This window comes from Pholcus phalangioides, unplaced genomic scaffold (genome assembly GCF_987345545.1).
Source record: "Pholcus phalangioides strain wild (caught in Gottingen) unplaced genomic scaffold, Ppha-v1.0 ptg000008l_1, whole genome shotgun sequence".
Lineage (NCBI taxonomy): Eukaryota > Metazoa > Arthropoda > Arachnida > Araneae > Pholcidae > Pholcus > Pholcus phalangioides.
The window spans coordinates 35,839,188-35,911,276 of record NW_028301601.1 but is presented as its reverse complement, the minus strand read 5'-3'; the positions used below and the strand labels follow the sequence as shown (position 1 = coordinate 35,911,276).

The 72,089-nt window shown below is 35.3% G+C and overlaps 1 protein-coding gene across 1 annotated transcript; it reads left to right on the top strand.

The window, feature by feature from the left end:
* The first annotated feature begins 17,191 nt into the window (after nucleotides 1-17,191).
* LOC149084222 (ras association domain-containing protein 10-like) lies at nucleotides 17,192-65,138 on the top strand. The gene is made up of 2 exons (XM_089234566.1): nucleotides 17,192-17,898; nucleotides 62,797-65,138. Exon 2 carries the CDS (start codon nucleotides 62,825-62,827, stop codon nucleotides 64,040-64,042), a length of 1,218 nt encoding a protein of 405 aa, XP_089090692.1. The 5' UTR covers nucleotides 17,192-17,898; nucleotides 62,797-62,824; the 3' UTR covers nucleotides 64,043-65,138.
* The last annotated feature ends 6,951 nt before the right edge of the window (nucleotides 65,139-72,089 follow it).

Genomic DNA, 72,089 nt, shown 5'->3' with positions numbered 1-72,089 from the left:
AGACACACAGAAAATCAATTTTATATATATAGATATAGAAGATAGATATCGTTGTAGAGGGATTCACATCATTATATCGAGTAATGGTGTAGCGAGGTTTCACTGTTATATTAAAATACATAGTTGTGTGTGGGTGTGCACGCGCAAGTGGTATGTATGAACTTCCTTCTCCTACAAATTTTTTCGATAACTCTGTATACCTATTATCAGCAGTACGAGTTTAAAAAAATGGTTTATACATAAGCAAAGCTACACACTCATGGATTAAATGCATACAATGCTTTTCCTCTAACGCATTTAACTTTGATGTTACGGTAAGACGTAGGAAAAATTTTCCAAATGTTCTGCATTGCCAGTTTGTTTTATACACTTTCAAAGCCCGGGAGGCAAGTGTAACTGCCAAGTATTATTAATGTTGGGGAGCACTCTCGTTGCTAATTTTCACTGCACACAGTACTACCAAAAATATTTAGTATGGTTAGTTGTATAAAAATCTGACGGGGCGACATATTTACGTACCGGTTAAAAGTAATTAGCTTGAGCCTGAAAGCAGAGACACTATTATTTCACCGGCTCGTGAATGATATTCTCCATGAATGTTCTGGGCTGTGAAGTAATCCTTCTCAATATTCTTCAAATAGCTGCCAGAACTCACTCATGTTCTCCATGTGCTTTTTTGATACTGAGGAGGGGGAGGGGGGACTAGGCCACAAATCGGTAAAACGCACAAGATATTCATAAGTGTGGACTGCAGGATGAGTGTTCCAGTACTTTTCAGAAAAATTAGGTGAAAGGCCTGGTTGTTTGCGAGGACACACATGAGTGTGCATACCGCACAAAAAAACATAATTTCCACTCTTAAAATTTCATCCGCCGTCACTTTTTGATTTGGGCACCTTCATAATAAAACAGTCTAATATTACTATTCATCCAAACATCGCTGCATGTGTTATAGTTTCCGGATTCTATTTTTTAATAATAATCAGCCAAATGGCTGTGAACAAATTTTAAAGAAGAAAAACTGATGCGTTTACGAATCTGACGACACATAAGCAATTTTGAAAGACAAAAAAGATTAAAAATTGAAATGTTCAATTAATTACAATTAAAACTCTAATATTTGTATGAAAATATTGATTAAATTTAAAATCTATATGTTGGTTAAATATAGAATAAATAATTAATTTGAATTAAATAATGGAATAATTAATTAATTGTAGTTTGATAAGGGATAATTAATTGATGGGAATTAAATACGGGATAATTAATCAATTGGTATTGATTATAGAATAATTAATTCCATGAGATTATAATCACAAATAGCGATGAGAATTTTAAACTTCTTTTTTAATAAAAATTTCACTCCTTCAATTTTTTTTTTAATTGTCAAATCACGTCGTACATGTGATGGATCGAATATCCGGAAAATGGTGAACATTCATTTGCTCCTCTATATCAAATATTTCCATATTACAGAAAAATCGAGAATTATTGCTGCGCACTTCATTCCACTAGATGATCGATTGAATATGATGAAAATAGTGCCGGAATAAGCATTATGACACTGAAAAATACTATGATTAAATAACATAATTTTGATTCCACACCGTGTAGAGTATAATGAGACTGCCACTGGTATTACAATTTCGTTTCCATCGCAATATTAGAATTGACCAGAGAAAAAGCTCTTTTTCCCAATCCATCAGTTAGAGAAATAATGATGGATTATCAGCTTGTATTTCTCTCCGAAAAAGCGAATTTTATATTGAAAAATCACACCTTCGTCATTATTCTTATTATTATTCAACGGACGTGATCAGACATAGTCTGGACGACTTGAGCCGAAAAAAAAACCAACTAGGAATTAGAACACCCGGAATCTATTTTATTTCTCTTTGTTGTAAGTTAAATGGAAGAGTAGAAGAACGACCTAACCTTTGTTAGTTACTCGAAATATACACTGCACTCCTCAATACGTGCTACTGCCCATCAGACAATGAGTAATAAGGTCTTATATAAGAAACGATCGGGATCGTAAATCTTGATTTTTGTATCACCCTTTTCACCAAAGAGTATGGGATAATCTCTATTTGTCCGTTCTGTTATCCGAAAACAACAACAACAGCAATTTAAAGAGCCCGTACTAGATTGTATTCTGTTGCTTTTAGAAAAGATTATAGGAAAGGTCACGCGCAACTTGTATCGATATCTCTGTCGGAGCATCGACATTATTCGGATATTTTTAGTTCGATGTTCATCACATAGCGTTTCCGACATACTTTAGGAATCGATAACATCAGGGATATTTTCTTTGATATCAAATGGGACTCGTTTGAGTGGATTCATCAAGACCATCGGAAAGGTATATCTGATGATATATGACAAAATTCAGTAAAGAAATCGATTGGGAAGATTGAGTTCAGTCGTATCCGTTAGAAAAGGTGACCATCATAGATCAATAGTTGTCAACTTGTAATATGCGTACTATTGGGGGTACGTTCAGGACCACTCATATCTAAGCGAAATGTAATTATCGATAGCGGAAAAATAGAGTGAAGTAACAAAAAAAGTGCAAACATTTGTCTCAACATAGTACATAGTGTACAAAAGGGTGCATGCACATGTCCCACGCATTTATAGCGCCATGAAAGCCTTCTATTCATGTCTAGGTGCAAGTATGCTTCCCGAGCAGGGCCGCAACTAGAAATTTTGTTGAGCTGGCGAAAGAACGTGCACGGAGTTTTTCCATCCCTTTCACTGCAAAATTTGATGATTTCATAACAGTGTTCTTTGCTCTCCTCAAAAATTTTCCGCCTGAGGCAGATGCTCCCTTGGCCCCCTACAGTTCCGACCCTGGGGGTGAACTATCTCTGCAGTCCTTAGTAACTACTAGTCCTAATGAACTACCGGTCGGAGGACTGAAGCTAAGGACCGCTTCAACTACTAGTAGTTAAGAGGTACTATGTACTACCAGTCCTTAAGGTCACGTGACGTGAAACAGTAGTTAGAGGGGGAGAAAATTTTTGGTTTCGAGAGTAACAGATCTCTAACCAATCGGGATGCTGTTTAAAGCCTACAACTACTACTAATTATTTAACAATCGTTTTTCCGCAGTGGGTTGTGGCAGCGATTTCATGTTTACAAACAAACATGTTGTAAACAAACTTTATCCGAGGGACTCGCCATACATTTTTTTGTCACCCGTGTTTTGCAATTTTTTTTGCTCTAATATCGCTGGCTAGTTTAATTATTTTGTAAACGTATGAGGACGTTTCATTTTTCATCTTGCGACTTCTTTTTAGAATAAGATTCAGCATATAATAATAGTCAAAGTATTTTTCTTGTCCGAGCTCATGGACCCCACTTTTAGATGATTGAAGAAGCGAGTATATGGGACCCCAGCTGCATATATGTGGGTCGCATACTGATGAAATCAAAATTTGAAGAAAAAAAAAAATTCTTACAACAAAACGTAAGATTTTAAATTAAGGTAACCGGCACTAGTTGAGCCTATGGCCGTAATGTGCCTTTTCGGGGCAGACTTTCCCTTTTTTTTTGGGGGGGGGGCCTTCTTCTTGAAAGGGTTATTATGCAAAATAATTATAGAATTTTTGGGCCCCCTATTCACCTCGGGAGCCCTACTTGAGGCCCCAGCTGAATACTATTTTTAATATTGAGTGTCACTTTTTTTAAAGACCAATTTGTTAAATGATTTTTTATTATCCATTTTTATTCCTTTTAAATTCATTGAAACAACAAATTGCAAATTCTTTCTGGAGCAACTAAAATAATAAATTATTGATAATTTTACAAGATAATTATTTTTAATTTTATAATTAAAAGAATTAACTGCCTTGCTGCGTATTGTAGTTCTGTATTTTAAACTATACTGAGGAGGGTTTCTCCTCAGTATTAAAAAATATCAGAACATGATTCTCTATGAATGAGCACTTACCTGTTAATGCAAGTGAATACTTCAATATTTAAAAGATATATATTTCTATATTAAAGATCTTTCATTAATTTATCTGTTTCATATTTAGCTTCCAACAAATAACTTCACCTGATAACTTTCATTTGATCGTATATTTCATTTCAGTTCATTAGAAGATGAATGATTGATTGAAGTTGATTAATAGAAACATGAATTGAATAACAACTTACACACATGATTTGTCATACAAACACATTTTATTTCAAACATATATTCATAGAAAGTTATCATAATCACAATTTATTTGTTGTACTTTTCTTAGAAATCGCACCTTTCAAGAATATAATTTTTTGAGATTCATTAATTTTCATCTGCATCTTCAAATGTTGATTTACCTGAAATTAGAAAGAGGAAGAAAAAAACACTTTTATTATGCTTATCAATCTTTAAATGTACTGTATATTTTATTTCAAATTATAACAATCTTTAGTTGCATAAGAATAGATAATTCGTGCACAATAGCACTTTGTCGACTCGCCACCATTTTATCACAGTAGGATCCAAAATACATCAACTGTGTTTTACAAGGGAGGCCTGACATTGCACACAGATGCACTTGTTCATGTCTAGATGTATTTACCTAGGGCTTCACAAATCTTAGGAGCCAACATTGCAAAAAAGAAAATCATACTGACACCTAAAATTTTCTATGCAGATCACAAAATATTTGGAGTTTATGTCTGCATCTTCCAATATGTGAAGATTATCACCAAGTGCTGAAAAAGTTGAATATAATTTTTTTTTACTTTGGATTATTTCTCCTAAAAATATGCTTGGCTGCGAAGAAATTTGGCCGGCGCTAAAAATGTTTTTAAATTTTTCGAGCCATGTTTCTACCCTAAAATTTTGGTCAGACAGATGAAGTGAAAAAAACCTATTGGCACGCAGCTTACTTAATATTTTCACTCCTTTCAGCTTCGCTCTAGAACACATCCTTAGCAACCTCTTGTAGATCGGAGAACCCCTATTTAAATTAACATACAAATTTTGCAGTGTTGTATGGTCTCGCTAGTTAAAAAGTATAATATTATTTGTCGTCAACTATATTAATTGTTTTAATATTTCCATTCACAAAATTTGCTAATCAGTAAATATGATAATAACATTTTCAAAGAATTAATATTGCTTTTCAGTTAGCAAAGCTTCTAAAGGTTTTTTTTAATGTCCTCCCCTCTCATTTGTACGTATAGCCAAGACAAGTTTTTCAACAGTACATGTTTTTACTTGCACTGGTCAAATTTTGAGTGGTACAGGTAGCCATTAAGAAATCTATCTTAATTTGCTCAATTCAATTATGTCAAAAAGAGTTGTTCTTTCAATAGTATCTGAAAAAATTATGATTATAAAGAAAATTACTCATAGCAAGATATTTCTCGAGAAAAACCAATATGGTATGGACTAAAAACAATGCCACCTTCCCCCCCCCCCCTGCTTATTTTGTTTTTGCACATATAAAATGTGTTGCTGAAATTACAATAATTTCAGAGGGAAGTATGTTTTATATTGAGAAATATTCAAGTGATTTTACAGTTTACAATTTTTATGAATTTTCTCAACTTAAAATTGAATGTGTATAAAATAGGTTATTTTATTCATCATGCAACATAAATGAGACACTGAAATACATTTCTTAATAAACATGTGAATTTATGTAATACAGCCTCTCCGAAACACTATTATGTCTGCGATCTGATATAACGCCAAAATTCTTTGGGTGGGATGGTGGCATTAAATCGGGGGTTTGACTGTATTTGTTCCACTAGGGTTGTTGATACAAATGAAATCAGTGAAAATGATGCGACACAATGTTAAAATTTATGTCATTAAATCATGCAAGGAAATATTTTATTTTACATGAAAATAATAATGGAAACTGTTGCTCAAAGTCAAATACAAAGAATTAAAATTACCTTTGTTTGCTCTGCTATAATTGTTTGGTAACCAGGAAAACCTTCACATAACTTCGTAGCTACCTACAGCCAAGTTCCTGAAAAACAAAATTTTTCAAGAGTTAGAAAAGTCTCACAAATGTATATACAATATATATATATATATATATATCAGCTGTTTACTAACAACATCGTTAAAAAATAAATGCTTGTTAAAAGTTTAAAGTTTAAATGTTAAAAGTTTCAGTTCCATAACATCTCAAAATGTTATATTTTAAAGTTCTTAAGTATTCGACATGGAAATTTTTTTTCCGTCATTACCCATACACACAAAATCAAAAACAATTTTTGGCAAAAAATTCAATTTGAACACACACAGCAAGGCCATAACCCAAATACTGAAGTAGTAATATGTTTCAAACACTAATCTGCTTCCTTTCATTATAATATATATACCTCAACACTAAAAACTGTGCCTGAAATTAAAACTTTGTATTTTAGTCCCAGCATTGTACGAATTTCATTTTTTATATCAACAAAAATATATAATGATTCCTTATTAAATATTCATCTCAGAGCGAGTTACAGAGTGCAATTTTTAAAGTAGTAGCATATGATTTTTTTCTGAAAATTTAACTTTCACTAAGTATTACAATATTGTTCATTTGAACAGTTCAAAATATCAAATCTATATTTTAATCCTTTAGTGCACGAGTTTTACAAAAATTAATATTTAACATTACTGCTAATTTTTACCATGCTTTATTTCAATTTCACCATTACTCATCACAAAAAAATTAATTAAAATTTTTGTCATTTAGGTGCTATAATTTATTATCAATGAATTGTATTTGTAATTATTTATTTACGCATGTGCTCAATTCATTTAGACATAATTTTTCATTAAAAAAAATTAATGTAGCAGAAAACATAGAATGTAAAATTTCAATTTGATATTATCGTAATTGAAGATTCATCTTTCATTCGCCATGTAAATATTTTCAATACAACCCAAAATATACATGGACTATTTGATATTTTTCAGCATTACCAAGTGACATCCATTGCCCTATTGATTGCGTGACATAATGTCCATTTATATTTTTAAATAACGCATTTACCGAGCAAAAAATATTAATAATGTCTCTAACACTTTTCTTATATAGTTCGATAGCAATAAAATAATTCTTACCTCAGTAATGAACATGCTAGCACTTCGTCGTGGCTTCGATCGCCGATGTCAACATACAGGTATGTATACTACAGCAGGTTTTGGAGGATATAACGATGAATCACTTCAACTTTGATGACACCGAAGATATAATCCAAGTTTTATCTGTCATTATTATCGTAAAAAAATTTTTAATTCGAAAAAAAAACAGCATATTTCATCGCTAAATATCACAGCGAGAACTCGCGGCCAGAGACGAAATTTCCTCTTTTCCAAGATGGCCGCCGTGAACTACTTTTCTTGCTGCTTTAGGACTGGTGCTAGGCAGTCCTTAGCAGCGGTCCTAAGTAACTACTAAAAAAAAGTCCTTAGCTTAGAGATAGTATCGAAAAGTCGAACTACTGGCCATCTAAGGACAAATCGGGGCTTAACTACTTTTTTTCGGCTAAGGACCGCAGAGATAGTTCACCCCCTGCTTTCTCGGGAACTATTTCAAGAGATAGCTCCTACACATATCAAGTTGAATGCGTGCCTGTTGAGTACTTTTTTTCATTTATAGAGATATTTTCAGATATTTACAATTTTACAGAAGTACATAAGCCTCCATGCATTCCAAGGGACAATCTAAGCATGAAAGGTTGGGCACTATGCCATAGATCTTTAGGCAGACATCCAACTAGAAGGAGGAGACAAACTTCTAGAGTAGAAGACATAGCGTCTGTGAATAAACACTATTGTTATTCCTCTTCAATGATACACTGGGCAAGCTACATAAAACTTTCATGATTAAATGACCCAGCATGCTTAAGTGGGGATGCGATTCTGTTGCACGACAATACCGCCATTCATGTAGAAAGACGTTACTCTCTCTTGTTAATAGAACAGATACAGAGAACTGGCTGAGTGAAGTGATATCGGTGTTTCAGGTAAGGAAAATTCATCTCTGCTCTCATGGGGACTCGTTCCCCGGTCACTCGTCTGCCGGATGAGTGCTCTATCAACTAAGCTATAAAGAGCACTCCGGCAAACGGGAGACCGGGGTTCGAGTCCCCATGAGGGCAGAGATGAATTTTCCTTCCTTGAAACATCAATACCTCTTCACTCAACCAGTTTTCCGTATCTGTTGTTTTAATACCCCATTCACACATGAGTTCTTTAGAGTTTTTTTTTCTTCAAAAATTTGAATGAATTGTATTTAGTAGAGTCAAATGGTAATATCTGTGCTATATAGGTTGGGGTGATGCAAGCAAACCATCCTGTACAATCTTCCCAACATGATAACAAGTTGGTGAATCCACTTGAACGGGCTTTATTTTGTCGAGGCTGATATCCTGAACGGGTGATATTTATTTCGACTGATAAACAGTGGTCATCAACCAGAGGTCATGGACTTCTTGCTGTCCTGGGATATTCTGGGGGCTGTGGAAATCAAGTGAATGTTGACCTATAGCAGGTGATTGTGGAAGTCTCAGATTCCTGCGAAACAGCAGAGATGTGTGAAGCGTTCAAGTGAAATATAGTGAAGAAAATTAAGAATAATTTGTAATAAACACACTGAAGACCATCAGGATAAAGAATTGGTGTCTTTGGACGGCACAGGGCTTTCTTCTCCCACTGTTACACCCTTAATGTGGGCAATGATACCATATGAAACGACCTTGCCTCGCGATTAACGTCAATGGTGCCATTTTCATCGTTCTCTTATGGTAATATTTCATTAAAGGGCATCAAGAGAAAGATTCGGTCAAACCCATAACTAGGATGGGGCAACCGGAGAAGTTCCCCATGACTCCCACAAAAAACGTACACTTATTTTGTAGAAGAAAAAGTTCGCCCCGTGGCCCCCGAGAAGGCACGGTACGACCCTGGATTCGGTGTCTCCGTATGACGTAGAACCATCTTGACGTATTGGCCGTGAGAGTAATGACACTATGTTGGACGATCTTGCAATGTAATAATATTATATTAGTCATAATTACTATGGCAAGTAGAATTACGAGCTTCGGTGGCATTTCTTCGTTGAAAGTCCTCGACAAAAAAATTCGGTATATGATATAGTTAAGACGTTTCTAAACATATTGGCGTACCTTCCTTGTGAGTACAGCAGCGACACCATATTAGACGATCTTTGCTGTTCAGTTAATGTCAATTATCGCAAGTTGATCTGGCTCCAATGGTATTTTTCTGTAGAAACTCCTGCATATATAGAAAACCATATCGCAGTTTTTCTGATCACATATTCTACTTATACTAGGGGAGAGAAAACCACCCAAGAGAAATTGTGAAGGCACTAAAAAGGGAGCGGGAGGGGTGGGGGTGACAGAGTTTCTTATCAATCTTTGCAAGTAATTACAATGCTTGCAACGTGGATACTGCTCCAAGTCATATTCATTGACTAATAATTTCTTCTACGAAGGGAATTTTCCTAAAACCCACAATTTGCAGACTCGTCATTGGCTGTACGCATCTCTTTCCGACATTACTAGCTTATCTTGTTCATGAGAAGAAGAAGAAAAAAAAACCAAAGCTTCTTACGCCATAAATGTCAAGGGAAATCTCAGAGATCTATCTATGTAAAAGCCAACCTAGATCAGCAGTTTCGTCATGCTGAGTAACTTCAAAAATTCCTTCATCCATATGTTGGATATGAACATGAAAAAGAAAAAGGCTTCAGCTTAAGATAGCATGTTATACACATGCACAGCGAAAAATCATAAGCGCAAGGCAAATGTCAAAGACGGAAAAGAGATAAGCATCTTTTCTCTATCCATGTATACTGTAGCTGCGCACTGAAAAAAGGCTCTACACAAAAAGGGCGAGCAAACCAAGTGAAACCGAAAAGAAAACAATGGAAGTATATCTACAATAGGGTTGTTGAAATAATAGCAATGAGCTTTTATAAGAGCCCTGTGGATGTTGTTGGGCGAGAGGAAGGCAGCTGAGTCTCAGCACCAACAAAAATGGCTGCCGCTGAGACTTATTAGGAGCTCAGTGGGTAGGTATATGTCTGTATGGTACAAAAGCAGATTGTGACTTTGGACCAGCGGAGCGTGAACGGCGCTCAATGGCAACGCAACTCCCTCCCCGAACCTTTTTATACGTACATTGCATTTATTTTTATTATTATCATCATCATCTCAAGGTTCTTTGTCCCAGATGTATGGAAGGCAGGCAACTCATGCAATCGCATGAACTGACCGAACACGTAAACTTGTGTTTATTCTCTGGTCAAAATAAAAGCTACTTATTATGATGACTTAATTTACGATTTACATAAAAAACGCTGCTAAAAGTTTCTTGTCTTTAACAACTGAAATATTAGTTTCTTGCAATGCCGAGAGGTGGAGCCGAGGATGTTCATCATCCGGTTAGTTATATTTATTCATAGCAGATTATTTTTCCCGGCGACACACGGAAAGGCTTATGTAGAATTGTAGTTAGAATTTATAGAAATTCTGAAGAAAAAAAAAGAAACCTCAATGCTAAAATGTGTGTGTGTATTCCAAAATTGCTCTTAGAAAACATTTATGAACTAATGAGTGATAATTTCAGAAATAATGAGAGAAATAATTTCCAAAAATAATGAGAGAAATAATTTCAAAATTATTGGAAGAGATAATTTTAGAATTACCGAAAGGAATAATTTCAGAAAAAGTTAAGAATTCTCAAAAATTCATTTCCAGAACCAACTTTCAGGATTGATGGAAATTCATGAAAAAAATAATATCAATTTCAAGGTTAACCAAAGTTCATATTTAATGAATGAATAACTTCAGAATATTAATAAAAATTTTTTTTTCAAATAGCTTCAAAATTAATAAAAATTCATAATGAATAAAAAACGATTTCTGAATTGATGAAAATTTATAGTTGATGCAAAAAATAGTTTCGGAATTGATGACAATTGATATTTAGTGGAAAAAATAATTTCAAAACTGATGGTAGTTGATATTGTATGAAAAAAAACCATATTTGTAAATTAATGAAATTCATAATCAGTAAAAATTTAATTCTTATGTAATGCAATTTATAATCAATAAAAATATATAATTTCTCATTCAATGAATTTTATAATCAATAATAAAGATAATTTCAGAATTAAAAAAAAATATTTTTAATGCGTAAATAATAGTTATACTGTAGTATCATTTAATGAAAAGAGAAAATTGATGAAAAAATTGTCTGACAGTAAATACAATTCTCAATTGATATTGCCCCCTTCCCCATTTGATTCAGAGCCCTGTAAGGCCCTCCAGCTTAAACGACATATTGGAAATCTAGATACCAGCGTATCGCAGTATGACTTGGTTTCATACTTGGCTTTGTCGAATATCATAGAAGTGTTGTTTGCAATGACAGAAAGATTGAATGCCCCTTATTTAGAGTATTCATGACTTTCATTTCGTGAGAGTGAATCATGGATTTTAAAAAATTACGAACCCGTTAAAATAATGGTATTAAAAAAACAATACAATGTAATGACTAAAATATTGCAATAACTTGTAATCCCAAATGGAGGAGACTCGTTGCGGAATAACCACCGACTTAGCTCTGGTCAAGTTCTACTGTATTTGGAAATATTCTGTTAATTATCATGACATACTCTTTAGGTTATCAATCGCCAGCTATTTAGATTCAATACTGATATTAAGTACCAGTATTTGGCTTAAGCCATTAATTTTATTGTAGTGAATGTTGTCCAATGTGCGATTAGTATATTAGTTACTAGTTAATAAAATATGTCGAATTTTGGCTTTGGGTAATCGAATGGACAGTTATCTCAGCAAATATAGGTAAAACCATAAGAGAATAGCAATCTCATTGTGAACTACGAATGAACAATTATGACTCATTATGTGGCATGTACAGCAAAAATATGATGAATCGTGCTAAATTGCAAGATGCTAAGCTCGACTGATAATCCTCTAGTGGAGGGGCCTTCAACGCATGGCCCGTAGCCGCAGGATAAGGCGAGATGTCTCTGCCACGTGCTGATATTCTGATGTTTCAGCTCTATTGAAATGTCCTCTACATAGTTTGACTAAATAGTCATGTATGGTTTCAATGTTCAAATCCTTCATTATGTCAAGATTTCTGATATACCATTGTGCCCCGGTATATCGCCGAAGTATTTTATTTTGTTGCACTTGTGATTGTTTGATGACAGAGGGTTTCGCTGTGGAAAAGCATGGTGCTGCATAGTACATAATTGGTCTAATGACTGACTTGCACATAATAGTTTTGTTTTGAGGCTAAGTGCAGAGCGTGTGTAACAGACTCTGTTTAAAAGTTGTGGCTCGAACTTTCGCCTCCTGAATGTGAGCTTTAAAACTGAGCTTTTTATCCAAAATAACACCAAGATATTTTGTCTGAGACTTGGGTTGTAATACGGTGTGCCCCTTTGTGATAATGGTGTTCGACGGGAGTTGCCTTCTTGCAAACCATATAAAGTTACATTTGCTCTCGTTTAATACCACTATATATGTAGCTGACACCAGATCTCGACCCTTCGGACCATTTCTTGCAAGTTCCTCAGAGCTTGCTCAGGGTTCCTGGATGCCATAAGGATGTTAGAGTCGTCAGCATAAGAAGCTAAGGTTCCTCTTTGTGGAGCCGGAAAATCGTTTATAAAAATATTGATGAGTATTAGGTCAATTACTGACCCTTGACAAATAGATGCTTTAAGTGGGCGTCGAGTAGAGAGGGCGTTTTTGATACGGACCTGAAATGTCCTATCCTTGAGGTAACTGTGGACCATATGTATAAAGTGGGAGGGAAACCTCCCAAGTATCATAATGGCAATGAGTGTTGAGTGCTTAACCTTATCGAAGGACTTCTGTATGTCTGAATCAAAACATGCTACATAGTCCTTGGGGATAAAATCATCTTGTATGTATTCTACAACACGGACCAGTTGTTTTACACAAGAATGTCCGCTACGAAAGGAATGTTGTTCATCTCGGATAAAGCTTTTATCCTCGAGATACAAAGATAATCTCGCCTTAAAGACTCGTTCAAAATCTTGGACAATCCCGGGAGCAAACTGATCGGGCGAAAATCATTCGCAAATAGAGTTATCTTCCTAGTCTTTGCAATGACTTTAATAATGGCATGCTTCCAGATAGAAGGGAAATGACACATTTTTAACATGCCATTAAAGCTGTTTACCAATGTGATGATAATATTAGATGGAAGTATTTTCAAAGCTGTGTTTGTAATATTATCATGCCTAGGGGCCTTTTTATCTTTAAGTCTTTTAATTATCTGGAGGATCTCCTCCCGGTCAGTGGGAGCAGCCGTCAAGATGTTATGTGGTTGGTTGTTTTGTAGAAAGTTGCTAACCACCTATTCAAAGTGTGCTTCTACTGAAAACTGTGAAAACTGGTCTTCATATGTGTTAGCGAATGACTCCGCTATCTCGAACTCTCCTAGAAAACTACCGAATATGGTATTATCACATGTTCATCTTTCGCCAATCAAATTTCAAATGGAACTAAACAATGCACGATCGATCACTGTGATATCTAGGGGTCAGTTTTTCAGTGGCGATTTACTTCAGACACATCATATATAAGCGACAAACTATGCTTCTCCGGAACAGAGCCGCTTTTATTAGATGCGTGTTCCGGTGCAAAAATAATTTCGAAGCTCTTTAGCTCCGATTTTATATACACTATATAGACATCGATTATTATAATCACGGATAATGTTATCATTCGGGTATTGTTATCACTTTTGCAAATAACGGGCCAATATCATAACATGGGAAAAAATTCACTTTTTGTTATCTGGATTTTGGATAATGTAGTCTTTTTTTTCGAGCAATTTTGAAGCTAAGGTGAAAACCAAACTTAAACAATTTAATTTCTTTTCTGCAAGTTATCGTTATAAAGCTGCAAGACTATGCGGGAGGCTATAAAGTGTTCTTTCCCCCTAACTTGTTGTCAACTTTTTTACATAATGTTGTACGTGCATTTATAGTGAAGGCAAATGTATGACGAAAAAAGAGAAGCCCTTTCCTTCAGTCCTTGACCAGTTTCTTTCAGTTGACCAGATTCAAACTTCTTCTTCCGAAAGACTTTCTCAAGGGATCTACGAAACGTATTGTGCACATTAAAAATATATTGTATATATATATATATAGAATATACAGGAATGTTGGAAAATATCCACAGTGTGAGAAATGGAGACACAGTGAGATGTGATTACAAAAATTAATGGAACTTTCCATTCGATAAACCTTTTAAATTGAATGAAAGACAATGAAAATAGGACCTAATGATCTGAGAACGAACGAAAATTTAAAATTGATCAATTAAAAATGATAAATAGTTGAGAAATATAATTCCAGCATAAATGTAAACGCACAATTAATCAAAGAAAAAAACATCCAGAATTGATAAAGTTCAGAATTAATTGTACAGAAAAAATCTAAGAAGTAATCAAAATTGAGAATTAATGAAAAAAAAAAAATCTCAGAATTAATGGAATAAAATATTCTAGATTATTGAAAAAATTTCAGAATACTTGAGAGAAAAATCACATAATTAAGAGAAAAAATCCCATAATTGAGAGAGATGGAAATTCAGAATTAAAGAGAGATGGAAATTCAGAATTAAAGAGAGAAAAAAATCTCAAAATTAATATGAGAAAAAATCCCAAAATTAGTGAAAGAAAAATTTTCAGATGTGATGAAAATTGAGAAATGATGAGAGAAAAAATGTCAGAATTAATGAAAGAGAGCAAAAATCCATAATTGAAGAAAAATCAGAATTAAAGAAAGAAAAATCCCAGAATGTGTGTGTGTGTGGATGAAAATTAAGAATTAATATGAGAGAAAATTCCAGAATTAATATGAGAGAAAATTCCAGAATTAATATGCGAGAAAATTCCAGATTTAATGGAAGAAAAATCTCAGAATCAAAGAAAGAAAAATCTCAGAATCAAAGAAAGAAAAATCTCAGAATCAAAGAAAGAAAAATCTCAGAATCAAAGAAAGAAAAATCTCAGAATCAAAGAAAGAAAAATCTCAGAATCAAAGAAAGAAAAATCTCAGAATCAATGAAAGAAAAATCTCAGAATTAATGAAAGAAAAATCTCAGAATTAATTAAATAAAAATCTCAGAATTAATGAAAGGAAAATCTCAGAATTAATGAAAGAAAAATCTCAGAATTAATGAAAGAAAAATCTCAGAATTAATGAAAGAAAAATCTCAGAATTAATGAAAGAAAAATCTCAGAATTAATGAAAGAAAAATCTCAGAATTAATGAAAGAAAAATCTCAGAATTAATAAAAATTGAGAATTAATGAAAGAAAAATCCCACAATTAATGAAAGTAAGAAATCCCAGAATTGAAAAAAATTCAGAACTACTGAAAGAAATAAATCTCAGAATTGAAGGAAATTTTGAACTAATGAGAGGAAAAATTCCAGAATTGAAGAAAATTCTAGAATCAAATCGTTTGAAGCTGAGACACCCTGGTCTCTATAAAAAATATGTATTTTTCATTGCGTATATTTTTCACCTGCATTAATGCACGTACGAGGGGGTGGGGGGAAAGCCCAAACCTCGCGGCTAAGTTCGACCGCACCTGTCGCCCCCTAAGTAGGGCTCTGCTCAAAAAACCATTGCAGAACTTCTGACTCACCTAAAATAAAAAAAATCAAATGCGTGGACGTCGAATCAGAATGAAGAACATGAATGAACACCAGAACTCTACCGCTTAGAGTTTCCCCCGTTGACGAGGTCTTTTCCAGCCCAGCTTCGTGGCAGAGTCAGACGTTTGAATAACACAGTAATTTTTTATCCAGTAAATTTCCTAAATAAATATCCTAATTTTATCCAATAAGAAATCAAGATAATTACGTAGTGGAGAACAGAAGTTATCTAGATTTTTATTGGATAAATTAAAATTCCGGAAATCACTCTCATGCAAAAAATATTTTTTTGGACAGATAAAAAATTAGCTCAAATTTCTGTCGATAGAGAGCGCTTCACGAAAGAAAATCACTGAAAATATGCAAATCAGAGTTCTATAGAATTCAGAGGGTACGATCAGCAGCTCATTTCTGAATTTTCCTGTCAATGGCGCAGACATTAGATTTTGATTGTGATGTCACCATTGGTGAAGTTGTTTCACTTCATCTATAAAGTGTCAGCTGAAGCTTTTTTTTTAAAAACGTTCGGACACAGAACAGATCGAAGAATAGTTCGAGTTTAGTCAATGTCTAATCCCTCGTGCAGTAGTACCCTCTATCGACAAAAATTTGAACTATTTTTTCCGTTTAAAAAAACCCTCTTCGTGAGAATATCTTTTTTGCAAATCGCATTCAAATATAAACATTCTTTCAATTTTTAAACTATTTACGAATTTATGGAACACCTTACAGCATTAATTAATTCCAATATCATGTTATGATTAGTTGGTATTAAAAAAGTCAATTAATCGATGAGGAATTTTTGATTAATCATTTAAAAATCTTAATCTTTTTCCAGCCCAAAATAAAATTTACTCTAATTATTAATTTCACATAAGACAATTACCAATATCTCCCGTAGTATTATAATAATAATACATCCCAATCAACATTCGTAATTTCACCTTTCTCATTATGGTGGAGATAATGCTACCGCAGGTATACGACAAAATAATAATAACAATAAATAAAATAATAGAAGAATATAATGAGAACAGTTTTTTCCCTCTCAATTATCTTTAGCACGTAAAAAACCTTAAAAAAAAAAATCAAAGGCCAACAAACCACCAAACGTGATAGCTAGTGCGTGAACCTAACCAGAAATAATAATAGTAATAGTTAAAAAAAATTATATATAAAAAAAACTCGCTCTCCCCGTTAACATGTCTTATAATATTTTTCTTATTTTTATATATCATAGATATAATTTTTTATTACGTTTTTTGAGAAGACGGACCTCTCTATCCGTCCTGCGTAGCTTCGTTCTTCACCATCTTTTCTCGAAGTCACGTGACTATTCCGTTGCCCAATCAAATGACTTACCTCGGTGGTGGTCCATGTCTCTTTCTTATTTTCTTCACCTGTTTTATTTTTCTTACGTGTTTCTTTTTTTTTCATTTTTTTTCTTTTTAGCCCTCGCAGCGTTTTATGATTCAGTGAGCAAGCAGCACGTTGAGCTTCGACTAGCACGTGGTTTGATTTTTCTTTTTTTTTTTTCCTACTCCAGCTCGTTTTCAGCAGTATGTGGCCCGTGAGCTGCAAAGCAAAGCCGCAAAATGCTCATGCTGCTGCTGGTGGTGATTCTCGCAGTGCGGAAACGATAGGCGATTAAACGAGTTTGCGGCATCCATTTGAAGAATCCGCGCGAATCATTATACATGATTGTATTTAATGCTTTAAAGTATGGTGACCAAGTTTTTTTGTTTTTTTTAAGGGGTTTTTTTTTATTAAGGTCTGTGTAGTAGTGAGCTAATGCTGTGGATTCAAAACGTGCATCTGGAATGATACACAGAGAAGAAGTGATTTGTTGTTGTTGCAATTTTTTTGGATCTCGTCGCGACTTGCCCAAAGAAATAATAATCTCTTGATGGAATATTCGCCGGGAAATAACGGTGGCACCACGGCACACACAGACACTATATGGCTGTTGTCTTTATTGTAAATATATGGTATCCTAGTCACGTGGATTTGCGTTAAATATCCGGAGGATGAGGTACTATATCGCATTCGAGTAATATAATGAACGTTGTCCCGTAATATCAGTTGTTTTCTGGAAGACACCGGATATTTGAAAACGAAAAAAACAACAGCAACAAAAGCTAAGGATTACTGAGGGGGATCCGTCGATGAAGGATATCGAAAAACGGTGAGTGAATGATGTTTTTTTTTTCTTCTGAAAATAGCCTCGACATGACTGTTATAGCCGGTCGTAGGCTATTTTCTTTTTTTGTCGGCACCAAATCCGATCGTAAATAACTGCTTTACTGACTGACTTGTGAGTTTTAAGAAAATTGGGAAATGGTCGTTTATTTTAATGGGAAAAAAAGACTTTTATATTATAAGGGCCCAAAAATAGCTTCTCTCTAAAAGAAATAATTTAATCTCATAAAAACAGTCATTGTATATCGTGGTTTTAAATTTCATCGACGTTCTAGGAGCAACAAAATTTCCATTTATATTAACTTCTTTTTGACTCAATATTTCAGAACTGCATGCGCGGGGGAATAAAAAAGAGACTTTCCTCAAAAATAAATTCATCTCTCTCAGTTTCTAGTACAGTATAATACGAATACGTAAAAATTCGTTGAATCACATTCATTACTGTCTATTTGCCTTTGCCGTTGCTATTTTGCCCTTAAATAAGTGGCTTTCCATAGGCCTTAAAAGCATTTTAATCTATTATTTCCAATACCACGTATAAATTTATAAGTTTACACGTATGGTTTTGTAAAGAAAATGGTCGGAAAAACACGCGCTACGTAAGACACACGTATATGAATTTTGTGATATCACAAAAAATTATCACAAGTTTCTAACTATTAAATTGAAAGGATCATAAACATGATATAAAAATTTGAGATATAAATGTAGATCTAATATGATGATATGTGTAATGAATTATTTTCAAATTTACCACAGGGCAGAAGAAATTAAAATTCGCAACATGATTTTATGCAATTCGCATGAAGAGATATGATTTCACTTACGAAATTTTTTATTGATAATAAAAAATCACATATTAATTAAGAACACTGACAAATAGTTATAACTGTGAATTTATCATTTTTATAACAAATACGATAAAATAATTTATTGCTGAGAAATTTTTTATACTCTTAATTATTCCCAAATAAATCGTACTACACCACACGTTGAAACTGATGCCGTCAACGCTGCTTAATGTGATCACATTGGGACTCGGGGTTTCTGATAAGAATAACTGAACGATAACTATATCCGGAAAGATCCCGGTAATGCAAGTACGGTGACCATACATCCCGTTTGGTCAAATAGGACGTATGGTAAACGGGTATAGGTAAAACGTGAGAGTTAGGTTTTTTCTACATAATTTGTTGCAAAAATTTCAATTTTTTTTTTTTTAATTCCAAAACGGAACTTCTTTTTTCCCCCCGTTAAGCTAGAATCCTTCATTTTTATTTAGTTAGAATTGAATCTTTCTAATGCAATACGGGTGTTGTGTACATTAAATCCCATGGTTTCATAGATCCCATGAGAAAGTCTCTCGGAAAAAGAAATTTGAATGTGTTCAATTGAAAGAAACTGAACTCAAGGAAAAGGTTTTGTTTTTCTTTTCATAAACTCGCCTTCACTACAGGCAGGCATTTGCGAAAGCAGTTCCCCTCACCCCGCACATGGATAACAGAGAACACTACGGACCGATTACACAGTATGGAAATGTTTGTCAACAACGGAGGGAGAAGGATTCTAGCCTCCTACATAGTCTTGCTGCCTGCTAACGATATTTTTACAAGGGGGGAAAAAAAAGAAGTTTGGTTAAACCTTCGCTTCAGAATGGGCAAAAATAATAATAATAATAATAAATCAGATGGAAAAAATTTTTTATACATTATCCGAATTCCCGATAACTATAACCGTACTTTCAAATGCTACGACGTTTGTTCGTTCTGTTCTTTGACAACGTGATATCAATACTCGAATGATAACATTATCCGGGATTATAATAAGTGGCGTGTAGAATTCTTTTCACTCAGGTTTTCCTCAATGGAAAAGGATTTTAGAAATTGTATTGGAATGATTATGAAAGAAGAGGGGGGGGGGGCTTTAATTTTAAGAAAACTTGTTTTGAAATAGCTTTCTTTCTAAATGGAATACATATTTTATAAATAACGTAAAAAACTTATAAAAAAGCATCATGTTCTAGATTTGTATTTTACCAAATCTCAAAGTATATCGAAGGTAATTGTGAGTGAAATTTAAATAAAATTGTTGCAGCCACCTCAGAATATCGTCAAAAAATATCGTTATAGAGGGGTTTATTCTAGTAAAGTATATCGTAGTATCGAGATGAGTTTAACATTAAACTAAACGATTCATCCCACCGTCTCCACAGTGGTGATCAGCTGAAGTTGGTTTTTCTGTGGTTCCCAACATCAAGAAGCGAAAGCCGACTTCCCCTTTAAAAAGTCCGGCCATAGAGAGCAACGGGCCTACAAACGGTACAAACATTTAATTATTACACTTCACTTCTGAAACATAGCTGACAGCATTGAAAAATTAGACCCAACACTAGACACGCACTCAGACTGTTAGGTACACACACTTACACTTCCGATACAACGCGCTAGGAAGTAAATTGCCCATGGTGATAGACCTGAGTTGAAAGAATGAAGAAAAAACTAATCTTCCAAATAGGATCTGAAAAAAAAATATCGTTGTAGAGAGATTAGGTTGTAGAGCGATGTTTCACTGTATTTTGTTATTGAAAAACTTCCAAACTTCTTTACCTACTGTCAGACAAATTTAAAATGGTTTCGAATTCTTTTATGATTAATATCGCATTATCGCAGAATGATAAATTCTTGCACATTCAAGAAGTAGGGACAAAGTTCAAGCTGAGTTAATTCATCTGGAGCAATAGTTTCAAAGTCAAAAAATAATTTTCAAACTTGTATGCACAAAAAATGAGATGATTTCGAGAACATTTTATGTGTCAAAATATTCCAGAAATTTTATTGGGATTCCGTTATTTTGTAATGAATGAGGAATAAAATTTCACGTTTTGTAAACACTGCTCTTTTTTTAGATTATGATTATTCCTGAAAACAAAATCCGTATTAAGTAAAAACACTGATAAAAAGTTAAAACTTACCATAAAAGAATTATTAGTATGCAATTTCTTAAGACATTATTCACACATAGCTCTTTTAAATTGAATGAACTGATTCCTTTTGAATCGTATTATATCACGTTAAAACTGTGATGATTTCCTTCTTGGATTGACTTCTTGTCACTCTAAGACTAATATTATTTAAAAGAAATTGAAGTCGGATGTCTTGATGTGAATGTTGATGAATTTCATTGCAGTTGTGGACGTCATCTATTTTTGAAAGAAAAATAATTCTGAAGTACAGTGGGTGTTAATGTAAAGGAACTGTCACAAAGAATGACAGACCAATAAGCTTACTTGAATGAGACTGATTAACGAGAATCAGAATATATGTATGCATATGAAAACACACTTTTATTTCAGTAAACAGTAATAAATCATCCAGATTTTCCTTGATATCAAATGAACGGACATGATTGGAAATGTCACTCAAAATTTCTGTTGCATTCGAATTGAGAAAAAAAAACTTCTCCTACTCGTTTCAAATAGATATTAACATTCATTAAAAAAGCATTCTCCTCATGATACCATGGTTTTAGTTTCATTGACGATACATAAGAGAAACAAAATCATGTTTTGAAATAAAAATTGATTTTATAATTTTTATGGGGTGATTCAAGAATGGGAGTCCGAAAGGTATCAAAATTCGATGGTTGGTTGCAAAAAAGGGAAGATTTCTCTTCTCGAATCAGATCAATTAGAAGCGATTCAACAATGAGAAAAATATTTTATTCTTCATTATTTTCGAAAATGACCTCATTCTGATTCAGCACATGATTTGAAAACTTGATTAGGAACTTTATGAACTGAAGAAAGTTCACACGAGACCAATTTCATTGCCTTTTTTTATGTGCCGGATGAGTTCGTTTTATGAGTTACGCTTCCTCTATAGATATGATGCTGTAGTATATCAATATTTTTTTAATGCTTAGTTGCATTGTCTTAGACTAAAAGGGAAAGTATTTATGTGTCTGGCATTGAAACTGAAAAAAAGTATTACAATAGTAACTAGCAATCATTACTAATGTGTTGTATATGTTAGTAGAAGGTCAGGACGTATAAGATTTTTTTTTGAGGAATGATAAATCATTCCTTTGTAAGAAATTGATGTTATGGTAGATTACACTAAAGGCAAACATAAGAAATTCCAAATCATCTTTAAAACATCTACCATCTACATTGGGTGGCCAAAGACATGTAAAAATGTAATGGTGCACTGCACCTACTGAACAAACCTCATTAAATAATTAGGACATTTGGTAATTTCTTTTGGGATGGACTAGCCAGCAATAGTAGGTGGCAACAAAATTGAGCCTGATTGAATGTCTCAGCATACTTAATAATCATCTTCATCCATAAATTGTCATTTTCTTCTTTGAAGGTGATGGGTATGTTCTAGGCAGAGGTGTCTCGAGGCAACTTTTCTACACCACTCTAAGCAGCACCCGTAAAATAACCCATGGATTTACGTGGAAAACTTGAAGATTTGTTTACGTTATGGGTTATTTTGTATAACACAGCAATTTAAGGAGTGAATATTTACCCTGGGCTTATATTCCTCTACTTCATAAACTGACACATATTTACATGTGGTCGTCTATTTGTGTTCCCCCGCAATGCATCGAAAATTGCAGTTTTCTCAGCAAATCCATCCATTATGCAAGGCATGTTATGTACATAGTTTGTATTTTATAGACAAAATATTTTTTACAAATTTTTCTGAAATTATTATGTCCTTATACCTGTTTTGGCACCGTTTCACCCCTCCTACAGCCGCCCCTCATGAAGCCGCATGGGTCTTAAGGTTTAACGCGTTATGTGGCTCTGGTTCAGGATCACCATACCAAGGCACATTGATATCGAACTATGAAATATCGGTTTCAATTGCACAAGTAATAATTCGGATACTTGGACTGGCCCATCTCCTGACATAAATCTACAGTCGCTTATCAAACTTTTCAGATAGGTTTAGTGAAACATAAATCTGACTAAGAATAAGTGTTGGAAATTGAAATAGATATCTCTCACAACCAATGAGTGTTTAATCATGATAAAAGCATAACCAGAAAAATGTTCGACTTTCTTTCGTTATGCAGTGAAATTGTAAAAAAAAAAATTGATGTTGCAAAGTAAAACCACAATGGTATTATCCAAGAAAAATGGATTTCGTATTTAAGAGCACTGAACATTGAAGGACCGGACACACCCCGCTTCCCATCTCAAGGAGATATCGAAGCGTTCCCGAAAGATGGGTGCATCTGGAATTTTATTGAATATGTATACGTATATATATCTATAAAAATTTGTATAACAGAATAACAAGTCCAATTACAAGAGTAAAGTATTTAAGAGCAAACAAAACTCCTTGATAGTATGTTACTGATTGGGTTTGTGCTCATCTCCCAACACACTATCGATCATATTCATGTATTTCTTTAGTAGTATAGACATTAAAGAATATATAAAAATATTGGTAAAGGGATGGTGGGGGGGGGAAGCAAAAAGAATAGGAGTAACAGCAGGACGTTCTCTGCACACTGCCAAAATCCTTCCTTCAACCATTTGTTCGTTCATGAATAAGATTTCGATCAGAAACTCTATAGTCGACAGGGGGTTGCTTTAACACTGTATGGTCTTTGACGCGTACAACTCATACGTGATAGTTCACAAACAATCGCGTATACGTATCACATCATGTTGAGTAAAAAAAATGTATCGGATGGGGAAATTACCTGCTGAGCGATCACAGACATGATTCCCGGAAAAAGAATGCCTATTTTAGGGGCAGCGAGGACCAGCTAGTAGAGTCAAGTTTTTGAAAACATTAAAAATATTAAGTCTTTTGTGCACATATGATCAGATTTACAGGGCTGAAGCAAAGGGTTCGGCCACATGTTGCAGCCAAAGAGATAAGACTTTTAAAACGGGACTGAAGTACGCATTGATTGCTTATTACACACCAACTCTTACTGCTTTAAATTCAATAGATTTCTAAATTATTTGAAACTCATTAGATTTCTAAATTATTTGAAATTCAATAGATTTCTAAATTATTTGAAACTCATTAGATTTCTAAATTATTTGAAATTCAATAGATTTCTAAATTATTTGAAACTCATTAGATTTCTAAATTATTTGAAATTCAATAGATTTCTAAATTATTTGAAACTCATTAGATTTCTAAATTATTTGAAATTCAATAAATTTCTAGATGTGTTGACATTCAGTGAGATTGTAAATGTCATGGAATCAACACGATGAATCTTTAAATTTCCTCATGGCTTGAAATTCAATAAATTTCTAAATTTCTCATACTTTGAAATTCAATACATTTTTGAATGTCTCATACCTTAAACATGTACCGTTTTTTTGATGCCATCTGAGAAATATGTGCGTTTTTTAGATATAACAATAGACACATGCAGTCCACAAGTCAAAATATTAAGCCTCATCCCAACATTGGTTTTCTTGAATACTCAAGAACAGATGGGTCTTTTGATTGGACTACCATAATGAATAGTTATTATCAGTGTTGCGAAAATGCCGATGAGAAATATATTTTTTAAAAAACGAAACTGAAATTCAAAAGTTCTATTGTATTAATTATATTGCGATGTGATATTACAAATAAGAGCAGGGATTTTAAAAGATAGATTTTTCACTCGATTCCAGTTTTTTTTTAATTTTTAAAGTATCGGTTCATAGTGATGTAGGTATCGATAATATCGTTTCACGCCATTGATTTTCGATTGAGTGAATTAAGTGTTCGAAACAATATCATCTCGATCAATATGTCTGATTTATTTCAATCGAAATAAATTTGTAAGGGAAAAAAACAAAAATGGAGCCAATAGAAACGCCACTGTTTCCTATCACCCGTGTGACACAATAACCTCATTCGATTATTAATCGAACATTATGCTATTTTTTGACAACTCAGTTCTGATCAGGATAATCTATGCTTCATAATTTTTGAATATTCAAATTTAAACCAGAAAATGTATTTGGCTGTTTTTCTTGCCGTGTGTTTAAAATTCCGTAGAGGAATGTGTACGAGGTGCATGTTCGGTTAAGTAGTAGTAGTGTGTGCAAAATGTAGTCCTGCAAAGCTGTGCAAATCTCCAAAACATTTATATGCCCGGTCCGACACGTAACTTAGAATAACAGGTACTTGAATCTCTATTTTACATGCCCGAAAAATATTATTATTGGATTTACTTACTTAATAAAAATTTAGAAACATATTAATTTGATTGAGTAAAGATATGGAAACGATTAAATTCTTTCTCAATCGAAATTTTGAAACAAATACGAAAATTCAATGGAGAGAATATGCTCACCAATTAAAAATCTAAAGCAATTCGCTGAGGATCATCTAATCTTATATATAATTTTCTGCACTTTAGGGGTCATTCAAGTATTACGTCAGCATCGAGGGGGGTTTTCGGATTTGCTGACTTTTGATGACAAGGGGAGAGGGGGGTTTGAAGGTTGCTTACGTCATCAACCACCCCTTTTTGAAGATATGAAATACAACCGGTTAATATGACTTTTTTGGTTTACCAAAACTAACCTAGAGGCAAACACAAAAGCATATCAACCGGTATTTTGGCGCATAACACTCACCCCAATATGCAGTATAAAAACCAGAGTAAAAATTATATTTTCATACCATATCTTGTTCATTTTTATGTTGCACATCGGTTTAAAACCAACAGCCATTTTATTATAAGAATTATAACAGAGAGTTTTGAATTTATTTGACAGATGGCAGCAGATGGCTTCGAGCAATATTTATACGAATTTCTCTTCTACATAAGGTCTCTCTACTACCGGTGCGGGAAATCTGATAGAATTCGAGCTCATTCATCAATGTTTAAGACATCATAATTTATCCTTCTGACACACGCAAATTGTTCAGTTGCGATCTTTAACAAACGTTTTCCGTTCGCAAATTGCTGCTCCGAAATTATCAAGAAACCTAAGTAAGCCAAAAGTTCTAAGATTCCAGTCATCAAGTCCGCCACTGTGAGGGTCGTTTGGGCATCGTGCTGGACTCTCCTATCGTGAGGATCCAGGTTGGAGCCGCATTGGTGGCCGACTGAATCTGGTTTTCTGTGGTTTTCCCATATTTTTTGGCTTGACCATGTGATTATTATCGTTAAAAGTTTACGTATCTGATAGAATTTTGAAATATTGGAGCATTGCTTAATGTTGTTTAGTCATTTTTCTAATATCATACCAGCGAGAGCTTGTATTGTAGATCTAATCGGAACTTGTCATAGTTATGTCTGAGTGTTTTTTGGTGCTATTTCGCAAAAAAGTGGTAGTTCCTCTGAGTAAGAGATTTTGATAGGGGCTGAGAGTGATTTTGCATTTACACATGGAAATCTTCGGTACAAATTTATTCTGGAATTGTTCATTTACCAATACTAATGCCATTAACGTGAACTCCTATGATACCATACAATATAAAAATACCTACAAAGGTGAATCAAATTGCTCTTACCTATGATAAATTTTAGTGCGAGTATTAAAACCATTTTCCTTAATATACCCTTTATTATATATATTCTAAAATATTTAAACTTGTGATCCGGTAACGCTTAAAGCCAAACACCCAACCATACTATTGATATTATACATTTATATGGACGATCTAGTTCATTTAATCAAATAGCAGAAGATCCGTATGAAATCCACGGGAAAAAATTCACGATTAGACCTGCTCTTAATACTTTGATAAATTATGTTACGGGAAAGGATATACAAATGCCTTCAAATTAAAATTCCCATGCTCGATTATTTGAATGCCATTTATAAAATAGGATTCCCGTTCGAGGCTTATGGTTACGATATTCGAGGTATTATGAAGAAAAACAAAGGAGGATGTTTTCGGGCTACATCGTTTTGTATGCTTTATTCTCATCCGATACATACTTTAGAGCTAAAAAACAAGTTGAAGTATTTAAAAAAGAATGGAAAAGCTCTCTGGCGGAACATGAGTTTTCTTGCTGAAGGCGTATCGGGTATTTCTACTTTTTTTTTTTTTGTTATTTTGCAAATGTATGTGTGTGGAAGATACTGTAGCATTCCAAACAGGGCGTTCCGAATATTGCCAGAGAGAGAGAGAAAGTCTCTCTTTTGTCGAAGGAAATCAGTCGATGACTTTGGTGCTGATTCTTGTGCCATGAGAATTTCGCACGCAACTCACTCAACGGATGGTTGCCTCGTCGTCGTTTTTTTGGGAAAGTTTTCTGATGATTTCTTTCAAGAATTTGAAAGTGAGAGAAAGCTCGACTTTCTTTATGATTTTACTGGATTGTAATTCATCGAAATTATGTCCCGAATGAGAAAAAAAATAAGTCGAATAGCTTTGGTTCTAAGTTTAGGAATAAAACTTTCTCTGGTGAATTTAATCTTTTAGAGAGAGTGTGACAAATTGTAAAATACCTACAAAAGTGATACACGAGCATTATTATACTTTTTCCTGAGTTTCGAAATGAAGAACGAACGGTAAAATACGAGAATATATCGTTCCCCTCATGCCAGAAGCATGGGAGGGGCGATATATTGTCATGTTACACACATAGAGTAACATGGGTAGTGCAAGCATTCAAACGTCATTTCCCACGTTTTGGAAATTCGCCCTTTCATGCTTCTGGCATGGAGTGGGGAAGGACGATATAAATTTATTTTATTGGGCATTTCCATGTAGCATAAGTATGAACTAAAAATTAAAAAAAAAATGCGCAAAGATATATCAACATGAGTTTATTGTTAGTAATCCTTCAACGACAAATCACAAAATCCTATTTTCCAACAATGGTAACGCAATATTTGATGGCCATAATGAAAAAAACATAATATCACTTGATGGATGAAAATAACATCTAACCGGGCTGAGAAAACCTGCTTTACACTCGATGAAAAAAACCAGTGAAGCTAATATATATTTTCCAGATTGACGGACAAACATTCTAGAATTGTTGCCAGATTAACGGAAAAAAGTTTTCGCTAAGTAAATAACAAAAAAAAAACAAAAAAAAAACAACAGCTTTCGGAAATTTATAAGGGGGAAAGATTTTTGTCAAACTTATGGGAAGAGATATTTTTATGGGAAAAAAATTTCAAAGGGACGAAAAAACTTTTTTTGCCAGACTGATGCAGCCTCGATGTCCATATTGTTAACTGACTAAGTAAAAAAGAAAAAAAAACACCCACAAGACGGACCCCCAAACTAAAAAGTGAGGCTAAAATTTGCAGCTGGTTGGATGGAAAATCCGGTGTTGTCGGACTGAAGAAAAAGCATTTCGCCGGACTGATATAAAACACATTGTTGCCCGAGTAATGAGGCTAAACATTGTTGCCCGACGGATGAAAATACATTGTTGCTAGACTGATTAAACATAAATTGTTGCTGGAAGTAATTAAAACAATATTTCTTCTGTACCGAGGAAAAAACATTGTTTGTGGACTGATGGAAATCCTATTGTATGAAGAGATGGTATTTTTTCGGCCTTAAATATACTGAGAAATTGAATCTTCTGGATGTTATGCCGAAACTGATATTTGGAAAGAAAAGTGATTTGTCTCCTCCGGGAATCGAACTCGAGTTCTCTTGCATACGGGCACAGAGACACACTTTCCGATTCTTTATTGCTGTAGTTATAAGGGAAGACTATGACTCCACTCAGCGCTTCACGCTACTAATGCCGTGTTATAAGGAATTGAAAAGTGTGTCTCTGGTGTATAGGTTAGCGCACTTGCCCGTTATGGAATGTGACCTGAGTTCGAATCCCGGCGGAGACAAATCAATTTTCTTTCCAAATATCAGTTTCGGCATAATATCCAGAAAATTAAATTTCTCGGAAATCCTGTTGCTCCCAGACTGATAAAAAATGCATTGTAGCCGGGTGGATGAGAAATATATTATTGCCGGACTGATGAAACATCGTTTCTAGACTGATGAAAATCCATTGTTGCCAGACTGATGAAAAGCACATTGTTCCCAGACTGGGGAAGAAATGTTACTGTCTTAGGTTCCAGATATTCGAACTTGCCACACTTACGGGGAAAAAAAGGCATTTTTACCGCCTCATCCATCAATTATTAAATTTTTCTAAATGAACAAAAAAATAAAAAATCCTGCTAGACTGATAAAAACAATCGCCACTGGATTTATAGAAAAATAAGTTACACCCGACTGATGGAAAAAAAAACATTATTGCTGCACTAGTAAAAAAGGCTAAAACTTGTTATCACACTAATAAAAAATATATTGTTGCCAGACTGATGAGAAATTAATTGTTGTTCGGCGGACTGAAGAAAAAATACACTGCTGCTGGACTGATGAAAAATACATCGCTTCTTGACTAATGAAGAAATAAAATGAAGAAATATTGTTGCCAACTGGTGGAGAAACGTTATTGCCTAAGGATTCGGGACACTCAAACATATATGAAGTGAGAATATTTTATTATATCGCGTTTCATCAATCACAAAATTCCTTTCAATTTCATCATTTAAGATTCGCTTAACATAATTCACATTGATTATTTTGAATCAATAAAACTAACATAATATTTACAAATCTTATAAAACACTGCATTAATCTCTTCGTGAATTCACTTTTACCTGGCAGACATTTGACTCATCCGATTCGCATAATGTTATTGACTCATCAGATTATATTCCAACCGAAAATTAAGCAATCGATCCTCAATGCCATCATTCCAATTTAAAAACCTTTCATTCAAGTCCTTTCAAATCACAATCAGAAGAACAAATCAAGTTGCTTGATTTGAATCCAGCTCCATTATTTTCATATTTCAAAGCAAATTATCTAGTCTTAGAAAGAGAGTTTAAGCGCTTTGTCTCTTGAACTTTTGTAAATTTGATGAGGTTGCATGTTTAGTTCCTCACACGATACATGGGAATAATATCGCATTTCTGGGGTCATCGTCATTAAGAATATTGCGTGTCTTTTCGCGAGATGGATGATATCCTCGGGGCACTGGGAAATAAAATCAAAAGCATTGCATCAAAAGTTACAATCAGGAGATTGATGTGCGTATCGAATTCGAACTGATACTCTACTCTACCCAAAGAATCGGTTAATCCGTTTCGACATGGGTGAATTTTATTCAATCACCTCCGAGATATTGTATATTCATGAGCTGAACGAATATTCATTAACGATGGAAAAAAATCTAAGCCCATGCGTGATTGTGACTGCATTTTGTCGATGAAGTTGTGTATTATACGTACTGAAAAATCATTAAATAAATCGTTTCATTGAACTGTATCTCCAAAACGAATTTATTAAGTTTGCTATTTTTCTTTTTGTCGGTAATTTAACAATTAAAAGGTATGATCTGTCACCGCACCGTGGGATAATGAAGATAATCCAGACTATACGGTTCCAATACATTAAAGTCGGGAAATACTTTTTTTTTTAATGATCAAATATTTACTGAATCTTTCCAACCGAGTCGTTGTTTGTCGCAGTCGAATCTTAAGTGTGACGATGTTAACAACTTTACTTTGTCACTTGGCCTTAAGAAAAAAATAAAACTTTCCACAGGATGAAAAAGCCGTCAAACGTAGATTACTGGGAAATTTAGTACTATTTAGGTCCCTTCTTTTTAAAGGTTCTGGTTCAGTGTATACGTTTTTTTTCTTACTCTTGTTTATTCGATGGAGGTAAGAAAATTGTCGTAAGAAAGGTTTTTTCTCTAATTTTCTGGTTTCGAAGGAACTGCGCTTGATGCTTAAAGTACGATTACGAAAGTAATTTGAACGAGAGAGAAATGTTGCCGTTTTTTGTGCCATTTGGGATTTAACCTTCAATCGTCACGTATGATTATATTGATTATATACTGTATACTGAGAAATGTTCCATTTCGGTTTCAGCTCCGTGGGTGCATTATTGGAAAAAGTTGGGACTTGAACATTGTTGCAAAAGTGTTTGAAGCTGTGTGGATTAATTGTGGAAAAACTATTGATAGCTGAATTCATTGTTGGGAAACTTTGTGGATGTATTGTTAGGAAACTGTTGGAAGCTGCGTGGATGTAGTTTTTGAAAAGTATGGACAAACGATTATATTGTCAGAAAACTGTTGGTAACAAAAATTTGCACAATAAGAATTGATAACTGGAATCCAATAATACCTGAATATTGTTGCGAAGTGGTTGGTAACAGAATTTTCTTGAATTGCCATTTATAACTAAATCTGCTTTAAAACTACTTGTAATTGAAAATAAATCGCTAGATAAATACTGATAACTAAAATTGATTGTGAAAATCATTGCAATTGAAATGAAATCGCTACAAATTGTCACCATATTAAATTCGACATTTGTATGCACGAACTACATGAATTTTATAAATCACACAATATTTCCTCATTTGTTTATTTACATATATAGAATAGATGAAGTGAACGTGTGTTCATTCTGGAAAAATTGAAGTGAACGCCGTGATAACGAGTATGACTTATAACAATCACCTCGATGTAACGAGTGATTTGCAGATGATTGTCAAAGAGCTAATGATACAAAAAAAAATGCATTCGCTTGTAACGAGAAATCTGTTATAACGACAGTTTCTCCCGTGATTGGGAGCTATCGTTATCACGAACTTCTTTCTTTCTTTCAAAACGAGCACAACTCAGGTCTATCGCCATCTATTGGCAATTTACGACTTAGTAAATTGAACCGGAAGCGTTGGTATGTGTGTACCTAACGGTCTGAGTGCGTATCTAGTGTCGCAATCAATAAGCTTCTAAAACTATGAGAAGTTTTATCATTTCAAAGAAAAATCCCATTTTAATCCAAAAATAATATAATGGAGAATAGAGTAGAAAATAGGAAGTTGGAACAGAACAATAACTCGTGATTCATTATGATTACTGTTTGGCTGATTCACTCGATACTACGAATCTATGATTGCCGTCCCATCAGGTCAATTTTTACCGGAAGATATAAACAAAACCCTTGAAAACATCAGAATTCAACTCGATCATCTGTGTATATAATCCGAATGTTTCCTGTAACTGATATAAAACAGGTAGAATTCCTAAAGTCATCGTCATCATTGTTCATTGTGAGCGATGACCCAGGGATTTAACTCTCGTGTGCTCAGACAAGCATCACTAATCCTACGACATTTTCGGTGCTTCCCAGGTTACGGCAGGAGGAAAAAAAAATTTCTGCATATGGAGTATATTACAAAAATTCCAAAAATGCGTAGGTGATCAGGAAGTCCAACGAAATCCCCAAAAAGCTCCCCTTAAAAAAAGCAGGTCTCGTTGGGTCGAGCGTATGCTCTTTATGTATCTATTTCTGTCCAATCTGATAATTGTCTATTATTTATTTTTATTCGGTGAACCAGAAAATCCTTAACATCGTACCGTGGCACGTTAAAATTCTGATAACTACAATTTAAGTATAGGAAATTATCTCAACAGATTTGGTCTGTACCACCACACAGAAAGATTTTTGTTTGTTGAGCATTCATCACTCAAGTATAAGACAAAATGAATTGATCCACATGAAAGTTCAATCAATCTAGCTCATCTATAAAAGCTACAGGCAATATGCGATACATTAGATCTAAATATTTTACTGATCTCTTCATGCTTACGAATACTAAGCTGAATTTATTTTCTTGTTTTATCGAATGGTAAACTGATGACTCTAAAGCAGAGTTTCTCATCCTTTTATGATGCGGACCCATTGAGATAATGAGATGAAATTCACGGACCACCTCAGCCAATAAAATGAAGGCTACAGCCTCCTTTATGAAGTGACATTCACTATAGAAATGTAAAAATGAGAGTGAATTGTTTTCTCAGCCAAAAGCTGAAATCTCTCCAAGGATCCCCGCTCTAAAGGCCAGATATATATCCATTTAAGAATTTTTTTTTCAATGAAAATACATTTTTTCTGCTTGGTGTACATTCCAGTAGCAAAATCTAATGAATATGACATTATGAAAACCCGCACCTGTTTGTCGGGTCACGTCTGCGTCCTAAAAATAGGCGCCTGTGGTGCTATGTCAATGTGGAAAATAATCAGTCCTCTTTTTCTGACGAAGCTCTCGAAGAGAACAAAAACTGGTGGAGAGTTTGGAAATACGTTTAGGAGATTTCCAGTGAGATATAGTGAATATCGTTTCAGCAGTTTTAACGTCTCGTACAAAAATACCGTCATAAAGGGATTCATCGTGATAACGGATATCGTTCCATCAAGAGGAGTTTAACATTAGAATATAGGCAAATCGATACAAGATCTGAAATATATTCTCACAGAGACATTTAAAGTCATTCTATCGAGTACCGTTGTAGAGAGGTGTCTTTAAAACTATATTTAAAACACTGACTGTTTAAAATACAGTATAAGCACCGTACTCCATCACACAGGTTGCGAGGAGCACGGTTAAAAGTGTGGGCGAACACATTTATACAGGGTGTATGGTATTTTATTGGTGAACCGTTGATGCTAGAGGCATGCTTCCAATTAGAAAAAATATCGAAATTACGTGTAGCACTTGAATCCCGTTGTTACAATGCATTGAATCCCGTTGACTTAATTTAAAAAAAAGTGTTCTTTAATAAGGGAGGTGTTCGCAAATGACGAATGTCCGTTATGTGAGTCCACTATACAGGCAAATTATTTCTAATTCTTTAAGGAAATTACTTTTAAACATTTATCACACCCTTTTTTTTAGGTATTTTAAAATTACTGTATTTTACCTTACATACAGTCGGCCTTGCTTGAACGGATATCAACGTTTCCAGTACATAATATCCGATTAAGCGGGGTATTCGATTATACGGGAAATAATTGAATTGTTGAGAGAGGTAGACGGTTTCTTTCTCAGCCCAAGATATCAAGGAAACAGATATTTTCTGGATATTATGCTGAGGTGAACTTGGAAAAAAATTCCATCATCATATCTCAGTCATCTCAGTCCCGGCGGAGACAAGATAACTCTCCTAAACATAGATAAGTCTTAAATTCAATTGTCGTATAACACCGTTAGCATTCTTTGAAAACTGAAGAATAATCAAGGTTATTAAATCTTCTGGAATAAATCAGACATCAAAATGAAATGAAAATTACAACGACCACAACGCCTAAGATTTTAAATTTTTTATTGCGAACGTTAGAGCCCTCCATGGGCTCAGTTGCAAATAAAAATAAAATACTGAAATGTACAGACTGGAGACGACTTAAATACTTTGTGGGGAAAATACCTCCCAATCCCCTCCCGTCTCAAGTGTAGGTTTCTCCCAACTATTATTTGGGGGGATGACATTTTCCATTGACTACAAATGTTTCATTTAATAAAAACACTTTTTAACATAGCGGTTGATATGTATTAACAGTTGTTGTGTGATTCATAATATTCGCTTAAAGCGGGAAACTTTTTCATTGTCTCTATGTGAGAAATTTTGGTTCCACAGGGTTATATCAGTTTCAGCGGAGCCGACTGTATTTACGAAACATTATTGTGATTAACTTTAAAATCTCTAATTAGAGATCTGTGTGGTCATGGGACCCGTGAGTGCCGTGGTCATAGGCTGTAAGAATTACTATTCGACACACGCCAGGGTGGTAGTGGAGTTTATGAAAGTCAAAGCCGAAGTGTCAATCGCAAAAAAAGGGTTAAAAAATCTCTCTATTCGGCTGTCGACAGCCAACAACTCTGTAAACGGAAATGATATACCCTACACACAACACTTCTTTCTTTCTTTTTTTTCTACGAAACATGTCGGCAACCCGAAATGTTCATATAAGAGCATCATCATGATGAGAGAAAAAAAAAAGGATAATAATAAGAGACAAGAGCCCCATCATCGCCTCGAGTGGTCACGGAATATTACAAGAGGCCATAGGTCATCTACGACGACCTTGCACCATCTTCTTCTTGTACGCGGTCTACATTTCTCTCTTTTTTATTTATTTACTTATTCAAGAATCAGCAGAAAAACTCATAGAACAGGTTGTATACGCAGGTAGATTTTTTTTTTTCTATAAAAGAAGGTTGGAACCTTTACGTACCCAAGGACCACCCGAACAATTCGAAGAACGGTTCCCCCTTTTTTTGTTGTTATTATATTACATATACTCCATTATTCTTATCGATTTGATAATAAGTTTTTAATAACCGATTTCGTGCTGATTAATCTGTCACGATATCGGAGGATTACTAATTAGGTGGAATCTATCTTTTTGCACGGTAGAAGGTCAATGTTGTGGTGAGATGTTATTTAGACATCTTTTTTTTAATTATTTTATTTTCTAGATCAATGATTCCGAACCTGCAGCACGTGACGAGCAGTTCAGGGGTAAACGAGAAATATTCAGAAATGACAGGGGAAAACATGTTTAAACTATTAAAATCGTGCAAAACATTAGTTATCACACAATATAACATTTACGGGAATTTCCTACGTATTTCTAAGTGAATGTCACCATTACGACTATTTCAAATTGGAACATTTCGTTAAAGGAGCACGCACGCTTTCTATGCATTTTTAGGCGTACACACACACGGTCATATTAAAAGTTTTTAATATGACCGTGAATATGACCGATGACTAGAAATTCATAGGCCTCCTATGAATTTCTAGGATTATGCACGTTTTCCCTCCCCCCTCCCCTACCCCACATTTCTAAGGAATCGCACGTCTTTTATGCATTTCCAGGGAATCGCACGTCTTTTATGCATTTCCAGGGAATCGCACGTCTTTTATGCATTTCCAGGGAATCGCACGTCTTTTATGCATTTCCAGGGAATCGCACGTCTTTTACGCATTTCGACAGTTTACGTGAAACACGAGAAGTAGAGAGAATCACAGGCTATAAATATTTCGCACGTCCTCGCAAGCATTCTGAGATTCTGACAGACAATGATAAGCGTTTCAATCTTGCACAACAACAATGTTGTAGCTTAGAAAAGTTGTATCTCTGTAAGCACGTGATGTTGTGGAGTATCGGGAGGGGGGGATATTTGGTTCCCCCAAAGTTTGACTCTAAGGGGGGTCCTTACGTAAATTCTTTTTTTGAAGAAATGACACTCTACAATGATGGGTTTCAAAATAAGTCCATGGATTCTAGAATGAGGGGTCCGTAAGAAACTGCTAAGGAGTTCACGGTATGAGTTTCAGAACGAAGCAAAAAAAGAAGATTATATAGCGCGTGTGAATATAGAGCTATGACATAGAGGAGATGGTTCTTGGTTGCATGGGTGTCTGACCAAAAGTCCTCTGGTAGTTGTGAAACATTCACTTCAGATGCACGTGTGCTATTAAAAAGCTGCCACGTGAGTTCCCCGTTAGCATTGAAAGAACATGGCGTGACAATATATATATTGTAAGAATATTGTGGGTTTGTCATTCGATGTGGCAGAATCCATCACACAGTGATGCGGTTATTTCAAATACACGAATACTGACAGTGACGTGATGGCCACAGATGAACATTCCATTCCAAATCGGTCGTGTTCACGGATTACTGAGCAAAGTCAGCCTCGGAACACATCGTGTTCACCGCACGCGTCATCATTGCTATTCCTTTTCGTGTGTTTACACCTATTTTCTCCTTCAGCTTGAAAACTCGTATAATATCAGAATGTAACGGGAAGATGACGTTTTCACGAATGCCTATGGAGATTATGTGATTTATGACGATTGTTCCACAACACTAAACGTCAGTGAGAAATATTAAAAAAAGAAAAACCATTCTCTCTCCTGGAATGCTGATAGTGTTTTTCTTTTCCACTTGGAAGATGTGTTCTGTTCTCTGATGCGTTTAAAAAAGAGTTTACACTTGTCAGTTTTGCGGGTTTCTTCCGCAGTTCCGCATTTTAATGTCCCGCGTTCATGATAATCGAAGTTTATTTGTTGGGAACAACTGCGAACTGTAGATAGTGTTCCGAGCCAACCCACTAATTATATCATAAGCGGTTTTTCTTCTCTCTCTCTCTCTCTCAATTTATGCCGCGTGCTGTTTTAAGTCTTTCCAGAAATGTTAAATTTAATAGCAGTGATTCCAGAGATTATCGAATCATTCGGAAAGTTTTCCACTTCAGAAGAGGACGTCATTTTGGAAAACGTTGAGTGACTAAACATGCCTTACGGGGTATCTAAGCTGAACTTTTTTATTTTCGTGAGAAAAGATTGGAACTCATCCCGTTAAAAGATGCACGGATCCAATAAATTGCTTGAATTATCTTCGAGTTTGAAGCAAATACTGTATCTGAGTGACTAAAAATCATTTCTGTATCGAATTAAATAACTATTATACACGAATTCAATAACAAAAAATTTCTTCAATGACTATTTCGTTTTAATAAATAATCCATTAAAATTGCTCTCGCCTATCAATGTACAGGTTCGATTTGTTAATAATTTCTCAAAAACACGTGAACTGTGTTTATTTATTTGGAATTTCTCCACATTTATTTGTGTGTCATCGTAAATCCTGAAATTTTTTTAAACAATGAAGCAAATACAGATTTTCGAGGAATGAAGTTAATACTGAATTTTAAGAAATGAAGTTAATACTGAATTTTAAGAAATGAAGTTAATACTGAATTTTAAGAAATGAAGTTAATACTGAATTTTAAGAAATGAAGTTAATACTGAATTTTAAGAAATGAAGTTAATACTGAATTTTAAGAAATGAAGTTAATACTGAATTTTCAGAAATGAAGTAAATACGGATTCAAAAAAAAAAACAACATATAGGACCTTCAAGTAATGAATTAAGTCATAATTTTGAGGAATGAAGTAAATGCGAAATTTCAAGGCAAGAAGTAAATACAAAATTTCGAAAAATAAATAAATTACGGAATTTCAAAAAATGAAGAAAAAGAACGGAATTTCTAAGAAAGTAAACCCACCTCTTCGAACTGGCGATGAAACTGGCTATTAAAAAATAATTTTTCGATTTATTTGTGTTTATTGCATGACAAAATGTCACTTAAAAGAAAATAATTAATTAATTAAATTACTAATTAATTTTGATCGATATCTTTACAAAGACTATTTGAGTAAGATACCCTTACGCATACCTCGTCTTAACTTGAAAAAGTATCATTAAAATCATTTGAAACCATCAAAACTGAAAGTTTGCATGCGGAACGAAGAGGATATAGAATTTCAAGGAATGAAGTAAATACAGAATCTCAAGGAATGAAGTAGATACAAGATTTTCAAGATAATGAAGAAACTAAAAACTTTTAAAGAACGCTTGAAAAATAAAGAACTTGTAACAGTTATTGTAATGCTTTTACGAAATACTATCACCTAATAATAATAATTACACCTAAATAGACCAAACGAACCTGAATTTCAAAACACAAATATAAATATTCCAGTGATATCCATAACTTTTTGAAGTTTCTATCATGAAATTAGAGTTATCATGCACCACCCTATCTACTGAGCAATACTTTCAACACAAAAAAAAAAAATCACGTTTCCAATTCCAACGCCATAAAAGGAGCTTTTATCCACCTCAAAAATCTCTCACAAATAAAAACAATAACATATAATTGATATAAATAAACAACAACAACAACAAGTTTTCAATTCCTCAAGAAAATAGAAATTACCCTCAAAAGAAAACAAAGAAAATCCCTAAATCTTCATTTTCGGATTCGAGAAGCCATTTATTCCCTTAAGGACACAAACAACGTAGAGGCCAGAAAGCCAAAAAATGGCTCCTACCTATTATCATTGTTATAATCATTGTATATATTTTTTTTCCAGCATCTTTTTTTTTCCTCTTCACAGTAGATGAGAATTAAACAACAAAGCGAGGTTATATTTGTTTTTTTTTTTTTGTTTTTTCACGCAGAATATGAGGAAACGTCAGGACCCGTGAAACGCGTTTTTTATGAGGTAGCCTTTAGAAAAGATGCGTCTTCATTAAAACCAAACAAGGAAGAATAAGCCTTCGCGGCCGTTTAACCAAATGAAAAAAAAAAAAAAAACCCCATATAATGAGGTCAACTGAAATTAAAAACTAGCCATTCCATTATTTTCTTACTTCCATTACTTTATTCCAATGACATCGCACACGCACACCACAATAAGCAAGCACATGCTAATTCAATAGCAAACCTAGTGGCATCATCATCACAGAACTGGGAGGTGAGGATACACCCTTCCTTTATCATGATCTCGTTTCTTTACCAGTGTGAATGACTCAACGATTTCTTTATTTGGTCCGCTCAAATGTGACCACAGATTCACGGGTCGGGACATCCTTTACTGAAGAGATGTTTAATGGGGGGGGGGGGGGGTAGGTTATATACCGTATATGACCGTTCGACGGGTGGGTCAACTAGCCTAGAAATATAATCATAGAGGTAATTTCAATGATTATTCTTTTTTCCGCACATTATAATTATTATAATTATAATATGCGGAAGAAGGCACTTATCTATATATTTAACGAATTGATGAGCTTCTTAATCTTAAATTCGAGTTCATATTCATCAAGGTTCAGTTAATTTAGAACAGAGATCTTCAATATTTCAGACACCGCTGGAAAAATTGAAACTTCCCTCGAAGCCCACGGGCTACAAACTCATGCAATTTAGTGGCATCTTGATAGAAGGGGCCAATGGCGCCCGAGTTAAAAAGGGACACACAAATAATTGAAGACTTTTATTTATTTTGAAATTATATTACTTTTATTTATTATCAATTTAGAGAGAGAGATTAGCTTTCGCATAATTTTTCCCACTAATTCTGAAAAAGTTTCGTTTCAGATTAATTACCGATCAAATTGATTGATTCTGATTAATTTCAATCTGAGATCGCTTTAAATGATTCTGTGATTATTTATTGCGGTCATTCGGAAATTATTTTCCTCCTCTCACCCTCACATTTATCTTAAAATCATTTCTTTCAATGATTATGCAATTATTCTTTTATTGATTGTGAAATAATTCGTATCAGAAATTATGAAATTATTTCTTCCTTCATTGATTTATAAGTTATTTTTTCACTAATTCTGAAATTATTTGTTTGAAAATTTGTGAAATTATTTGTTTTTTCAAAAAAATATTCTCTTTCATTAATTCTGGAATTATTTGTTTCATTCATTTCGAGAAATTGTTTGTTTCCTTATTTCTTTCATTTATTCTACTACTTCACCAAACCAAGCCATATCGCTATATTGCAATTTACTGCCATTAATGAGATGAGCAGGAAGTGAAGGCGCTGTCTATCGGTGGTCGCCTCGAGTTCGTTAGGGAAAATATCCTACTTATATCCTCTCTTGGGTTCGAACCCGGGACCCTGACAACAAACCTTCAACATGGTAGACGAGCATCTTACCACCACGCCACTCGGGTACTTTCATTTATTCTAGAATTAATTGTTTTCGAATGTTTACAACCATTTTCTAGAAAAAATCGTCGTTCCACGACAAAAAGCTTTGAAGGCCAAATATTGAAGTGGGCCATGCGTTGAGGACCCCTGTTCTAGAGTCCACTCCCAGAGCGTCTTATAATACAAGACAGCTATTACCATAGGCGTAGGCAAAATTTTCTCGAGAGGTGGAGTGTGTGTGTGGTGGGGGGGGGGGTGTTTAAATTTTTTTCTTCTGAAGGGGAGGGGTTAAATTGTTTCCCGCAAAATAACACTCTAATCTCGGCTTGAGGGTTATAGGTTTAGAACCTCAATACTCCCCTTTCACATGAATTCAAAGGCGTACGCCAATGGCTCTTATTGTCGCAAAAGTGGTTTCTAACAATCATTTACGCACCAAGCAGTTTTTAAAATTTCACTGGTCGCATTATAACTGTCACCGTGGAAATCACTAAAACCTCAGCGAAGTGCCACACCTTTCCCCAAGAAGAATATTGTTTTCCGATCTTGTGATTATGCTTCTCCCACAACTACGAGGAAAATAGGAAAAAACCTGAGGTGGAGAAATACTCTGGCCATTTCTATTATTTATAGTGTACGCACATCCCTATTTTACCCTGAAAAAAAAACACCGTCTCTCTTCTGCTACTATTAAACTTCGAACATAAGCTGACTCCATTCACTCAATTGATCTGATGATTGGGAGAGCGGAAAAAAACAACAACATAGTGTCGTCATTGCCGAAATAAGAAGGTTTTGAGGAGTCCAGATATTGTGTAATTGCGAAATAAAATGCCCCTAGTTAAGCGAGATATCTCGTCAATGCCACTGTAAGGGATAACTATTATTTTGATACTTTTTGAATAGATTTCAAATATCTTTCACTATTTGGCTTCGAATGGTTAATAAATGTAACCAAGGGAACTTGAAAGATAGAAGACTCTAAAGCATACATACTCAAACCTCGGAGCCATCTGATGTAGCCCGAAAAATAACAAAAACACTCCAGTGTTTTACGAAAGATTCGTGGCACATTTCCAGATTATCCCAGCGGCTCTCGCAACATTTCCAAATCATTTAATTTTTGAACGGTGCATATCGAGATTATTTAAGCGACCCCAATTAAATTTAAACATCACTTGAGTGACACGCGGCTCATTTCTAGTTCACTTCACTTAAGTAGCACATGGTACATAAGCAGATTGATTAAAAGTCTTGCTGGAACATTTCTAGATCACTCGAGCGGCCAGCGACACGCTTCGAGATCACTTGAGTGGATGACAGCACACTCACGGATCACTAATGCGGCAACCGACACATTTGCAGCTCACTTGAAAGCCCGATGAATTTTTAGACATCACTTATCGCCCGCGACATATTTCCAGTTCATTTATTGTCCGCGACAAATTTGCAAATTCCTTAAATTGCTCGCGTTGCATTTCCAGATCATTCAAGCGGCCAGCGGCCCACTTTCAGATCTTATGAGTGACTCTCAGTACATTTTCAAATGACACAACTGGCCCGCTACACGTTTCCAAACAAATGGGGTGGGGTCAACTTTTGGGGACTCCCCCAAAAGTTTTGACCTCCTTGCTCCAAAGCATAGTTTCTCAAACTTTTTGTTCCACCGTCTCCTTCTTCAGAAATTGTTTTTTCTCTCATCGCTCTGCAATTCGATAGGATCCTATGTTGCACCCGTACCTTCTATCGCTCTATGGACCATTCCACCGGGGGCGATGGTGCCCACTTTGCTGTTCTAGTCCCAAACTATATTGTTTGGGAATCGGTCGGTATTCACTGCTGTAACAATACGCGTATAGTTTTGTGCTAATTTTTTCCCGTTATTTTCATGGCTGCCACATGACAGACAAATATTGATTTTATATTTTGCCTTGGGGTTCCATAGAATTTTTTTTACTATCTACACTGGTGTAAGAAGTCAAGAGAATTTGCAGACTTGGTCGATTATCTCTACAACTACTGTACCGATTTTAATGAAATTTGATATGTACATACATTGATACAATACAAAACAAATAACCATTCAATAATTGTAATACACACGCATGATCGTGCGTAACACTCGTTGGAGTCGGAAGGTATGAAACAGCGAATGCAGAATAAACAAAAAAAGGGTTAATAGATGGGTTAATAGGGGTTATGGTCCCCTCTTACAGATATACAGGTCTCGCAGCGTGATTTCATACTTGAAATAAGGCAGTTTATCATTTCCTGTGGCAATTGGTTCCACTCGTTCAACAACGCTGTTTTCATTCCCTGGATGGTTCCCGGAGGGGGGTTGCGAGTTGCAATTGCCCTCCCAGACATGCTCTATAGGGTTAAGGTTTGGAGATCTGGCTGGCCAATCCATCCGGCGAATATCCTCACTCTCTAGAAAATCATCGAGCAGAAGAGCTCTATGTGACCTCGCGTTATCGTCCATTAAAATGAACTCAGAGCCAACTGCACCCCTGAAAAGGCGAACATAGGGCTCCAAGACCTCATCCCTATACCTAACACCAGTCACAGTGCCTCTTTCAAAGACATGGAGAGGTGTGCGGCCATCCAGCCATGATGCCTGCCCAGACCATTAAACATCCTCCACCATAATGGTCGATTTCGCGGACATTGGAGGGTAGGTAGCGGGTCCCTGGTTCTCTCCATATGAACGTACGGCGAGAATCGGTGCTTGAGAATCGGTGCTTAGGCTGAACCGGGACTCATCAGTGAAGAGAATCGGTGCTTAGGCTGAACCGGGACTCATCACCGAAGAGAACGGTCGCCCATTGATCCATACTACAATCTCTATGCTCTCTGCACCATGATAAACGGATTCTCCTGTCCGTAGAAGTGAGCGGGACGCAAACAGCAGGTCTTCTTGCAAACAACCCTCTTTCATGAAGTCTTTTGGAAACAGTCACCCTTGATACACGGGTTCCTGTGGCTGCATACAAGTCACGAGAGAGCTGAGAAGCTGTAGCACTCCTGTTACGCCTCTCTATAACCGACAAATGGCGATCTTCTCTGGCCGTCGTGGCTCTTGGACGACCTTGCCCAGGCTTTCTATCGATGAATCCGGTATTCTGGAACTGTTTCCATAAGTTACACACGACGCTGGGAGTTAAATTGAACTCTCTACAAATCTGGACTTGAGATTGGCCTGCTTCTAGCCTCCTCACAATTCGCCACCTCATTCCATCATCTAAACGTTGGCGGTTACTCATTTTGACTGTTACAATTTGAAATTAACCGATTGCTGCAAAATAACTCCAAGAAATTCGCCGAGGTGTGCTAGCGCACGAAATGCGTCTTAACTTACGCGCGCTCATAAAGCCTGTTTCTCTACTGGCTCCGCCTACACACACGTATACGCTTACGTATTTGACGTACAAGATTTGCATTTTTGTCTAGAAGCAGTGGTTTTACATTCAGTTCAGTTCTTTTCATGAAATTCGATAAAATATGCAAATTCTCCTAATTTATTTCACCCGTGTATGTTTATACTGTGGGAAATTCTGGCTTTGCGTCCTACGATATGTATGTCCTGATAATTTTTTTCTCTTCCCATCGATAATGAATTGAGCTAATAATGTTATTGTACCTTTATATGTGAAAATAAGTACACAGTTTTTTCTCATCTACAAAATATTACTAAGCGAATTTCAATGAAGGACGTTGGTAAGTTGATTGTAATTTTTAATTAAGCAAGTAACTTCAAAACTATGGGGTTTGTAACGTAAGAGAATAGAATGGCGAATATGTTCAATCATTAAGTTTTAATCTCAATCATGTTGTCACGTTCAGTGTGATTCCAAAACTTCGATCTCAGTAAGATCTGAACAAAGCCGCCCTTACAAGACGCGGGCCCGGTGGGAAAATAATAGAGAGGGAAAATGCGTTTCAACGACTTCCGGGGCACCAAAGATGTTCAGGTTTCCCGCCCGGATTTTATACATTTTATGGGGAAGAGGAATCGGCATCAATTATTGCATAACACAAAGGAATGCTGAGAAATATCCATACAAAAAAAAAAAAATTTAAACATACACGCACACACAATTGAATGTAAATTAAAACTGAAATTAATGAAAATTCAGCACTGGTGAGGTAATTTTAAACTAATGAGAAAGAACTAATTTCTGAAACTCTAATGGAAATAAATTTTAGACTTGATGAATTGGAAATAATTGAAGGAAATAATTCCAGCACCAATGAAAATTCAGAATTGAAAATACAGAATTAATGGTAGAAAAAATTTCAAGAATTGTTGAAAATTCAGAATTAATGGTAGAAAAAATTTCAAGAATTGTTGAAAATTCAGAATTAATGGTAGAAAAAATTTCAAGAATTGTTGAAAATTCAGAATTAATGGTAGAAAAAATTTCAAGAATTGCTGAAAATTCAGAATTAATGGTAGAAAAAATTTCAAGAATTGTTGAAAATTCAGAACTAATGGAAATTATAACTACAGAATTGATGATAGTACAAAACTTAACAGTGGGAAAACATTCCAGAATTGATAGAAATTCAGATTTTACGGGAAAAAATTTCCAGAACTGGTGAAAATTTAGAGTTAACGCAAGCGATAATTCCAGAATGGATGGAAATTCAGAATTGGAAGAAATAATTCCGGAATAGATGCGAATTTCCAGAATTAATCCAATATATAATTTCAGAATTTATGATTAGCCTCCAATAATTTACGGTTGTGTGTATGTGGGGGGGGGGGGGCACGACCACTTGCCGCACTGTCCATAAGGCGGTCGTGGATCTAAACGAAGTTGATATCTTACATGAAGCTGTAACTGATAAAATGACTCAATTGCATTTTGAAGACGGTCCCTTCAGAAAATAAAAATTCTGTGCATTCGCGCCGAGGATCTTTTGATAGTGATCCATAATAAGTGATTATAACTACGTAGACGTATTATGCAGTTTTCCTCTCACTTTAATGTTTTTTTACACATCTTTTATTTTTCTAGATAGAAGAAGCAATAACTAAAGAGAAAATTGGGACATCTACGAAGTCCCTCATCCTTTATAACTCGAGACGTGTTTTGGTTCGGCCTCGTGACCCCAAACAGTGCTTTGTATCGCGGATAATGTTGTTGATGACGATGAGATGAAGAAATCCATGCTTCATCCCAGTTATACAATGTCAGTTCTCTCTCTCTCTCTCTCTGATGTATTTCCCCCTTACTATTTCAGTTTACTTATCCTTATGGTAATTTAGCACTTTTGGGTTTACTTTTGCCTCGGGAAATCATACGACCCGCTTCTCCCACTTTGGCATAGAAATAAAGAAAAGATAGGCATAGGAAACATGATCTCCGGTCTTTGTCTGCGTTGGTGTGAGTATATATCATCTGCATAGGATGCGTGTATGTTTACTCCTTAGTAATCTCATGAACCTTGAGCCAGGGTGAATTATTTAGTGAATTAAGGTGCTTGAGATTTACAACTAAGATATATACGGAACATGAACAGGGAAATGCCATCGAGTCTTACGAATGTATGGATTTGGTTGTTCGGGCAGAACCCGGCCTTGAAGACATTACGTGGTGAAAGGATCTATGAAATACATCAGAACAGGTATCGTGCATGGTAAGGTACGTCATAAAAATAAATATGACAATAGACAAATTTTAAGATGAGGAAAGACAGCAACAAACCAACGAGAAGAGGAAAATTAGATAATGTGGAAATGTAAGAAAGTAAGACGGTGGAGATGTTTTCTCACGCATTATACTTTGGTATTATTATTATTGGTAGGTCATTTTTGATCCCTATGACCTTGAGTGGAAAAAAAATAAACCTTGTGAACATTTCTGTCACAATCTCCGCCACCGCAGTGCATAGTTTATCTTTCAGTAGAATCAAATTCTCGTAAAAGTGCGCTTTCGATTTTCACTATATAGACATAGGCAACAGTGGTAATTAGTTCCGAAACTAATGATAGTGCAAGAACCAATGAGTACCGATCAAGTTCGCTCATAAAAAATAATAGAAATGGATGAAATGCTCCTCAAATATTTTATGTCCTCACAAAGAAAATTATAAACTGATACTTTTGCTAATAGTGTTCGACTGGAATTGTTTGAGCAATGAAAGCGTTGCCCACATTTTGCTTTTTTCAAACTTTGTATTTAGCAAATTGAAACAAATTTTCCGAAGTTAGAAATAGCTCGCCGCATCGGGAGTGTTGTGCTTTGGCCAAGAAGGAAATGCCTTTGTAATGGTTGTTATAACAACTCCTCGGATAATTTTTTTTATTCGACATCCATATTTTTATGGGCATCTTTTTTTTAGCCACCGCGTTGGGCATTTTGTCTGTTGTATCTTTTATGTTTGTATCTGTATTTGTATAAGTTTCCTCCCAAACCGTCAAAGGCGAGAAAAGACATTGTTCGTAACTTAAGAGAATTCAGGGCGATGAGTTTTAATGGGTGATGAGAACTGTTACTACTATACTACCACAACTATCAACTCTCACGTGTACCTCGTAGATATTCTTAGAATTTTTAATGACATGGCGAATGCAGGAAACTGCTGCATGGTCTACATCGGGGGATGCACGGATCATTCGGGCTGAATGCGGATACCAAGGGGTTTCATCCGGCCCGTGTTCCAGTGAAAATGTATCAGTAGTGAGAGGCTGAGCATATTTCCTTCATAAAATTACTGGGAATGGAGATCAAACTTCACTCATATCGCTAGATAAGCAATTTAATACCGATCCAGTTGAGTCGAAAAGCGTTGTCTCTAGAGCAAGTCATATACTTCCGCCCTCTACTTGAGCAAGGAGGTTATTTTCGGCTGGGGAGAAAGAAAATCGACATCTATCGGTAGGTTACCACAGGTTCGATAGAGAAAGCACTATACTTTTTTTCAATTCCCAGAATCGAAACTTGACCTGACGCTAGACTTCATGGTTGTAGACGAGCTTCTTACCATTGCACCACTTGTAACCGACGATATTTACTGGCGCAAGAAACCATTGAGTACCTTGAAGAGTTCTGAACCCGTTGAGCATTGAATTATCTCAGTATTAACAAAAAGAATGAGAGTGGATACGACATCCATAAAGGACCTCTATGGAGATAATATGGAAAACCAAAATAACCACTATATAAAATGGATCTGTGAAAAGATAACCAAAAAACCTTGATGTGCAATCTTTTGCTGTACAACAGTTATGAGAAATGGGATAGATCTTTAGAATCCTACCATTAAATGCCACGTAATACTGTATACTTCTGGTTTTTGATAGAGAAATATTTCTGAGAATGCTTGCTCAATGAACACGATAAATATTTCATCATTTCTTACACCATAGAAATATAGTATTTTCTTTCTCTTCCTTTTGTAATCAGAGCATATTCTTGGAGAAATTGACCCCCGTCTTGACACTGGTCAAGGATGACAAATGTTGTTAATTTAAATTTCAAGACATTTTCCAATTCTTCTGTCTGTGTGTCAACCGCAAAATGTCAGTTGTCGAGGTTTCTTAAAGTGATAGATCGTTTCTCTCCTCGCGCAAGAATTCGAGGTTTTTTTTTTCCGCTTTTATTATCATGTTTTTAAAAATAATATATATTTTTTTATTCTGTAACCCCTAAGATAGAAAATTTCTTACGTGACTTCTCATAATAAGGTTTAAGGGGGAAAAAAGTAACCGGATGAAAATATGAGTGATGCCATGAACCGGACAGTAAAATTTATGGTCCATTATTTTGGATATTCCATGATCAAATTCGTTTTTGTTACTCGTCCCTTTATTTTATTTCAAAAGGCGTTGAACTGCCGACATTACAGTGGTGAGTATATAAATTTGAACTTTATTCGGATGTTTTTACCGCAAAAAAAAACTAACCATTTATGCATATTGAAATTACTTCATAATAATTAGCCAATATTAGCTATATATTGAGGATGGCCAGATGTCTTGGCGTGATTGACCTGTTGAGGTGGATTTTCGAGTTGCCCCAGGAGTATGCAATATGATATGATTTTCTTTCAGGATCAATCTGAAATTTTATGCAGATCAGATATTATTTCTGATGCCTATGCACGTTAGTAAGAAACAGAAGAATAAGTCTATTGATGATAAATTAATGTCCTGACAAATACTAAATACACGAGCGTTTAGTTATTTGATACAGGTTCTTTTTTTGATGTTTTGATTGTGAATTAACTGTATTTCTGGATAATTAGTACTAATTAGTGAAATTGGTAATGGACTGTACGATATATGGAGATGATCATTACGATATTTGGTGATGGACTTGGGAAAGTAGATTTGCTGGTATTGGTGGTATTGTTGAATTGTAGTTAGTGGTATTGTTGAATTGTAGTTAGTGGTATTGTTGAATTGTAGTTAGTGGTATTGTTGAATTGTAGTTAGTGGTATTGTTGAATTGTAGTTGGTGGTATTGTTGAACTTTGTGAAAATACGTAACATTTGGTGATATGCGATCATGGTTGGCGATATTTGTTGATAACTGGTGATATTTAGTGATGTTCAGTTATAATTGGAGGTATTTGGGGATATTCAGTTAGAATTGGTGGTATTTGTTGATAACTGGTGATATTTAGTGATGTTCAGTTAGAATTGGAGGTATTTGGGGATATTCAGTTAGAATTGGTGGTATTTGGCTATATTTCTGATATTCAGTTAGAATTGGTGGTATTTGGCTATATTTCTGATATTCAGTTAGAATTGGTGGTATTTGGCTATATTTCTGATATTCAGTTAGAATTGGTGGTATTTGGCTATATTTCTGATATTCAGTTAGAATTGGTGGTATTTGGTGATTGGTAGTAATTGACTATATTTCTGATGTTCAGTTAGAATTGGTGAGTGAAATTCAGTTAAAATTGGTGAGTGAAATTCAGTTAAAATTGGTGAGTGAAATTCAGTTAAAATTGGTGAGTGAAATTCAGTTAGAATTGGTGAGTGAAATTCAGTTAGAATTGGTGAGTGGAATTCAGTTAGAATTGGTGAGTGAAACTCAGTTAGAATTGGTGAGTGAAATTCAGTTAGAATTGACGAGTGATATTCAGTGGTGATATTTGGCAATATTCAGTTAGAATTGGCGAGTGATATTCAGTGACGATATTTGGTAATATTCAGTTAGAATTGGCGAGTAATATTTAGTGAGAATTGGCGAGTAATATTTAGTGAGAATTAGCAATATTTGATTGCAATTAGCAATGTTTGGAAAGAATTAGTGATACGTGGCGATAGAAATTGTGGTGGAATTCTTGATACCCTAGGCGTCACTTAGCATTACTGGCCTGAAATAAAGAATGGGATTCGGTTTTCTGTGAAAAAAATGCACATGAGATTGGTTCTTTCATACTAATACAGTTGGATCCAGTTATAACGAACTCCAATAGACCGGAGAAATCACTTCGTTATAACGAAATTTCGTTATAAAGAAATTTCGGGTTGTTTGTATTGTTCCTATGTATATTTATTTGAGGGATTAGAAAAGTGTTCGTTAAAACGAGATTTTCGCTATAACGGTATTCGTTAAAACGGGATTCGACTGTACTCACAGGATACTAAAGAAATAATTATGGAAATTCCTGAGAATTGTGTGACACAAAATATCTCGCTGCCGATACATTTTTCACTCGCTCGTATCAATGACTCGCATGACAAGCTCCGACTAAGAAATAAAATGATGACAGCAAGAATACTATTACAAATTATCATGATAAAGCTTAGTTTGCGATTAGCAAGCCATCATCGAAGGTTAATTTATCTTCTGGTGATTGCTGTTTGTCATATATCTCGGCCAGTTAAAAACACTCAGAACTGCAGTGAGGCAAATCAGAATATCAGACACGAATATTCAATTTCCATCGCTGAATGAGATGGATGATACAGGAAGACCGAACTATTTCCTCGTTTTTAGGTAGGGCATGAATTCAGAGCGAGACTCCAGACATTTTTGGGGTTAATTGTGATAATTTTGGTGTAGGCAATATACAAATGGGAGATATAATTTACGGCTTAAAATTATTAAATGAGGAAAATAATTTACGGACAGGAAATAATTGAATAAATAGTAGAAATAATTCGAGTACCCCAGCAAAAAATAAACAAATGGGGCAAAAATAGTTTACGGAACAGCACAAAAACACGTAAATGAAGAAATAATGTAAGAATTGGCAACACATAAATATAGAAAATACTTTGCGGACTGTCAAAAATTAAATAACTAAAAATAGAAGAAATAATTCACAGATCTGCAAAGGGTAAATAAATGGAAGGAATAATTCGAGGACCAGTGAAATTAAATGAATAGGAGAAAGTAATTAACAGACAAGCGATAAATAAATAAATGTGGGAAATAATTCAAGTACCGGTAAATTATAAATAAATGGGGGAAGTGATTTGCTAGCCTACAAAAAGTGGGGAAAGAACCCAAATGAGAAGAAATGCTTCACGGACGGGCCAAAAAAGAGGAAAATATTTTGCGGAAAAGCACAAAATAAGTAAATGAGAGGAACAATTCTCAGATGTGTTGACGGCTATGACAGATAAGAAAACAATATAAAGATGGTATATGCATTATGTAGCGGCTGTTGGTATTAAGGGAAAAAGTTTCACGGACAGGGGACACCGGTACGTGGACCAGCGGTTGGAAAAACACAGGGTTGAGCAGAAGTGAAATTTTCGAAGTGAAATTTCGACATGTGTGGATCGGAAAATATGGAATGCCACTTTTATTTTTTTTTCAATTATCTCACTTTAAAACATGATAGAAACCTTAAACTTGCATTTCTATAAAATCTAGATTCTTGTCTTTGTATTGGCAAGTGTATCGGGTTTAAAAATCAATATTATGTGTAAGAAAAAAAAGGAATTTAAAAATAATAATTTTTGCCGGGAAACATGAAATAGTGGGGGTTCAAAATGAATAAAACTAATTGCGATTGATCAAAAACAAGATTTTATGTCTATGGCAGTGAGAAATGAAAATTTCATCGTTTGGTTTTGTAGTTGATGATGCAGTGATGTTATAGTCTACTTACAAGAGTCACAAATCCAATCTTCCTATTCTGCCCCAAAACAGTCAAAGTAGGCCGTCAGAGAACAGGCCACATTATTTCTAGACCTCTCCTTTTTCACTTTACTAAACTTTCCATCTTGAAGAGATTTTCCAGCCCAACTGAGAAAATACTTATATTATTCTATATTACCAGACACACCATCTGTAAAAAATACCGTTTCATTTAACCGGAGACAACCACTACCTAAAAAATGAGCACATCGCAATAAAATACAATACTTGCGATGTACATGGTGCTCAGTTTGAAATTATATTGGGTACATTTCCAATAGTTGATGGACACTTTTGAAAACTTGCCCAAGTAAATTTCTAGAAGTGGGAAAACAATTATTCTGCTATAGCAGCCATGATGATGGTGACAACCGAGCGATACCGACTCGGTAGCATCACGAGGGCATTTTGAAGTCTTTAATGTTCCACTTGTTGGGGGGAGGGGCATACCCAAAGGCAGAGGAAACCCGGTATTTCACGTTACCTGACTATCCCGTAATACCCTCCCTAACTTACTACAGTAAAATTAGCAGAAAATTTCCATTAATGAGTACAATTTGAATTATCCCTATCGATTCTACTTATAGAAATGAAGATCGATTCTACTCCAGCAAGATAAGAACGATATCGAACGCGTCTCCATCAGCATTTTAGAATCATATATCGGTTACATTTTTTTGAATAAGATGTCCATAGGAGTAAATATATTCACCGGGCCATCCCGCAGAGAGATTTCTTGGAAGCTGAATTATAAAGTGAATTATATAATTCCAACGTCGCTGCTAGAATGCGATACAGCCGTCACGAACTTTCTCTTTAAAGTCGTGATGATCAAGGCTGACCGCCAAGATTGCGGAAGAGCAAATGGAGATGATAGCTCACACATACACGGAAACCACGCCTAGGAAGGCTATATCCATAGCCTTGAACTTCTTCATTCTCGGCTGCTGCCCCCAACACACTCATAGACTATCAATCAATTTACGAGTGGAGAAGTAAAAAATACACACACACGCATGCTATAATATACGCTGTTTGCATATTTCTTCGTATAAGAAAATATTTTATTTTTATTTTACCGTCGCGTATAGCCGGATTGCCGCCACCCCCCACGCTTAATGGCTATAGTTAAGAATAGATCTTGAATTAAAAAAAAAATAGAGAAACTAGTGCGTGTTATGGTTGTCCACTATTATAACAACCAGCACGTGGGACGTTGACTTCATTAGCCGATAACAGGATTTTCGAATTGAACTGACGTTCTCTCTCCTTCTGGGGATGCAATCATAACACTGGTTATATTATCTTCTTCGACGCGTTTTCCTCACCATAATTTAGCCTGGTGTGTAGGTTAAGAAGTGATTTTTTTTCTTGTTGTTTCGGGTATTGGCGATCCTATAAAGCAAACAAGATGAGAATCCATTTTTCTCGCCTCCTGGTGAGTTGAAGCTAATTTATTTATCGATTGATCTGTCAGCTGTTGGTATGATGGATATCATATATCCGCCTCTTATTCCCGTTCTGTTTTCGCTCAAAGATTATGGAATTCGGGGTTGGAGGTCTGGAATCCATGGAGAAATTTTGACTGAATTATAAGAAGATTTTGTGAAATTATGAAAAAGCGGCAAAATTTCGCATGCACAATTCATTGTTAGGTGGACGTAATTGAATATAATACATGAATTGAATCGAACATAACACAAGAATTCAATCGAGCATAACACAAGAAGTCAATCGAACATAACACAAGAAGTCAATCGAACACTATATAGAACAAGAGCAAAATTGAACAGTAAGCAGTATAAGAATAGAATTTGACAGATCTCTAGGACTAAATTGAACACAACCCCAGAATTTAATTAAGCAGAACACTGAAATTGAATTGAACAGAACACTGAAATTGAATTGAACAGAACACTGAAATTGAATTGAACAGAACACTGAAATTGAATTGAACAGAACACTGAAATTGAATTGAACAGAACACTGAAATTGAATTGAACAGAACACTGAAATTGAATTGAACAGAACACTGAAATTGAATTGAACAGAACACTGAAATTGAATTGAACAGAACACTGAAATTGAATTGAACAGAACACTGAAATTGAATTGAACAGAACACTGAAATTGAATTGAACAGAACACTGAAATTGAATTGAACAGAACACTGAAATTGAATTGAACAGAATCCTGGAATTGAATTGAACAGAATGCAATATAACGACTGAACTGAATAGAACGTGATACGAGAATCGAATTGAACAGAACGTAGCACAAGAATAATATAGAATAGGGCGAGGACAAGAACTGAATTGAACATAGTTACCAGAATTGAATGGAGCAGAATACAAGAAGCGATTCGAACAAGATACAAGAATTAACCTGAATATAGACTACAGGACAAGAATCGAATTGAGTAGAGTGCAGGACAAGAATCGAATTGAGTAGAGTACAGGACAAGAACTGCATTGAACAGAATGCAATAACTAACTTGAATTGAACTGAATTCAAGTCATTCAATGGGCTACCATTCTATGGTTTATTGCAATTTAAATTTTCAGATAAAATTCTAAATGAGTTAACGTCTCAGTTATCGATGGGCAGGTAAAAAGATCAAGTGTGACCGCTCTCGTCTCCACTGAGGATGCTCCCCACCCTACAAAGATGGACCAAACGTTCGGATGTTTAAAGTTTTATATACCATGGCTTCTTAGCCTGAAGACAATCCTCTCACTAAAAGGCACCCCAGCAGCGAAAGCCTTCATTCTTCTATCAAACAGTAATATATAAGTTTCGAAAAACACTCCTCAAGAAAAGTCATACTGACATTGAAAATCTCACCCTATTTGTATTGAGAACATTACTATCAAACAACATTAACTTAATAAACACCCCACCTGTCCATTTTCAGACTGGAAACTGACATATTGAAATCGTCGATGGATTTCAGCACATTAATAGCAACTAAAATTAGAGAGAAGCAAGCGCTACGCGATATCATCTCTGCGGGTCAGATCTGAGCATACACAAAGTCTCGAGTTGAGCACATATCTGGGAGGTTCTGGAAACATCTGACCTCTTATCCTTGATAATGAATTACGGTCTATTTTTCTCCATTCATTTTGCGCGCTGATTATTTCATAATCGTCATTGATATGCACGAAGTTGACCCGATCTCATGGCCAGCTTCATTCAGCTGATCGCTGGATCTCTGATCCATTTCATAGACCAGTTTCTTCTTCCTCCTCTTCTCTTATTTTTTCATGACCACAAAACACAGATGTTCGCCTTCCATCTTTAAGACAATATTTCAACGTTGTGTTTCTTGTTTAATTGCCGTTTCCTCTCTTTTTTCTTGCCGTCGCATCTAATCATCTTTTATCCGGCGCTAAAGGCTAAGTTATAGAGGAATCGCTCAGAAAACCGCATGAATTAAAGCCCTCATCAAGGCATCGGGAAATACGATAATTCCACTTCGTGTCTGATAACAGCATTGAAATGGATTTTAGCGATGATTTACATACAATGATGATTGTCTGAGACATCGTAACTGATCTTGATTTGAATTCGTGTCAGGCTATTGATAATTTTTATTCGTTATTCATGCACGATTCGAGATATATTGGTTAAAACTGAAGATATTACAGGACTTGAAATTTGAGGAATACTTTATCAGTTTAATTCTTCTTATTATTAATTCATTAACACTAGAAAGACGGGTCGGAAGACTAACTAGAAAGACAGGCAGGTTTGCTGACTTTTGCTGACAATGGGGGGGGGGGTCAAAAATGGCTGAAAATCTGCTTACGTAATACTTGAATGGCTCCTAAGCAATGAGTTTCTCGTAAAATATTTTGGAATCCTTGATGCCCTATTGACGTGGAATGTCCCACGATATTTCTTACGCTTTCATCTGCAGCAGTTTCTTCACTACCGATGAATGGGATATTATTGAGATCTCTATTATTTATGGAAATCAGTTGAAATTTTGGTTTAGTTCTAGGTTTTCATTGATTTATTCAATATGGTTTGCATTAATTGTTTCAAGTATTCATTTCATTTTGCATCAGCTGAAACATTTTTGAAGGTATAATTTCATTCTGATTCGCACGTCCATTATCAGTACTGCAGCTTACTTCACAAATGTTCTGCTTCGGGATTCACACACATTCGTTGATCACATTCAGAACCTAGAAGAGAGTTGGATGCATTCTCTCTCTCTTTCTCTCCCCTGAAATCTCATCATCAGCACTACTAATTAACTTAGCAGAGAATAGAAAAACGAAACTAACTAACCGTGTGATGGCTCGGTCCATATTCTACGAGACTTCTAACCGAAAAGCCATCACCAGGAAACATATTTTCAATATGTTTAAAATTCAAAATGAAATAATACATGTGCTCATCCCATACGCATTCCACAATTTCCAAACATTTCAGAAATAGACATACATACAAGCACAGTAAAATAACAAGCAAAATGAAATAGTACATATGTGTATCCCATACACATTCCACAATTTCTAAACATTTCAGAAATAATAATTATGCATACATACATGCAAATTAAAATAGTACACATAACAACAGTAGCTACAGGTTTAAAACCCAATTACAGCTTGCAGTAAAAATAAAAATTAGCACAGAATAGAAAAAAACGACAACATGGTAAAGTACAAAAAAGACAAATAAAAAGTAACAAAAATTACTAAAAATACAAATGTATATACAACGCAATAACAGAAAAAATCTTCGAAAGTCGGTAACAGACGAATGAAAATATCCAGATGTTGAGGAAGCTCAGTATAAAATTCGAAAAAAAATCTGTTTACAGCACAGTAATTACCGATATTAGTATTGAATGATTTGACGGCAAATAAGCAATTAGATCTTGTATTGTGGCACTTAATATTGAAACAGATTTCGTTAAGAATGGGTACGCAATCAATTTGGTTAGTCAACTGTTTCTTGAAAAAAAATAACGAGCAAGTAATCTCTGCGTTTTTGTAAACAAATAACATGTAGAGGTTATTGAATTCTGATCACATGCGATATAATGGCGTATGATTTAATATTTAAAAGAATGTCGAAAATCTATTTGAAATGAATTTCGTACCATAAGAACACATCTAGTTCACGCTATTTATTTTATGCACATAAGTGTTCGTAAGACACGTGTTGTTGCTCGTCACAGTATTGTACATAATACCAAGCTAAACTTTGAGATCACCTTTTCCGCCTGTGCAGTGAAATATTTTACACTTCCTGTAGAAACAAATTTTTTTTGCTAATTGAAAAATTTACCAACTTTTACCAAATTTACAACTAAAGTTTTGCTGGCCCATACATACCTAAATACGATCATGGGTATCTCACCAAAATGTGAATAATGTCTTATAATTCTGCCACCCTTTCTACCAAACCAATATCGACGATTTTACCACATGAAAAAGCAACTGTGAATCAAATTCAAATTCAGTTCTGTGAAAAATGTTACAAAATAAAGCAAATAATCCGTCTGTGTAAAGGTGAGAGAAAAAATAGTTATATATGCATGAGAGACAGCAGCATAAGCGCATTTACTATTGACTATTCACCAGGAAAATACACTCAAATGTGTATGTTTTGTTAAAAAAAAGTATGAAAGAAAAAAAGGGGGTTGGATATTGATAAAATGCAAAATTTAGTGCATAATTACCACGTAGTACTTTACGCATCAGACAGGGAAGAATAAACATATATATATATATATATATATATATATATATATATATGATGGATAGGAAAAAAACAGTTATCAAAGATAAATACAAAATATTCAACTGAAAAATCATCGTATCTTCTTTCATGTTTTATTTGAAATAATTGATTATACGATGATGTATTTGACATGAAATCTGTGCAAAAAAAAAGACAAAAACAGACAAATAGAATAAGAAGACATGAAAGAAATTCGAATTGAAAAGTAGATAAATAAAGAAATGCAAAACACAGGAACATTTCAAAAATCCGAGAGTATCCCTTTGATCATTATTCATGCATTAAATTTGAATTAATTTGTGTTATAGAAACCCCAACATATAAACAACGTTTCTGAACATTATTTACTTAGAAAAAGTACGATATAGTAAATATATAGTACATGCAAATGCATCATAACATGAAGAAATGTTTTTTTTTTTTTTTTTGAAGAAATGGAGATATATGTCACGCAAATGACCAGTTGGCATTTCCAAGTGCACATGCACTCTCTGCAGAGACATTTTATCGTTTCTTTTTTTTTTTCTCCATTAAATTCAGCGTCCTCTGCGTTAGAAATGTCGAAAGTTCCTGCAAAGTTTCATTTCGAAATAGCAAACGTATTTTTTTTCCTCCTTTTTCAAAAGCTTATTTGAATTTAAATTCAATATTTTTCATGAATCTTTCAAGGATATTTTTTGTTGCATTTATTGGAAATAAATTTCTTTCAAGTTTCTGTGTATAAATGATCATAAACTCGTCAAATAAGAATCCTCTGAGAATTGAAAACGAAATAAATTTAAGATTCTAAAGAGAAAAAAATATATATACATATATATTTAAAGAATTGGAGACACGTGAATATTTAATACCAGCTTTCTTAATTATGAGTGTGAATTTATATAAATTCTGTCTGCAGAAATAATATATTTCTAATAATATTATTATTTATTAATGAAGAAATACAATCTTGCACTGCTGGTGTATTCAGTCGAAGCTTCCGAGCCACAGAGCAATGGTTCGAATGCAATCAGTCGTTTAGTCTACATCTCATGGTAGAAATCTTCAAAGGAAACGGATTTTTCTTTGGCTATTCAGTGTCAGCCAAGGCTGAGTTTTGGCATTTACGCTTGAGCTTAGATTTCTGCAATCTTTTAGCTTGCGATTCAAAATGAGATCCTGAGTTCTGCCTAAGAAAACAGATAGAAAGCTCAAGATGGCGGAACGGGCGGAGGCGAGGCTCTGATAAGGACATTTTTGTTATTTTATTTCTCTCTCTCATTTCCTATCAATTTCTTTTCTTAACTTCACCTACTCCTTTGACCAACTTCTATATTTTTCTAATTACAATTAGTATGGTGTCGAACTAACATATGTTTCTCTCTCTCTCTCTCTCTGTGTGTGTGTTTTGAGTCTCATACAATTAAAAAATAGCTTCAAATATGTTTCTTATATTCAAATAGTATTATTTTAATTCCTGAAAAGGTTCTGTGTGGGGCAGGGGTTAGGTACCCAGCCATTAAGTTTGAGCAGCCAGGTCACATGCTTGCGAAAAATTAACATGTGCACTACTAGTACTTAAACGCCCATGCACCTCGTACACATTCTGCTGAGGAATTTCTAACGAATTGGTGCCGAAATGTGTGTTTTGAGTGTATGTGGCCTAACGTATTTATGTTCTCAAAGTTGTAGTTGTTTAGTATCAAATTAGTATGTGCACTGCAATTTGCATAGAAAGCATCCTCTGGTGGAGAATGGCAGAACTTATTTTTCTGTTGTAATTTTTTCCCAATCTCTTCATTAAAGCATTTTCAAAGTTTCATAATTTTTTAATGAATATTTATGATTACAGACAGCTCTGAATAGCTAAACCTTTTCAATTCTATGTGAATTGTCGTCGTAGTGATTTCTGAATCCCCAACAATTTCACAAATATCATTCATTTGTTAAAGTACTGATAACAATCTTTCACTCGAATTTAAAATAATACTATGAACATAAGAAACAAATTTGCTAGGTCAACAGTGACCTCGAGTGCCTGCAAGCATGTGAATGACGAAAAGAATGACCTAGAGCACGGGTGGCAAACAGCTGGCCAACGGGTCAGCAATCATACTGGGTGCGGCTTATGTGCCGGAGTCCTTTCTTTCTCTTCACTTGAGGACGCGGCTTATAAACCCGAGTTTTGTCCCTGGTTCGGCCCGCGACACTTACTGAATGTGTAAACGTGTAAATGATCAAAAAACCTGGCATTACCATGTCAGTGAGTGACCAAAACTGTGTGCAAGCATGTGAATGGCTGAAACATTGACTTCTATAGACACAGGTATACTTGCAGGAGTGGGGGGGGGGGGCAAGCGGGGTATAGCAGAGGATAGCGAATTCGAGGAAAGAATAATAAAAAAATTAGGAATTTTATACTAGAATGGGAGAGAGGCAACAAAATTCCTGTAGCGCAGATGCGGATAAACCATAAAACCGCCTCTGATCTCTCAGAACACGCTAATATACCCTGTACGTCTCGCTCAATATCATTACAAAATTCGAGGGGTAAAATCTGAACCCTACCATGAAAATAAACACAGAATAAAATACGGCGAGTCGAATTTCCCATAAATGCACACGACACAACCGGAAGCGAGTTGAGCCAACCGTCAACTTTGTTAGGCTGCATATCATTTGAATTAAACACTTCAGCTGCTGTGACGTCCCATACGGACTCCAGGTGGATACAAACATCCTGAAACGGCATATGGTTGGTTATGCTTTTTGAATAAACCTGACAGGAAGAGAAACAAAATCGAAATTATGTCCGATGTCTGGTGAATTGTTGAACTCGCCTCAAACCATACCTGATAGTGATACTGTATCAACCCGAGGATGTTGCCTCTTATTTTTATGGTGAGGATAGAATGCCTCTCGGATCATCATCTTGTATATTGTGCGATGAAGGAATGCTTCGCCCGAATGCTTTCAAAGCTTCTTTGCCTTTAGGGCAGCTGTACAGATCAGTATTGGAAGTAGTAAAAAATAAGTCTAATTTTTTTGTATTCATTATGATTTTTGATTTTATGGGCTGGATGATTTCCGAAGCGAGACGGAAACACGGCACATTTTTCCACTTTATCTGTCCTCAAACGATTTACTATATCGTTTTCTGTCGTAGAAATTTTCTGTGACTTCTCTGAGCCTTCATTTCTGCAGGCATCAGTGACTAAGATAATGAGTTTGATGAACACAAAAAAGGGAGGAGGAGGGAAAATAAAAATGGATAGAGGAACGCAGAAGTAAAAAAATGAGAACCTACGCCCTTGTTCTTATTTTTTTTCGGGCCTCGCCCTCGAAAAGTTTATTGTTTCTTCCTCTTTCTCTATAATATCATTGTTATTGTTATTGTTGTTAAGTTCGGCAGTAATCAGGTTACTGAGGCGTGCTGGAATGTACTCGTATAGCAATAACCAGGTCTAGAATTTTGTAGTTTTATTCGAGTCCGTCTATACGACAATTTTTCCTCGATGCACGGTAAGATGGAATCAGGGAGATATTAAATAAGTCATTATATAATATTAGTTTATATTTTCTGAGGCATTCGATATGGGAGATGTTTTGCATACGTATCTTTATGATGGTCTCTAATATCATATTCGAGTCCGAGAAATGTATGTCTGGAGAGATGAAGAAACAAATCTCCAATGGGGAACATAAAATGACGTGTAGAGATTGTTTTCTGGGTAAGAAAAAAATACGAAATGCTTGGAGAAACAATGAAATATTGTAATCTTCTGTAGTAAATCTTCACCCTTGATCTTCACGGTAAATCCTGTCTGAAGGGTCACCTCCCTTGACTGCCTGCCAGTATTTTCTGGTACCGCGAGACGTGAATGCGAGAAAATCTTTCATTTGAAAAGTCTCTGGAATATACAGGCAGACCTTCAACACATTACATGAAAATAATTGCAACTGCTATTTTGAGTTCGAAATGTGCAAGACAGATGGCAACATAAGTGTAGCACGAAATAATCATAACTTTGACAATGTTAATTAATAAACACTAAATAGTTACTAAATACTTTAGGACCACGCATATACACAGAACACGTCTCTGTACGTAACTAATTTGTTAGAAAATACCCAGACGAATGTTTACGAGTTTACGAGTTGCATTTTTACGCATAAGTGGTTCTAGTTGTATTTAGTAGTATCTATACGTTGGTTTGGAATTCTTGGTTTATCTTATCTTAATTCTTTGGAATATCTAGAACAGTGATTCCCAACGTGGGCGTTAAAGCCCCTGGGGGCGATGGAATGCTCCAGGGGGCGGTAGAAGCTACGGGTATAATATAGGATCCTATGGGATGGATTGCGTTGGGGGGCGATGGGAGAAATAAATGTCTGAAGAAGGGGGCGATGGGACAAAAACGGTTGCGAAACTATGGTTTAAAATGTTGTGATTTTCTTCCGAGAGTCCGTCTTCATGACAATTTTTCCTAGATGCACGGTAAGACGCAATCAGGAAGAAAATAAATTAATCATTATATAAGATTAGTTTATTTTTTCTGAGACATTCAACAGGACGTCTTTTTACATGCGTACCTTCATCGTGGTCGCTACTATAATTTTAGTGTGCTATAAATGTATGTCTGGAGAGATGATGAACGCCTGGCAGCATAAAATAACCTGTACAAGCTGTGTGAGAAGAGCACATGAAATGCTTGAAAACATTTCCACATCTCGACTCACGTGATTCAGGGGTTGAGCTATTTTTCTGCGAAAAAACGCCTGATTCTTGAATTCAGCATTACTCGTAACCGTCATGAGATTATATTTGAGATAGAAACACTTTTTTTATTATGAGGTGATAATCAGGTAAAAATATGTTGGTCATTCAATCAGAACACCATATGTAACTAAGTTGAGCTGATTTTAAGGTGTTATAGAAATCAAGGATGAAGCTGAAGGTGTAAACTTTGATTTTTAAACTTTATTTGGTCGTCAAACCATTGAGAATCAAGGCTAGGGTGACAGCTTTCATTTTCGAATTGGTTTGGTCGTTCAATACCTTGATTCAAACTTTATCTCTAGTCCCGAAAAGTTTCTTCAAAATAATGCTAATAATATTTTTATTAACAAGGAAACTCGGATACTCACCCTCTAGTTTGATTAAATTCAACATTCTTAAAAGTTTGTTTACTTGACCATTATATGCAAAGAAACAAAAAGTAATGGCCAAAGAAATTACCCTGTAAACACAAGATGTTCACTTTTTTTGGTTGGACCAAAATGTTATTAAATATTGCACTGCATACAATGTTCTTTCGAATATATTTTGGAATTATTTAAAAATTTTAATGATATATGTCTGTTCCTATGATTTTCTAGAGTAAGTATGTAAATTTACCTAATGGAAATAAGATCTGGTTAGTTTTCGACAATTAGAATTACAGTTGGTATGAGTCGGGGGGGGGGATGCTCAGAACAATCAATGTGCCCGTGAACCCAGGATGCTCTTGGGGGAGAACCATCTCTCAATATGTGTAGTTTTGCTCTCGTCCGGAATTTTCTAGCAGTTCTGAGAAACACGGATTGTCCGTATTGGAGAAGCCCTACAGTTTCATGTTCTTCATTTTACATGTTTTGAATTTCTCACGTTTAATTTGAATTTTTTTTGTCTCTATTTTCAGTTCGGCATCTGAATGCTGACCTACAGGAATGGGCACAGATATTCCAATCTGGATTGGAGGTTTGCAGAAGTGGATAACCGGAGTGACAAAGCATACAACTTGTGAAGAGATAATAAAGGCAGTCCTGGCTTCGAACGACGAAAGACACCCGAAATCCAAACCCAGAGACTCGAAAAACTACACGATATTTGAGCGATGGCACAAAATGGAGAGGCCCCTAGATTCCAGATCTAGGCTCCTGAAAGCTTGGAACACGTGGGGCGTCGAACAGAGTAATGTGAGATTCCTACTCAAGAAATCGCATCACACGCAGACTACACCGAAAGATGTTAAGGCGCATAGGAGGAAAGTCAGGGAATGCAAACCTTCTACGGGTTCGAGGTCCTCGAGGACGTTTCATCCACGGAAGCTGCGCTCCGAGTCAGAGGACGACTACCTCGTGGACGACGAAGAGTTCCCAGCAACGGCGGAAGAGTTGAAAAACTTGATAACTGCACAGGAAGATGCAATAAACTCACAGATGCGATGCCTCCAGGAGAAAGACAATGAAATAGAGCTGATAGAGAACCAAATACACTTGCAGAGGATGCACCAAATCGGCGTGAATTACGTGCAGGACACTTACCTCGCTGAATCAAGCGAAGGCGAGAGCTGGAGCTCGAGTAGCGGCCAGGAAGGCATGCAGCAATCTTGTGATATACTTGACACTTGCATCGAGCTCTACGAGAAGGTCCTCAGCATCTGCGACAAAGTGCACCAGGAGGAACACCATATCAAAGAACTAACGGCTAAGCTGAAGGAGACGTTATCCTTCAAGAACGGCGAACACAACAACATCATGGGTAAACTCTCCATCGAGTCTGGCGATCCGGAGCTCTTGTACGCCGGACCCGAACGTCTCGAAGAGATGCTCCAGAGAACCCGGCAGGACATCGACAGGCTCCTAAAGATAAGTGAGACCCAACAGCAGACCATCCTCCAGAACGAACAGACTCTCAGCGACTGTACCAAAATAATAGAGGACAAACACTGTTACCTGCAGCAGCTGAAATCTGATCTGGAAAGGCTCAACAAGGACAACTCCAGGCTCCAGGAGGAATACTCTTCCCTCCACTCGGCTATACCGTTGGACGGTATCAACACGTGTGATATAATCGAGAACGGTGACAGCAACTCTGATACGGGTCTAAGCTCTCTCCACAGCAGCAGTGATGACGGTGTACCTGTATTAGACACATTAGTCTGATTATATGCTTTACATCAGGGGTGCACAACCTTTTTAAGACCGCGGGCCGGAAACTTGTATGGATAGAGTGGCCATATGACCCTTTTTACGGGAAATTCTTGTAGTTTTTGTCGTCCCAACTTTTTCATGAAATGTCCTTTTTATTCGATTAGGCTCTTGAATTTTTTAGATAATTTTCATGACCTTTAAATTAATATCAATTTTTTTAAATCTCTAATTGCAAACTTCACTTCCCTTTGGCAATTTTTTTGGCTTATAAATTGACAACTTCACTTGGACAATTTTTTTTTCTTGAAATTTTTTTGTGATGTAATTGTCAACGTTACTTGCCTTTGACATATTTAAATGCATTTTGGCTGCAATTTGTTGCCTTAGACAAGTTTTTTAAATGTAATTGGTAACATTACTTGCCTAACACAACTTTCTTTCTATACTTTTTTTTGCCGTAATTGTCAACTTTACCTGCCCATTTGAGAATTTTTTCTTCGTAATTGGCAACTTTATATGCCTTTCACATTTTTTTGACTGAAATTTGCAACCTTATTTGCCTTTGAATTTTTTTTCTCTGTATAATTGTGAAACTTACTTGTCTTAGACAATATTTTTGATTGCAATTGCCACATTTACTTGCATTTCACAATTATTTTAATCATCGCAATTTGCAACTTCATTTGACTGACATTTGTTGTTTGCGGTAATTGTCGATATCCCGTTTTTTGGGAAAGGAAATATGCTCAGTAGGTTTTTGTCGTGTTCTGCGTGCTGATACTTGTCTATCGGAAGACCGCTCGTCTGCCGGAAGAGGACGTTAATCAGAATCTATATCTGAGGGCCGAATGGAATCTCTTAGCAAGCCGATTTAGCTCGCGTGCCGAAAATTGTGCACCCCGATGTAACTTTGTTCATCCCTGCTCTACATAAACGAGTATATAGTGCATATGAAACGACAAATTTTGTATTTTACGTATAAATATGTATTTCAGATCAAAATTACGTATTATGTACAGTATAATTTGTTTCAAGTCATAAGTAAAGGTATGAGTCATAGTTGTATTATACAAATGTATCATATAAAAATACCTATTTTGATATAAAATGTCTCTTTGTCTACCAATTATTCTCCTTATACAATATAGTTGAAAAGCAACGGAAATCAAGGAACACAATAATGATTATCATGCCCTAATTTAAAAATATTCACTCAAAAATTATCAAGAATATATATAATTAAAATTATTTAATTTTTAGTGAATTAGAGTAATATTGCGATTCAGTAATGATAATAAGAATTATTTTATTGCATTTTAACCTAAATAATTATTATAAAATAATTATTATAAAATAATTATTATAAAATAATTATTATAAAATAATTATTATTTTAGAAAAATGTATAATGATCACCTGATACTTATTAGTAATCCACTGAGATAATTATAATGAATACGAAAAAAAATAATCAGTGCCTTTAAAATACAGAACTAACATTAAACTATTTTTCACCTTCATGAAGTGAGAAAAATTATTTCCTTTCAAAGGACAACGGCACATGCACTGATTAACCAAATTATTTTGATCTCCCTATACCATTACGCAAATGAGTGTACTCGGAACGGTGCTCTTCAACACAGCTGGTCCGCTGACCAGTGTCGGTCCGCAAAAGAGTCCGACCAATTTCCTTCCTCCTCCCCCCATATATTAGCCGCTAAATGATTTTATATGCAGTTTTGAATACCATACCATCTTTATATCGATTACTATCTGTCTCAGCTGGTCTGTGAATTATATTTATTTAGCTTGCCGGTCAGCAAATTATTTCCCCAATTGTTTTTGCCTGCCCGTAAAATTATATTTTCCAATTATTTGTTGCAGGCCCGAAAATTATTGCTCCCATTTCCACCGGATAAAAACATCTCTCATTCCCATTCCTCAATTTTTCTAAACCTCATAGTTCCATTTGATATAAAATGACCTCATATTTTATTATAATCTCACCCCACAAATACTTTTATTACTCATTGATTAAGATATAAATAAAATAGAAAACTGAATTGCACTTTAATAAAAAAAAGTGCATAATATATTTTTCTCTCCACTTTTTTTATATAATACTAAATACATACTATTTTCAGAAAAAATATTTATATAGTTAGCAGAAAATGAAATGATTGTGCCTATTTTCAGGGGGAGGGGCTTTAATTTTTCAATTAATTTTAATGTCCAATGGAATATATTAGAAGACAGAAATAGTTCCGACCATAATTATAATTTTTTTCTTACTCTGAGAATTGCTTTTCACTCTCAGAAATGTTCATACAGCTGTTGGTGCTCAAAAAGGATATAAGAAATATTATATGATTTATTATGTAAAATACTTCTTTAGAATAATTTTAATATTTTTTTTTCATAAAAAATGTTACATTTATTCATTTTTTTTTTTGAAAGAAACATCAATTATATCTGTTTAATGTATTATCAGTATATATAATAGTAACTTTTCTTCTTTTTTCCGGTATTTTCGTTTTTAAATACTAATATAAACAATAAAAAAAAAAATTAATCTTCGAATTCAAATGACTTGAATAACTTAGAATGTTTTGATCAATTTGAGCATTTTTTGTTTTTCCTTTTGATTTCAGAGATTTTTTTCTCTAAGTTTATATTGATGTACTAATTTTCTAACCCGTTTTACTCACGAACCTGTTAGCGCCATCTGTTAATGATTTTTGCAAATATGCGAGTAAAATATGTTTTTTGCTTCTCTCTCTCGCATATCGCCTAAAAACTCTGTCATAACCAAAAAGTTTTAAAAACATGCCAATTTTGATTCGAAATTTCCATGAACCAAAAAGTATTTCTCAAAATTTATCGATCGCCTCATGCATCGATGAATAACATAATATTTCCTCATGCTAATTCCAGGTGTGGTTTCAGACAAAATTTCTAACCGTGCGGAACCTATTTTTTGGCGCCCTCTTCGCACTCCCCCCTCAATTTCATTCCTAACCATAAAAAAATAATTATTATTTTTCCTTTCCATCTCGGATTTGGAGCCCCCGCTAATAACGGGTATATATAATTTCCTCTAATTTGTCTGGTCAGTAATTTTTCTTAGTCAGTATTTTGCCCTTTCACCGTGGATTTGGCGTCGTACCTAGAGAGGATAGATAGATAGATAGAACCGCTCACAACCCCGGACTGATGCAAAGCACCTTACTTCCGTTCCCTCAAAAGAGGCAGAGTTGTGTCGGAAAAGTTAGCAAAGATTTATAGTAGTGGCTCCCCTTGCCCCGTGCCCGCAAGTTTCGAATTACTCGCGTCGTTCTCCCCAGGAAGACAGCCATCAACCAATGCAACATACAAGCCATCTGACAAAAATGGGTGACTGAATCCAATGACTAGGGAGAAAAATTGCACGTGCGCCCAGTGGCACATAAGGGCCGGAGACCACAGCCTGGGATTCCGAAAGAAATGTGGAAAAGTAGAGAGGATAGAACTATAATTTTGTACAATTTTTTTTGTTGGATACTAATTGTTTTTTTGCATCCTTTCACCTCGAATCAGCCACCCCCTCCCCTTGTTTGGACAGAAATAATTTTTTAGTCAATATTTTCCTTTTTTCATGTCTGACGATGAATTAGGTGCCCTTGCTGGAGCTGCGCTCACGTGGCAGGGCAGAAGAACCTCTCCTGACTAGTCCACTCATGCGTATGCAAAATCTGTTCTAATTTTCTACCCACTTTAGAATGCATTGAATTCTATTTCATTGACAAAGGAGAGAAGCATTCTCTTCATTTTTAAGTTTTATTCTTTATTTTATTACTCGGTTTCTCTTAATACGTTTATAATCGTTGCATATAGTTTAAAATTATTTTTTACGTTCTTTTCTCTGCAGGTGATTTCACATGAGTCACCCGACTTGTGACTTACAAGCATCGTCCGTAGGTTCGACGCCTTATTATGTTGAAATTACGCCTATTTGGCGGGAATTCACCGATTTCTGTTTTTCACAGATATAAAATTTACTGTCCTTCGCAAATCCATCAAAATTTTCCCCGATATTTTGAAATTCTTTGAAAAATACTTTCCACGCACTTTAGGGCCAATCAAAGATCTTGGTTTAAGGGTTCTTACTACGTCCCATCCAGACGTCATGTTACGAATGCCATGTTCAAACACCCTGCAGAAAAAATGTCAATCAATTTAGAACTAGCCCACAATTTTTTTTTTCTATCCATTGTTCCCATTAGTGGGAGGTTTTCATTTCTGTGGTCCCTATGCAAGAGGAAACCACTTTTTGTAGCTTTTGTGTTAGCTTTCCGTTCACTTCGTTTCAGTTCATGATTCCTTTGAATATCACAAGTTCCATAGGGACACATACGGCCCCAGATTTGGGTACTATCGGTATATAGGCTATATGCTACGTAAGTAAATCTTAACCAGTGTGAAACCTTAAAAGCATATTATCATAGAACAAAGATAGGGAGACCAGGAAAAATCTGGCTACTATATCTTTGCCGGATGTCGCAAAAGCCAAACTTTAATTCCCCAACAGCACCAAATATTTCGGTTCATAACTCAAAAATTCCATAAAACGATCATTCATAGGTCGGGGTGTGATAGTGTTCATTACAGTCTTCCGAATACGAGATATCATTTTTTTTTATGTAGAGGAGAATGGTCTTAAGGACCAGATCTCGTTTTGGGATCTGGGTCCAAGTTAAATTTATCAGTTTTGACAAAGAGTTTGACAAATGCACATCAAACATTTCGCATTTGAGACATTCAGAGCCAGTTTGACATTCTAAAAAATTAATTCCCAGAGCTGAGACAGTATGAAACTGAAAAAACAGTGGGAACGGCATGTCGATAAAAACCGATTCGCGCCAAGAATGCGTACTTGCCATTCCTCTGTGCTACTTCCCGCAACAAAATAAATCCTCTTTTCAAAGGGTTGTTCAGAAATCTAATATGCATATTTTAAATGAATGTATACTTGGGAATTAATCATCCAAAAGTACCAGAATTCAAATCTCTACCTAGAAAAATACCTTACTTCCGGGTTATCAGCGAAAATTTTCCCGTTTGATTCTATTACGCGAAATACCATTTCGGAAAACCACTACGTGATACGCAGACATGATCTTGGACATCGAGACATTTTTCAATGGCTTCAAATCTGCTATGTACATTGAACTCATTATCGGTAAGCCATGAAACGCTAATTCGTGTCATTAATAATCTCTAGTCCAAATCTCTATAGATCCTTGTCTTCACTCTTCCTCGGAATATTCAACCTGATCAGCAATAGTCTGATAAATCACCAGAGAGGAAATACATTTTTCACTCTCCCATTAATCCTTACTTACAGATTAAAACTGATTACCCTGAGAAGTTATTTAGGACCTTGTTTTTTTTAAAGTAAAAAGGTCCTGAAAATTCTTCTGGGGCTCGATTCGTTCAAAAATTGTGCTTCCGGCGCATATCATTTCGCAGAAAACAAGAGAATCTGCACGTTTCCTGTAACGTAACACTTTTCCCGTCACGATTATAATTGGAATGGACGTCAAACTGAGGAACACACACGACGCGTTCGCGATGCTGTCGAATATTAATTTTGGTCGTAATTGACTTGCGCGGTAATTATTTAATCTTAGAGGACAGGAATTTGATACGATCCAAAAGGGCACTTTTCTCTCATAATTTACGAACTTACGATGAAACGAGGAATTCATCGTAGATGTGTGTGTTGTGTGGAGAATGTTCCGTCATCGGTTTCCAGATACGAATTTACGCTCTTCTGATTTACGATAAAGATTTGGCCTCTGGGGTTATAACAATTTTATAAAATGAGAACCGATTGTTTTCGATTCCATTTAAAATCGAATTCGATTTCACATGCGACGGAAAATATTCAAACGCAGTGGCGGCTCGTCTCAAAAAATTCTGAAGGGGGAGGGCATTAAAATCAATTTGAATTATAGTATTATGATGTACGCAGGTCCCGAGTTCCACACGGGCAAGTTGGCCATTTACTGTGGACTTGATGATTTAGGGACCTCGTAATTTAAACATATACAGTTAACACTCTTTATAACGACCCCTTTCGTTCCACGTAAAACGGACGTTATATTGGGAGGTCATTATATCGAACGTTTAAAAAATCATAGTTTAGCTTCTCCAGAAAATTGTATATTGCAATTTTACGGGGAAAAATCATTTCATTTAGATACAATGTTGCAATAAAAATGTATTTAGTTGTATTAGGATTCGTAGTTGTATTAGGATTCGTAGTTGTATTAGGATTCGTAGTTGTGTGTGTATGATATGTGCAATGTGCAATTGCTAACTAGTTTTTTTTTTATACAAACATTTTTTTTACAACCACATAAAAAAATTAGTCAGGTGGGAAGTGTAGAGTAAGCCATCGTATGAAAAAATAAAACACAATGATAAGTAAAGCTTCCAGTGATGACACTATTAAACCAACGGTGTCTCATACGATCACCCACTCATTCACTTGGTGTCTCATACGGTCACCCACTCATTCACTTGTTTACTCAAACGGTCGCTCAGCCCTCGATTGGTCAGTCAGTCACACGGTCAGGCATTCATTCATCTGGTCATTCATCCACTTACTAGTCCACTCGTTGGATTGAATTGGATTTTAGTTTTATTGGCGCGAGGACCAATTAGGCGAAGCTGCGCCAATACACATGAGCATAGAAAAATAAGATAAAATTATGTCTTGTCATGTCAAGGAAGTAAAAGTACTTATGTGAATATAAAACAATGTTGTGTGAAACGTAGAACAATGACATAGATAGTAAACAACTACAGGGTCATCCAAAAATCAAAAGACTTTTGAAAATTCAATAATTTTTTAAATATGTACAATTGAAAGATGCGGTTTTCACAGATATGCTTAGAAAATCCCTAGGTTTTTATTTTTGATAATAAAAAAAACGGAATAGTTATTTTTCACCCAACAGATAACGCTATTTTATAATGTAAAACCATTCTTTCATTTCGTTGGTAGAGGAGGAGTTCATTGCGTAACATCCGCACAAAGATGTTGCTCAGATTTTTTTTCAGATTGAGATTTTGCTGTGAGAAACGTTTCTGTTCAAAAGTTCGATACACCTTGATCTGTAGATATGATATCTTTACGAGAAAAGCCTTATCAGTTAAAGTGCAGTGCCATCTGTTGAACAAAAACATAACAATTCCGATTTTTTAAAATTATGAAAAATAAAATCCTAGACGTTTCTAAGCATATCTGTGGAAACCGCATCTTTCTATTGCACATATTTAAAAAGTTATTGAGTTTTCAAAAGTCTTGCGACTTTTGGATCACCCTGTATAAGTTGTCGTAGAAACCAACGGTTCTGATGAATTCAAAAATATCAGATGTGTGCATCGCAGTGGTCAGATAAAATGACGCGTAGTGAAAAATGACTCGTAGTCCACTCATACAATCACTCACGCCTTCAACTGATCCTTCAAGCAATCCCTTGGTCACTCACCCACCTACTTGGTCACCCATACGGTCAAAGCAGATGAAATACCTATGGTGATATGTCCGAAGCGAATTGTCAGGGGTGAAATTTTCTGAGGGACGGAGAAATGTACCGAGGACGAATAGTGTCGGGTAGAAAGGTCTAGGGCGAAATTTTCGTAAACCGATTGTATTACGTATAATCTTCAAAATATCTATAAGTCTTTGAAAAATGACATGAACTACTCAAACGAGATTAGTTTATAAATAACCATAGTTATCATAAGAGATGGGAAAAAATCAATAAATACACACACACACACACACTACTTTAATTCATTCGAAGGATAAAATTCTCAAGTTAATGTTTGAAATAGTAAGAAAAACAACATTTCAAGTCACTTAAGAAAAGTGTTATGAGACGATGAATTAGCAATTTTTGCACGTAATCACTAATCGGCTAATTATATATGACACGGATGAACTATATCGTACTTGTGATATTTATAGAGAACGTTTCGCGCGAAATATCTATTGATAGTATGAGAG

Excerpts from the sequence above, each read along its gene's own strand:
- LOC149084222 (XM_089234566.1), top strand. The coding sequence starts at position 62,825 with ATGGGCACAGATATTCCAATCTGGATTGGAGGTTTGCAGAAGTGGATA.